Here is a 72,089-nt window from a genome sequence, read left to right as displayed (position 1 = left end):
CATGCCTGGGTAAAATCTTTTAGAGACTTTGAAAAGCCTCCTATTTTCCACTTACCTGGAAAACTTGAGGAGGACTTGTGGCTTGGATGAGAAAGAGAAGCCTAACATTGTGGAGAGGCTGGTGCTGGTCTCTTCTCGCAAGTAATTAGTGACAGAATGAGAGGGAATGGCCTCAAGCTGTGACTGGGTGGGTTTAGACTGGACAGTAGGAAAAAAAATTTCACAGAAAGAGTGGTCAGGCATTGGAATGGCCTGCTCAGGGAGTTGGTTCAGTCACCAACCCTGGATGTGTTTAAAGGTTGTTTGGGTGTGGTGCTTGGGGATATGGTTTAGGGGTGAACCTTGTGGAGTAGGGTTCTCAGTTGGACTTGGTGATCCTGAGGGTCTTTTCCAACCTGAATGTTTCTGTGATTCAGTGATCAGTGCCACAACCTGGAGAAGCTCTGTAAGGGACTCTGACAGAGTTCTTGGGAATCTCAGAAGGTGCTGTCTTGTGTCTCCATCCTGAGTGGATTCTGTAGTCTGCATTACAGCAAATCTCTTGACTAGTAGAAGGGGTGAAGAATTGATACCTGCATCTCTTGTATGCAGCATTCAGGTTTGCAGTGTCAGGAGTTCTCATGTTACTTGTTGCCTTCAATTCACAAGAGCTGGGGTGACATTTTGAAGTTGGTGGATGCAGCATAGGACCTTTGTTTGTAGGCACTGTAGCAAACTTCAGAGCTGCAGCAGGGCTCGTTCATTCACGTAGAGCAGCTACTGGCATTCTTCCCACACAGAAGAGATGAGACATGGAGGAATCCTGTGTGAGAACACTAGATCGTGTAAGCTAGCATCTCATTCAGCAGTTGCTGAATTATTTTTTAAAATGTAATTTCTCATTACAGAATTCTGTCTGCTAGATGAACAGCAAGGAGGTTTTGAAAGAGAAGGCACAGAAGGCTCAACTTACCCCCATTCAGCACTATTCAAAGATGCTTCATTCCTCTATCAGCCAGATGCTGTTGATAATGAGGTGTACTCTGGGGCTAAAAACCTCATTCCCAGTGATGCTTCTCTAAGTGTGTTGAGACAAGGTATTACCAGGAATGGTCTATGTGATCACATTACAGCGAGTTAAGCAACGTGATAAGAGAAAATAATCCGGTCCAATAGTACATAAGAAATTATATTAGTTCATTTTAATAGGCTTTATCAGGAACTCTGGGGGGAATGCATTGAAAAAATAGAAAAAAATGTACTTCTGCAATAGGTATGTGCAGTGGACTGTTCCCTAGGAACATCCTGAATCCCTTTGTCATAAAGATGGAATGCTGTTTTTGGAATGTGGAAAAGCACAGTCCAACCTTCCAGCTGGCACTGTGGACTTGAAAGCTTATTTTCTTTTAACAGAGTGGTAATTTGATGTCATAATCATTTTGTTCTAGTATCACTGTGGAATTGTGGGGAAAGAAGTGCAGTGAACTCCCTTGTGATTCTCTTGTATGTATTGCAGTGGAGTCAGTATTGCAATCAAGAAGATACCTTTGTAATAAATCTTTTTAGGTCAGAGCTGAAGGGGTGTAATTCTTTGGTGCACCTGATGAAAGAAGATGGACAGTAACAATTCAGCATCACAACAGGAACTTTTAATTCTGTGTGTGGACTCACACCACTGACTTTGTAATTTCTATTAATCCACAGATCAAGGAGTAAGGTTATGAGCAGAGCTCTTCATTCTGCCTTATAAATGAACCTTGTCTGGAGATGAACTTTAAACTGAGAAACTTAATGTGTGGATAGTTCAGTTAACAATTAAAATACTGACTTCTTGGATTCTTAGAATTTTCATTGATGCTTTATTGGCTCATTAGAGAAATAAAATAGGATGTGTTCCAGCCTCGCATTATAACTTGTGCTGATGGAAATCAGGATGTCAGGATGTGGTGAAGAATGAGCTTACAAACTGCATAGAGAAAATGTTAACTGTTTCAACTGGCATTAGCATAGTAATGCTTAATTTTGCTTTTTACTGCTTTCTTGGGAAAGATTTGTTACGGTTGAAGACTCAGTTCCAGCCCTTTGTGAAGCTGCCGGAAGACAAGCAAAGAGCGTTATATAAAACCCTTTGTGAACTCTTGCTCCATGAAGAAATGGTAACTGCCCTTGAGGACATGGTAAGATGAAAAAACTTCTGCTTGCTTCTTAAAAAGTAATTGCCAGATAGACTGAACCTTCTCTTTTGCTTGAACTTTACTCTTTTCAAGAAGTTGTGCTTATTCTTCCAGTTGGACAATATCTGCACTGGAGGCAAGCCAGATCTGAAAGAGTTAAAGACTGCACAACAAGGAGACCTCCTTGACTTCTTGCAGCTCTTAGGGTGCAGCTTACAGAGTGAGCTGCTGTTGGAAAAATATCAGCCTCAGGATGAAGAACTCTTCTCAGCTGCTCACCTCCTCATCAGTGCTATCTCTGGTATGTTGTGAATGAAGAGAACACCCCTCCTTTTTTTTTTTTTTTTTTTTCCCCCATCTTCCTTTGAGGAGTTCCCTCTGTGTCAAAGTGTTTATGGCTCTTTTTGAGCAGTTGGTGCATGAATGTAATTTCTTCTGTTCCTTTTTATGGGTTTGCTATACCATGCTTAGCATCCCTAGCTGCAAATTAAATCCAACTCTCCCTCACTGACAGATTTTGCTTGGGAAATACACACTCCCCCAAGAATGCTCAATGCTGCTTTCTGCTTAGTGTGGGCATTACCATTTTGGCAAGGTAATTTCTGTTCTTATTGTGAACTGGAGTCCTTCCTGCCTAAATGCTGAGAATTACCAATTAGGTGTTGCCTTCAGTGCAGCAGCATTTACTGTTGAAGTGCAAAACTATATTTAACAGAGATTAATTTAATCTTTGTAGAGACGCTGCAGTTGGAGGGTTGTTTTGCAGCTGCTGAGACTAAACAAAAATGTCAAACAAATGCCATGTTCACAATCTACTTGGCACCACAGTGTTAATTAGAAGCTACCTGCAAAGTCCAAGACAGAATCCTTGGCATCTTTTTCTCCTTTCTTACATATACAACGTTTTCTGACACAAAGAGTATGAAGGGAAATCCAGTGTGGAATTGGTTAGATGTGGCACTGTGCAGCAAAATGTCAACGGCTGCATGTAGGCACAGTAGCCAGTAGGAAAGCTTAACTCATTTACAGGGATAGAGGAGAAATAGAAAACAGAAACCTGCTGATGTGGTACCACTTGTCAGATGCTATTAACAGCAGGTCACAGTTAATTGAGTGTGTTACATTATCTCCTGGCTCTGGACATAATGTCTGCTGCTAATGTCCAGGTGTAAATGTAGCTGGATCAAGAATCAAAAGCTGGTTTATGCTTGTTGCTTCTACTAGGAATTGCAGTCTTGAGTTAGAGTTGAAGGGCACCACAGGGATCATTTAGTCCATCTCCCTGCCCCTAAGCAGCCTCATCTATGTCATTCCTCTCAAACTGTGTTGCTGAAGTCAGCATCTCATATATATTTTGAGAGCAGAGGTTTTTGTTTTATTCAAGGCTTAAATCATTCATCCAGCTTGCAGGCTCAGAGTGAAACACTGGGGAGGTATTTGATGTGATGAGGAGAATGATGGGGAGGAAATCTTTCCTACAAGCTGCCACTTTTTCAAGGGCGGGGATAGTCAGTGTGAGGCTTGTACCCATTGCCTATCCTGTTTTATTCTGCACTCTGGGAAACAGACAGGAAAGGGCTGGATCAGCCTCCTCCAGATGTTCATCAGAGTTCCTGCAGCACCTGTACTCAGCACTGAATATCTTTGGTCTCTAGCATCCATTTCACAAGGTGCTATGCCTGCAGATGAGCCTCAGAAATGCAGCTCCATCTGTTTTTGCTCAGCAGGAGAAGCCTGTAGAGCGGTCACTGCTAGGAAAGTCCCATTTCCAGCAGCCAGCCTTGTGCAGTGTTCACTGGAAACAGCCTTTCCCTTCTCATGTTTCCTTCCCAGAGCTGTCTGATTACACTCTTGTCCTGCTGCGAGCCTGCTGTGATCTTCAAGTTGTTCCGGCATTGTGTTGTTTGGTGAGTAACCAGAATGTGACTGCAGCATGCAGGCCCCGGCAGCAGCAGGGGCTGTGCTCTGCCCTCTGGCCTTTCCACGTCAAGCTCCAGTGTGAATTTCAGCTGTGAGCTTTGCTTACGCAAGGGCAGAGCCTGCCAGTGGCAGCCGGTGGGGGTGATTTGCTGCAGGTGGATACACCAAGCTTCTGAAACCTTTCTGTGGCTGGGAGGCTTCATGGGCTGTGAAGGAAAGAAGATTGTACCTTGTTTGAATGTTAATGTATGGATAGTGTCACTAGTCCATGGTAAAGTCTCAGGAACAGTCATGCCCTGCCCTTGGGAAACAGAAATTTTGTTTTTATAGCAGCAGTGCTTGAGCCTTGGCAAAAATTCTGAAGATCCAGGACTCTGAGCCCATTCATTGTAACTGATGAAGAAATGGGGCAGGGCTGTTCTTAAAGGATTTTAAGCTCGCAGACAACAAAAAAATATTAAAAGCTTTTTACATACATATAGGGATGAGAGGAGCTTTACTGTTTGCTCAAAGAGTGAGAGTTCACTGTGATTTGCCATGAGGAAACTTGAACTGGGGGAAGGGACACAGTAGGAGAGATGTTTCTCCTGAAAGGGTGCCATAGACTTTTGGTTCTGGATGAGTATATCAGACTTGTCAAGGCTAATAGTAAAGGGAATCTTGTCCTTTTGCCACTGCCTTGTAAGCTCCCTGATGCTTCTGTAAGAAAAAAAAAAAAAAACCTGAGCTGTGTGATGGCAGGAACGGCTCTGCTTGGAAAACCTTTTTAATGCCTCTGTCTTTTCCTCTCTCACATACAGCCCAACGTTGCTTCAGCCGATGGCTCTGTGGCATTGAGCAGTCCTCCGGTGGCTACTCTCACCGACAGAGGAAGATTTGATGTCGTGCAGAGGCTGTTTGCTTCATCAAACATTAACTTGGAAATGACAGAGTCTTCTGTGAAAGCTGTAACTATGAAAGAACCTAGATTCATCCCTCTTGTTCTTTATGTTGCATTGTATGGATTTTATGCTTTAGGTGGAAGTGTGTAGGAGCCTTGCTGAGTATCCAGCTCTTGCTCTAGACTGTTCTTTCTTCTGTAGCTCAGCAGTATAGCGTTGGTGTGTTTGAGGTTGCAGCAGAGCCACTCAGACTTGCAGCAGTCCAGCCAGGGGCTGTGGAGGTCACAGTGGACTTGGCACACCTGGGGTGAGCACTTGGCACTCCCATCAGGTGTGCTACTGCTCTGCAGTGCCACTGAGCTATGTCTGCAGTAGAAAATACATAAATAAGGGATGAAGGGGAGGAATTAAAAAGATAAGTCGGGAACAGAAATTGAACATAGCTAATTCTGGTAGTTGTCAGATCTGCAGGGCAGTAGAAGCCTGATTGCTTGCATTAATATGCGTGGGAGAGAACTGCAAAGTACAAAGTGCTTTTTGTAAGGAAGCAAACAAGCAGGCTGTGGAAATCCAGGATTCTGCAAGACAGTAAATGTTCTGCTCTTTTAAGACTTGATGTGCAAAACGTCTTCACTCTGGAGTAAGTGGAATGGAGGACTCTTAAAGAGGTACTTGATTAGGGTTTCATTTATTAAGCTTTACAGATATGAACCCCTCACTGTCAGAAATACAGAACCCTCTTTTTCACAAACTAAGCCCACCTTAGGGATTTCTGCCTCTCTATAGCATTGCTGATTTCTAGTAAGTTTTTTGCTCACTGTAACAAGCCTCAGCTGTTTAAATTGTTTTTAGAGCGTTCTCTTCAGGTACAGTGGTGATTTTGGCATGCAGCTTAGCTAGTGGGTAGGAGTCCTGGGTTTAGTTTTCTGCTCTATTCCCACGTGGTCTTGAGCCCAAGGTCTCAAACACCTCATGTCAGTTAAGCCTTCCCTAGGCAAATGGACTTGTCAGTAAAGCACTGTGGTAGCTTTCCATATCCTTAGAGTGCAGGACAGCCTTGCACACTGAGCTATTTGCCTTTTTTCTTTAATGAAGCTGATGATTTTGCCTGGACCTTGCATTGGTGTATATGGAAATGCCTTTTAGGAGGATGGAAGCACTTTACTCTGCTTCTGGGAGCAGTGTTTGTGCATGGGAAGGTTTGTTTTGTGGTTTGTTTTTTTGTGCCCTTGGGGAGATGTAAATGGGAAAGTCCAGAGCTACTGCTGTATCTAACTAATTTATCAATCTTTCTGTTACGTATTATGTCAAAACAATAGAGCAATTTCTAACCTCCTGTGTGCAATTGCCATTGTTCTTTGGGGGATTCCAGTCATGCTCTTGGCCCTTGAAAGGTGGTACACTCAGATGCCAAGTGGGTATGTAGGCATCCACATAGTGCCCCTCTCCATGTGCTCCTTATGGGCCTTCCTCACAGAGTTTTGGGGCAAGCCTTGTGTGCCCTGTATTGAATAACTGCTTTCTGAGTGTGTCTTGTATCTAGGAGAGGGGATTTGGTTAAAGAGAGGGGAAAAAAAACCCAAGTGCGAAATGTTGCATAGAGACGTCACTAAAAAAAAAAAAGAGGTTTTGTTTGTTTCCTGCTGTTTTGCTTTTTAGATGTAGACTAGGCTTTTGCTTCAGCTAAAGCCATTGAACAGAATCAGGCTCAGCAGAAGCCCAAGGTGAGAGCAGCTGTGGAGTTGGCAGTGTTTGTGGTGCTGGGGAGCCCTAACAGCTTCACTTGACTGGCAGTGACCACAGCCCAGGAGGATGGAGGTGCTGTATGCCTTAGAGCCCTGCTGCTTGTAACCCTCAGACAGAGGGGAATTCAGGGAAGTACTGTGTGAAGCCACCACCACTGAGGGGTTTCTGTGTGATACTGACCTGCTGTGCAGGCCTAGCACTCAGGCCCTGTGCCTGAGGTGGGAGCAGACACTGAGAAAGGAGGGGTTGTGAGGGCAGCCTCAGGCACACACAAAACAAGAGACACTTGGGCAAACAGTAGTGTGCCCCAGAGACCCCAGACTTCCTGCTAGTCATGAAGATTGCTTAAGTCTCTTGGCTCCTGGCCTCATCTGCTGCCATACTTCTAGGACTGATCAGTGTGCCTGCAGAAGTCATTGGCTGCACTCCAGTCTTGGCCTTGTCCTTTTGTGTGCTCTTTGGGGAGGGGTTTCCCAGCTTTCCTCCATTTGGCAGCACTTCTGTGACCACAGAAGTACCTCTAGAGCAGCAGGTCATCCAGGGTGGCCTGTTTAGAACTAAGTGAGCACCACAGCTGCAGGAAAAAAAATATTAAGATAGGTTATATGTTCATCATTTTCTGTCCAATTCCTCCTTCCATACTCTTAAAATCAGGATCCTTATGCACAATGACATTAAAAGTAGCTGCAGCTGGGGATATGAAGATCCAGGGGTACAGCAGAAGCATTGCCTGTCTCCACGTTAACTCCTGTCCTGCCTTCCCTAAGCTAAATGAGGACAGCCTCTTCAGGGACCCAGCCTGAGCTGCACTGATCCAAATTCACAATCCGCTTCAGAGGAGCTGGATGTGCTCTCAGCTGAAGCAGCCATCTCCTGTGACAGGCTGGCCTCACACAGAAAAGGCTTTCTCAAGGTTTGATGGTGGCTTCCCTAGCCAATGGAGGTGGTTAGAACAGCCAAGGGTCCTTCAGAGGAGGGTGGAGCTTGTCTGATGAAAAGTTTGATTTCAGGCCCTGCCTTCCCTCCCCTATCCCATAGCTGTACTTCAGTATTTCCCGGGAAGAATGGGGAAGTGAAGGATTGGGTAAAGATAAAAGGCAGATGGGCACAGATTGCTTTTGGACCGCTAGAGTGTGACCAAACAAAATCAGAATAAAAGTTAATTACATTTTTTTCAATATTAAATCTTTATTATATATACAAAAATATTTTTGTTGGGAATTAACAGAATTTCACAATTTGTACATTAATGTTTTTATGTTTGGCTGCATTTGTTGTGAAAATATTAGCTGTGAAAAAGACAAGGGCGGGTGGAGGGGTTAGAAAACAAATGAAAATTTTAAAATGTCCTATAGTGTTAGCTGACTCTACCAGGATGAATCAGGATGCTATTGAGTCCCACCTCCTAGGCCTGCTCTAGAGTATTTGTATTCAAACAACAATTAGTTACTAAATAATCTCCAGGTTTACATTAGAAACTGTAGGTAACAGCTAAGATATTTTGAGGGCTGTTTTCAACTAAAAGAATATTTTCTTACAGGAGAGCAGTTTTAAAGATTTACAAATGTCAAATCCAGTTTGATTTAATACACAAGAGAAGGAAAAAAAAAAACAACAAAACAACAAAACCAAAGCACAAGAGCTTCCACGAGGCAAAAACAGGTGTGAGAAGAAGCAAGGTAAGGAAATGCACAGTGACAGACTTCCAACGTACATTAAATCCAAACATGTAACCAAGGTTTGGAGTTCTTAGCCCAGTCTGGGGTGGGAGAACAGCCAACTTTGTCTTTTCAAACCAAAGGAAGTGGTCCCCCTTCTTATATACCACAGTACACAAATGTTACACACAGGCAATATTATGTTGAGAGAGCTGAGGGGGAAGGAATGCTCAACAACAATTTGCAAGGGGCAAAATTACATTTCAACAGTTATCTCCATATAGAATTGTGTACAAGACCTAAACCAACAAAAATCAGTCAAACCAAATTTGTTTTGGCAGCCAACAATGTCGCTGCCACCCCCAGAACTGCACAAATTGGCATCATTCCTTTTGCTCTACACTGTGTATGGTGCAAGAGCTCCAGTTACAGAGAAGTTACTTGGGTTTTCCAAAGAGGCTACCTATGGAGTAATATGTGGCTCAGCCATGAGGAGAGCCAAACGTGCATGGACAAGCCTTAACACAGCTTATGACATGAAAAGGGAAAGGATAGCAGGAAGAGTGTTTCCAGGACTAGTCAACTATGTCAGCCTTCTGGGTTGGTCACTAAGTATTCCACATCCAGTCACTGCCTTAGCAGCAAAAGGAACTCAACTAGCATAGGAAAGGATTAAAAATACGGAGAATAAAATTTAAATTTATTTCAAGTGTAACTTATTCTATAAAATACAAATATTGCTGAGACCCTGCTGAAAAACCAGTAATTCTAGTTGATGAAACTGCTCACCAGTCTTCACCACGCTGGAGCCTGTTTGTAGGCCTCTAGAGGTGAGTTCCTGCTGCTGAGGATCCAGCAGCTTGCCATGGGGCAGTCTGTGGAATGGTGTCGCACCAGGGAGAAGTCAGGTAAATTAGCAGATGCTGCCTGCATTACTTGCAGTTTTATTTATTTATGTGTGTGAGTGCACTTTTAATAGGTCTGGAAGCCAAAGCTGCCTCTAAAAATGGGTTGGTTTCCAGTGTTTTCACTTTTTTAAAAAAATGTTTTGGTAGTATCTGTCATGGGACTAAACCCAGTAAATACCAATACTAACCCAGACTGAAATACCAATGCTTATATTGACCTCGGATTCCTCTACAAGACACAGCTGAGAATCCCAGACAATTCCCATCAGTAAGCTTGTGAAATATACCTGAAAATGAAGAAAGATGATTAAAAAACCAAAACATTGGGCCAGGACTTCACCACCCTCAGCAACGTCAGTCCACAAGGGAAAGCAAATCTAAGTACCTTTAGCTGCAGAAACCCTTATAAGAGCCAGGAGAGGTTTTGTGTAGGGACTGGCAGCTGAAGGGCTGTTTAAGGCAAGAGGCCTAGCAGGCTACAAGTCCTGGCATCCAATAACCACTACCTCGGTATCACCAAATTGTTCCCACTGCTTTTGCAAAAGTAGTATCATTAAGTTTGGCAATAACAAGGTGGTACCTGAACTCCTCAGAACTTGGGAGAGGCATGAAGCAAACAGTCCATATGTATTTGCATGAGAGATAGGACAGACCTCCACCTGTAGTTTGTCTTAAAGCTGTACCTAACAGGCACAATGAGTGATGAAGATTCAGTCTACTGCAATAGGCACTATAGATGTACAGAGAAACAGCATCTGCCTCAAAGCTCAGTCTGAATGAAGCAGCAGCACAGAGGAAGCCTGGATGAGGTTTGAGTTTATGTTCAGAACAGCTCGTGTAAAGACAGGCAGTAACCTACAGATCCTGATTCCCGGGGTAGTGCTCTACTGGATCATTCTCCACTGGTCCTTAAGCATAGCAGAGAAGCAAGCTTGGCTTCAAAGGGTACCTAGCCAGGACTTTTTTGTATTTCAAAGAGAAAAAAAGTTTCCTATTTCTTACCTGAATCAGCCTCTTTAAAACCAAATCAAACCCAGATCACTTAGTGAAGACTGAACTGCAGGCAATTTGTACATCAAGTCAGTTAAGTACAGTTTTAGAAGATGCAATGAGAATTTTACAGAGGATTGGGAAAGAAGTGTCACATTTTGAGCCTATCCAAGATGTGACCATTTATACAAACAGAACTTCAAAAGCAATGAGTTGCTCTGACATCCTGCTCCATAAAGCTGCACTGATCTGTGAGCACAGCACAACTTCAGGACACTGCACTGCTTAAAAATTCAATTTTCTTTGCTCATGGCTGTGTGATTCTTCTCCAGTTTTACCTTCATTTTATATCTACAGAACACTTGGAAGGACCTTTATGAGTCTATGCGGGATGGCATATGCCACTACAAATATCCTCCTAACCTTTAATTGACTGCATCTTATGTGATGTAGAACCTGAACCAGTCCTGCTAGTCTACTGGTTAGCAAGAGCAAGGTAATCACTTGGGTACACATGCACCAAAGTATTTACATTAAAGTTAAGATTGGTGCACACTTAAGGGAATTTATGCTGCATTTAAGGAAATAACTTAGAGGTCTTGGCATACTGACTGTACTTTTATGTGTAACTTTTCATTTGCAGGGCAACTACAGTGTTTCTCCTCTAAGTCTCTATATGTACAGAATTTAACAGCACCTCATGTGCTGTCCAAAACAAATAGAAATTACAGATAAATATAGATTTTTTTTTTGATTGAAATATCTGTATATTTAGAAAAATATACATTAGTAAGCACAATAAACCAGGTAGAGAAGTGCACCAGTTCTAAAGTCTCACATGCAGGTACATTTCTGGATTAAGTCATGGTAGCTTAGTAATGTGATAGCAGACATGAAGCATTTTCTGGTTTACCATCCACATACATACGTATACACAGACATCTATTTGATAATTTACTCTTCTAAACTACTTAAATATTTATCTTGTGATACATACCACATATCTTAAACATTTAGCAGCATCTTCACCTCGCTCAGACACACCTATTGTTATCATCAACAGTCAGTGTATAAAGTTCTATCTGGAAATGAATGTTTAGTGCAGAATGAGAGACATGAAATCCCAGTTGCTTTCTCTCCTTTAAAATACTCCAAACAGCTGTTTATGAAATAGTTTGCTCAGAACTGGCCTTTCATGGTGTCTTTCTTCCCTTATTGCTCAATGTAGAGGGCTCAGCTGATCTAGCACACCCTAATGGGTGGGGATGCCAATGGCTGTGTATACAGCTGCCATGGCATTGTCATTCCAAGAACCTCCATGAATGCTCTTTTCAAAAGAAGTAACCAACTCTCATTCCCATTCTGGTCATCCTACCTGACAGTGACAAACTGCACAGAATAACTGATCAAAATCTGATTTTGCTAAAAAACAAAACAAACCCCAGCAGCACAAAAACAAGTCAATCCCTCTCCCTGCTTCCCTCCTTCCCCCAACATTACATACCTACCAATCCAAACTCTCCGTTTTCCAGACTTAACAAATAGATTCAAGGTGTGTGATATTTGGGGTCATTTTCTTCCCCCTTACAACCTGCATGTGGACATCCAATTAAACCCTGTGGACACTTTGAAACAATCTTTGTGTGCAACCTAAGCAAGCCATCTTCTCTTATTGCTTCAGAATTTTACTTCTCATTAGATTCTACGTTTACACCACCAAATGGTGAGCCACTAGGCTCCACTGTGCTAGCTGCCTGACATAAAAGCACTACATGAATGTGTAGCAAAAGCTAAAGCTTTAGGCTTTAGCAAGCACATGGCTATTTGGAGTCTGCAAACTAACCCAGGGAGGCTCTTTTGACAGGATTCTCCCTGGGATGGAAACAGGAGGAGCAGAGAGGTTTCTGTGACTAACCCCTTCATGCCCTTGTTTCATTTGGTTAAGTAAATTTATAGAAGAACAAGATGAAAGTGGTATTTTCAGTATAAAGTACTATGGTATGGAAACTAAAGAATCTTCTCCTTCCATTCCTTAGGGAAGAGTGAGCTCAGCCCACTTTTGGCATCACAAGTAGAATATTTTCTAACTCATAATGAAAAGGCATCATCATATCTGTCCAGAGAGCACATCTTATTTACAGCACACGTAGGTCTCCTGTTACAAAGTACACACACAGCTCAGTCACGTTCAGCATACAGTGCCAATCTCAAAGTCATTAACACAGGCAGTGGCCCTGCCATCATTGCTGCTACATACAAGCCTTGATCCGTTTCTCAGAGCAGTCTCTGAGCAATGGGATCACAGAACATGTCTCTGGGGAAAGGAAAATAAAAGTCTCATGCTGGTGCCACTTTTAAAAGCTCTGCCAAACTTAAACAAAACCAAAAAATGATAGCAAAAAAACCAAGTAGTGATACAACTGTTCCTTACAGATTTTCAGATTCCCTCTACAGGACTGAAATCTCAGCATCGACAGCCATAGCACTTACCTGTGCTATACACATTTTCTGCGTACACTGGGATCTCCAGCCCTGCTGCTCCTTCTCCCCAAAAACAACCACTTTCATAGGTTTTGTAAAAGTCATTTGTAGCACACAGGTGTTTTTGAGGCTTACACTTTTCCTATCCTGCGCATAAGACATCCTCAGTCTTTTAAGAGCCCGAGGAAGCAATACTGCTTTTCAGTGTGTAAGCCTCTTCCTTCAGAAGTAGTTCTGAGGAATTTGCCTTTTGATAGCATTCTGTGTCACTTTGGTGTTGAAAAAGAATTCAGAAGCTAGGTGCCTGTCAGCAGATGAAATAGAAATCAAACAGATCAATGAGTTCAGTTTAGACACCTAAACTGGTAAGAAATGGTGAATGTTACTATATACAGCAGCTGACATTATAATATCAAGTATGGTCACTAAAGAGCTGCTCTCAGTGACAAGCTGTACTACAAGTTTTGTTCTTGTGAAGCAGAAATGTACATCAGCCTAAGTTCTGATGGATGAACTTGAACCTAACACGAATTGTATTGATGAGCCTACTAAGGGGAGAACTGCCACCGAACAAAAGGAAGTATGTAGTAAACCCAAAAAATCTAAACGACATTGCTTTTTAGCAGTAAGCTTCCAATTTACAAGCTAGCTAACGGAAAATGTGAATAAAAACAGTATAACAAAAAGCACATAGGTCCATTACATCACACTCAAAAATACAGCAGTTGATCACACACAAATATTCAAAAAGATAATACAGAACCCAGCTAGATTATCACAGGAAATGAAGCCACAGATCACTATACAAATAGCAATGTCCTACGAAAAGAAATTATCTTTTTTTTTTCTTTTTCCTTTCTTACCTTTTTTTCTTTTTTTTAAATCAATGTATTTTCACAAGTGTGAATAAATAGTCCTAAACATTAACTGTCACTCTACAAGGCTCCACGTTATCAGGTTCTCTCTTGGGCTACTTCACCATTACTTAAATTGCACTGAATTACCTTGCATACAAGCATTCTCATGTCAGTACTTGAACCACACCGGGCTAACAGGCTGGCTCCCCAGAACAGCCTCATCAACAGCTTGCAAGGTATTGCTTCAAGGTATTTTAAGAGACACGTATAAAAAGGAACCTACACAACAGTTGTCTAAATCAAGAGACATCAAGAATTTGTGAAACATCAAGAATGCACCAACGTTAAGCTGAAAGAAGCTGGAGCAATGGAGCTGTGTTGGTTGCTGCTTTTAATATTGAAAATTCTGCTCCCATGAAATTAATTGGGTTTTTAAGGAAGAAAAAAACCCAAAGGAATTACTGTTCTTTCCTAATAAGAGCTATAGACTTTTGACCAGTTAAACACTGATGTTAACAACTTTACAAAAATTGTTTCAAGTATCCTTTTGTTAATCACAGTGAAAATGTAAGACCAAGATGCAAATGTTGAAATGAATGACTGAGTTTCTTAGATGAAAAAGGCAAAGGTACTAAATCAAAACATATAAAAATGCTTAAACGCATTTCCTTCATGTGATATGAATAGAAAGGTTATCTGTAAAAAGTTAGAAAAATTAAAATAAATTACATATTTAAGTACACTTTCCCTTCAACATTTTTATAAAAATTCAGAACAGTGTACTTTGAATATACACAGAGTAAAAATGCACAGGTGCTGGGGGGTACCGGCGGTATCTACACAACATCACCTTAACGTATTTGCCGCAGTTGACTTAAGCTCCTCTGGAGAGATCTCAATAGACCCAGCTGATTGGGACCCACTGGGGCTCCAGCCTCAGTCTCTCGATGGCAGTCTGTAGCTTCTCGAAGGCTTTGTCGAGGTTGTCATTTACAATGGTCAGATCAAAATAGTGGTTGTACGCTCGCTGGATCCGCGCGCTTTCATCCACTGTTTTTTTCAAATCGGTGTCCTGGTGAAAGGAGTTGAAAGGTTACTAAGAGCACAACGCTTGGACATGCCTTACAAAGGCAGAAGTATCTCTCCACCACATGCTGCAGCTGGCTATTTAAAGCTATGTACTGAATACAGTTCAAAAATAACAGGCTTTTATAGTAAATCCACACAGAACTTCTCAAGCTACAATGCAGTGAAAGAGCTGAAGGAAGTTCTGTGCCAGTGCTGTTAAATCTGGCAACCAAGTGTTTGCAGATCTCGCAGTTTGTAAGGACCACAACAGAGCAGGTGAACTTGTGCTGGTACATGCAGCGGGCAGTTAACCACTGCGTATGTGCATAAATGACCACCCAAGCAAATCGGACTGATGCTTCAGGAACGCCTGAATCGATCTGTTACTTAAACACGTTTGTGCCCTTCTTTACTTCCACAGAAAGCGTGAAAATTCCAAGAATTTAAATTAGTAACTAAAGACACATTTCTAGTAGAGTACAGCTCTAAAATACTTCATTGCTTCTAGAGGCTACATCTCAGCCCTGCTCACCTGGCATCAGTTCCTCATTTGTAAACTACTGCTGTGTTTAGTTATGACACGAGCTGCAGGAAATTTATATTCCTGTATTATGAATCCCTCATGAAGTGCTGCCACTCAGCATTTTTGTATGTTTCATTTATCCTACATTCTCAGGAAATTCCTCTGCACTTTTGCACTAAAGCAATTTTTTGTAAGCAGCTACGAGATCTCAACAATATCTATTTTAATATTTTCAAGTCCCGGTACAGCTGTAAATACAAAAAGCCAAAATGCAAAGGTAAATTTGTGAATAGCCTTTTCTTCACAGACAGTGAAGGAAAATGGCAAATATATCACCACAGGAGCCAGAATTTTTGCAATGGAATGTCTTAGGATGCTAGAAATCACACAGATCACTAGCAAACAGAATACAATACTTGAATTTGTTCAGGAAATACAAGAATATGAAATGGGAGATCAAGCTCTTTATATCCATGGGTATGGATGTTTTGCTTTGCCTATTACACTGACTTTATATCGACACATGGCTATGGGCATGGTTCACGTGCATACAGAATGGTTATAATCTGTTGTGCTGGAGGAAGTGTGTCTTGTTTCCCTCTGCTACACACTGTGTCTCAGAAAAGAAGATCTAATGCATAAAATGTGCCACTTCACATGACAAATCCAAGGAGCTTAAAGGAGAAGAAAATCTATTCATCACTTCTTATTCTGGCAGCTCGAAGCCATCCTCAGTGCAGCAGGTGCTGCTGCAGCAAGTGCTACTGCAGCAGTGGAAATAGGGCCTAGCTTCACTCTGCTGTCGGTTGGTTGGTTTGTTGGTTGTTTTTTTAATGCAGGCTGCAATACTTTTCCTAAGAACTACAGATTCCATATGTAAAGCACATTTATATTATAAGACAAACCTGAACAAAACTTCTTTTGGGGAGAAATGGGAAAGTCAAGGAAAGACATAGTATTTGATTTAATCCTACTAAGCAATCTGCAAAATTCCTGCCTTACTTTTCTTAGAGACAGTAACCTCAGAACAAATTCCATCTAAAATGAAAAGTTAAAGGAAAATTAGAAAAAAAAATCCAAGAACATGCTGCTCAAAGCAAACTAAATATGCAATGATCTGCTTACAGTGAGAAGTTTGGTCGTGATTCCAGCATCGACCACAGCCTTGTGCATAGCACGCAAAGTCTCCAGCTCTGGAGCAGCAATAAACACTACGTAGGGCATGAATTCTGAAGTCCTCAGTATTTTCAAGGCCTAGGAGCATGGAAAAAGAAAGATAAAACCCAAGTTTGAGAGTGACTCACCACATGTTCCTGTTTCCTAAGGGGCACTGCAAAACTACTCTGTTACAACGGGCAGAAACATGTTCAGCAAAGATTCTTATTTCTGTTTTAGGAACTTCTACACTGCCTTTTTGAAATGCTCAACATCACTCCTTCCTTGGCTAAAAAGATTATTTATTACTCTACAAGACTCCTCTTCCATGCAACATCTAAGCTGTTTTTTCCATCTTTCTAACTCATTCCAGCTAAATGCAAAAATCCAGTTGATATTGCAACCTTTGAACTAGGTAAGAAGCCTTCCAATATAAAGGCAATACCTGTTCAGCATTATACTCCTACACTTGTAGTGCAATATTATAAATACTACATACCTGTGGATTCACATCCAAGATGCAGGTCCTTCCTGTCTGAACAACTTCAAGGATGGAATCGATTTTGGTGCCATAAAGATTTCCTTCATATTCTCCATGCTCTAAATACCTGCCAGCTTTAATATCCATCTCCATTTCAGCTCGTGACACGAATCTGTACGCCTGCCCATCCTTTTCATCATCCCTTGGCTTTCGTGAGGTAACTGAACAAAAAAAAATGTGCAACATAAGTTGAATGTTTTATTTTTGTATCTGGAACACAAATATGAGGCTGGACTCTCTATTAAGTTAGGGAGAGCATAATACACATTAATACAAAATTGTAATATGCTGATTAATTATTCTAGTGTACATTTCCAAACTGAGCAGAGCCTCTCCTGTTCCCTTTATTTCTATTCTTTCTTCTATGTTGCTCACCCACCCATTTGTTTACTTCCTTTATTTATTACTCCTTCATACCATTTACAACACTCATTCATGGCATCTTTTGCATTATTCACTTGATAAAAAAATTGGAGCAGATGACAAAATCTACCCCACCCTGCCCCCCAAACCTTAGCATATACTTTGCTCACTGTATTTGCCCATTTACTCAGGGTAGAATCTCTTGAGACAGCTAGAAAGTGAGCTCAAGTATCAGAAGCCCAGCTACCATAGCAGAGTCTTAGTGCAGCTAATGCTGCTTTCCAGGCCAATTTACCATGTGAAGCAAGTTCAATTCACTGCAGGGAGATTAAAGCCAATACTTAAGTAAAAGATCAGCAATTGTCTTGGGTATTGCTACACTGTACTGTACAGACATCATTTAAGTCAGAAGTTGAAAATAAAATACCAGATTGTTACCCACTTTGCCTGCCCACTACTTGCATTTAATGAGATTTGAACTCTAGAATATATTAAACATAACAGTGTGAATGGATCCCTTTAGCAATACTTGGATCATCACTTGGTGCAATATCACCACTTGATGCAATTTAGTGATGCAAGTGAGAAGAATTGGCCCTGTCCCAGTAATTCCTATCAACCTCATGATTATAGAAAACTCAAATCCCAGGAGAAATGATCCTCTGAAACTATTACCAATAAATGTATTACTAGACCATCAAGTTTTAGCCAAGATTCTACAGAAAGATGAAAATGATAATGGTTAATACAATACCAGCCAAAAAAAAAAATCATCATAACACTTTGAAATACGTTTTGGAGAATGAGCTTTACCAGCTCACAGCCAGAAGATGACTTAACACTTCAGCTACCCACACTGAAAAAAAACCTCACAGCATCACTGCTGGATTAGAACTCAACACCAAGGACTTGCTTCTCCCCACAGCAAAATCAACCTGTTTCAGCCATTTAACAACAACATATATATGTATAAAACCCCCTCACACATCCATTTATGAATAACCAGGAGAATTTTCTTCTCAAAGAAACTGAGGCCACCTGAGATTATTTTTTAAGTAGAGAGGAGAGATTCTGTTTACAATAAACTATGTACTGCATGTGCATGATCAGACTCTCTGATTGCTACGTTGGGAAAGTTAACTTTAATGCTTTTGGAGGGTGTTCAAGAGCTCAAAGCAAAGGCATTTTAACACAGTGTTGTATTAGTTATATGTATTTAAGCATCTACATGGAATTTTAGAGAAACCAGTAAATTTTGAGAGCTTTTTTAGAAAGAAAGAAAGAATTTTAGAAGTAATGAACAGTTTCTTACTATTTTGCCAATACAGATTGCTGAGATTCCCAGGGGAAATTTTCTTTTACAAAGCAACACTGGGAAATCAACCTTGTTATCAGTCACACACAGCAGCTCTTAGTGCCCTGGCCAGCAAATGAGAGACAACAGTTCTGTCATGTTGTACAGTTTATCTGTCAGACCTGTCCCTCCTCCCCTATTATCAGATCTGCTCCTTGCTCACTGAAAATAGAAGGGAACAGACCATTTCTGAAAGTCTGAACTAAATGGCAGACCTGAGAAACTCCACTGGCTCCTCATTACTGAAGACTAGTAGGAGCTTCTGGAATCCTTGCAGCAATTGACAGTGACTGACACTGAAGAAACCTATCAGACTGAAATACTGCACATATAAAATCTCTTCTTCTGCAGCATCAGTAACATTTAAATGCTACTTACAAACATTCTCACTGTCGTCATATGTCAGTTCAGTTTTCTGAGAAGATGAAGAACCTTTTATTTTCCTACTCCATACAGTTTCTATACTCTGACCAAATTACTCCTAGCCTGAATCACTGGGATAAACACCAGATGTTTTCCTGATAACCAGAGACTCAAAGTGTGACATTACAACAGGAACGCAGACAACTTACATGGCACTGTAGTTCCAAACCTAGTGGGATTCAGTACTATAAACCTGTTCTTCAAACTTCTGCGCCCCACACCTTGGGCTCCAATTAAGACCAGTGTCTTCCTCTGAAAAGGAGGCATTTTGGCTACTTCCTCATAGATCTGGATTTCATGACGATCAAATTCTACAGTGAGAAACGTACAACAAATGGTTAACAGCCAGTACTGTAAGAAATAAAAAAGAAATTAAGCAGTCCTGCTATATATCAACAGACCACATGCAAATATAAATAGCACTCAAAGGGCATTAATTCTGTTACAAGCTTTCTTGTTTTAAATTGGTACTGGAATAAAATAGTTACCCCTTCATGGACAGCATAAGGTCAGATAATTACCTTCTCTTCCAAGGAGAAAATTCAACACTGATCATAATGGGAAAACTAATTAACAATTACTGAGCTTTCACTGAATCCCAAAATGGTTGAGGCTGAAAGGTACATCTGGAGAGCACCTGGCCCAACTCCAATGTTCAAGCTGGGCCACTTAGAAATGGTTGCCCAGGACCATATCCAGATGTCTTTTGAACATCTTCAAGGAAGGAGGCATCATAACCTCTCTGTGCAAACTGTGCCAGGGCTCTGATACTCTTACAGTGGAAAAGCGTTTCCTGACACTCAGGGGGAACTTCCTGTGCTGTTGCTTGGGGCCTTTGGGCCAGTCTTTGGGCTCCTCTGCAGACAGCCTGGCTTCTTCCTCTCTGTACCTGCTCTTCAGGTGTTTATACACATTGACAAGATCCTACCCAAGCCTTCTCTTCTACACACTGAACAGCACCAGCTCCCTCTGCCTTGTCCTGTAGGAGAGATGCTCCAATCCCTTCATTACCTTTGTATGTCCATATCTCTCTTGCACTGGGAAGGAGCTCAACACCAGAGCTGAGTAGAAGGAAAGCAACAAAGCTTTTCTTCCCCTTCTCTTTTAACACACAGTTCTTCCCTGACTTCTACCTACCTGGTGTAGGTTTGATGTACTCAGCACCACTATCACTGGTCACTATTGCTTCTATAAAAACTATCTGACCTATCAAATATTACACTGCAAATCTTTTAGCTTTGGATACACTAGACTCTGAAAGTTTAGAAGCCTAGAGAACTTTGACTCACATGTAATATTAAGAGATACCTGCATTTCTTGTAGTGAGATACATCATCTTTTTCTTTTTTTTGCTGCTTATTGTTCCACAGAAAGGCCCTAGAAATAAAAATTGAGACAAGCTCATCATTTGTGTTAAATGTGTTTTACCAAGGCTCACTTACATGTACAAGTTTAGATTAATCACAGTTACTAGGACTATTTTAGACTTTTCTAAGTCTAGGGCAGAAGATCACATCTATTGTCTTAAGACTTCAACTGGTACAGTAAGAACCAAACACAGAGGAAAAAAAAAAATTTCTTAGAAAGTTTTGTCAAAAGCAGCATCAAAATCCATCAGACAGGTTTAATTGATAAACTTTCAGTGCATACTAGAATACCTCATTTTGTAAAAAGAGCTAATTCTTACACCTGACACTTTCCCACCTCATTTAGCTTTACATCAGCAGGTGGCAAAACTGATTCACATATCTATGAAGACTAAGCATAGACTTTAGACTTTGTCCCCCCATCAAAGCCAAAATATAATAATTAGCTTTTTGCAATATTCTGTGTATTCTCACACAGCAGTTTTCTAGTATCTACAAAGTCAGGAAAAGCAAAACAAATGGAGACAGAGCAAGATCTATTTCTGAAATTCATTAAAATCTCACCTGAGCTGTCCCAATCCCTTCTAACAAAGGCCTTTCTCTTCTCCTCCAGGAACTGGCTAGGAATAAGCCCTGCACTTCCTCCTTCTTTGACATGACTGGCCTGGGGAAAAAAACCAAAAAACAAACAAACAAACAAACAAAAAACACAAACAAACAAACAAAACCACAAGTAACTTGTGAGAAGCATCTGTTATCATCAGCATGGTGCTGACTGACTACATTTACTTCTGAGACTTGGAAATTCAAACTTAGATGTGGATACAAAAATTCTGTCTCATAGTAATAATGTCCTGCCACTAAGTATTAAAATTCAGGAAAGTTCAATAAAACAGATAAAAGTTTCATTACTGGTTCCCATTAAGTTTGTAAGCTCCTATAGCCATCAAAATCCTAAATGGAATGCTATGGCTGTAGACATTGAACTCTCAAGTGACAAAACTCAAGACTTTCTAGTACATAGTACACTTCTTCTGTACTCTTGAGCTGCTCCAAAGAGGTTCCAGTGGAACTTATTCACTGCAATTTCACAAACAGCTAATGTCATTAACACAGGCCTAAATCATGCCTTCAGGCTTTCTGCACTAAGTAACAACAGATGTAAAATGTGAGTAATTTAAGTATTCCTACCAAAAGTTTGGCTAAGATTATCTATAAAATAATTTCATGGCAAGCTCAATTCTCAGCAAGCACACTGTTACGAAATACTACACATTCTCCATGGCTGGTTGCCCTGTCTCTTGCTAACAGGAACTGTTTGCTTTTCATCCTGTACATTTTCTCCTATGCCTAACTGATTTTTTACAGTTAGCAGGTTTTCAGTATCAGTCTAGCATTTCTAGAGAGCACAAGGAAAAACTTTATTTCTTTTCCCAGTGGCATAATCTGCAGAGCAATACTTGCACCACACTATACTCATGTAACATTTAATTTTTACCACCGATTTGAGTCCTTGAAGTTTGTCTCCTGGACTCCCACAAGTTACAACTGGAGAATTTGGAAAGCAATACAGAAGACAGCATGTAAGCTAAATGTCAAACTGCTATGGAGTTTTGGAGTGTCTAACTTCTGAAACTTACTTGGCAGTAACAAATTTTCTGCCTTCCACCCCACTTTCTATTCTTTCTGTTACTACTGTCACCAACAAGCAACAGAATTTAGCAACAGTTGTTGATGTATATTCAAATCTGTTGCCTTTATAAAGAAGTCATAAATACAGTGCTCTCAAGTGATGCCTGGCTCACTGTTGCTTGTTATCTGGCAAAGCAATTTAGCAATTCAGGGTAGAAAAGGAAATTCAAAACATTAAACTCTGCCTAGATTGCCACTGCCACTTGCAATTTGAGCATCTCAGTTAAGAAAAGTGTCTTAAAGGTTAATTTGTCCTACTTCAAAAGGCACTGATGATGTTTAATTGTGTGTATAGTGTCCTGAAAAAACAGAATTAGCCTAAGCACTGGCTTACATGATTTCTACTGAAGGGCAACAACCTTAAAGCAGGGTGAACTGCTAACATTTGAAACAGTGCCAAACACCTTGTGAACATGCATGTTACAGCTCACAGGCACTGACCACCACTGTAGAAATAAAAGGTACAGCTGCTCTTCAAATCCACTGGGTTAATCTCCCCCTGTCTCTCTTCAACTATGAGCACTCAGGAAGGAGCCACTTCTTCCACAGCCACCATCAGGGAAGGCTTACCACAAGTAACAGTCAACCTAAGACTCCCTGCTAGAAATTATCCACTTCAAACAGATTATGGAATGTCTAGGCTTTTGATACAGGAACAAAGACAAATCAACAGCAGCAACAGCAAAATGAATGTTGGAGACAATTTATACCATTCAATTCTCTCTAGTATTTCAATTGTTTCTATCTTCATACTAGCTTGAAACTGAATTATAGTGTAAATATTTTTCTGTTAATATACGTAGTTCACAATTGAAGGAGTTTATTATTAAAGCAACTAGTGAAGCATTTCAATTTTTTTTTTTTTAATCTTTTTACCAACCTGCCACCAGTTTGGATCTTCCCGGTTTACAATCTGAAGAATTTCTCCTTTAGAAAACTTCAAACCTGCTTCTTTGCATGGGATGAGGTTGTCATTATATGGATTATAGTCAAAATGACACTTCACAAAGACCTGAAATGTGCAAAAATGTACACAGCTTAAATATTATACAATACATTCTGACTAATTTATCAAACTGAAGTCACACCTTTACCTACAGCATAAAAGGTTGGACATGATCAAAGTTGTACTTGGCAAGCAAAATACAATCTATGGAAAACACTGGCATGCACCAGCTGAGAGAGCAGAATAATCAGCAGAGCAAGCTTTGGCTGAAGGAGACATTTGGACAATGTATTATGAAATATTCATTTTTGCATTTCAGTATATACAACCCAATTAGTATTGGGTTTAAATTACTTAAAAATATGAAAAATTCTCAGAACGTGAGCTCTGTATTCAAGGCCTGTGGAATCTTAAGGATTAATTTTGCCACAAGATCAATGTTTTCAAAAGAACAGATATATGACTGCTTGAGACTGGAATTTGATGCAGGGGAATAAAGAATAAGTTGCATCAGTAGACTGGAAACACCTTTGACTTTTTTCTGCCAGTTTGGGGAGCAAAGGAAGCAGAGCACCTGCCTCAAATACAACACACTCCCGCAGCATGTACTCAATGTAAGCACAGCCTACTTTACTCAAGGGCATTAGGACCCACCACCAGGAGGAGTGTCTTGTAAGACGTTTCAAAGGCACTGATCTAGAGCAACAAGTTACTTGTTCCTGGAGACCTTGACAGCTTACAGCAACAGCAGGAATAGCCACCATCCAAGTTCCTGCTTAGGTCAGTATGTTCAAGTTCATCTGCTGAATTCAGTATGCTTGTCAATTCTATCAAACAGATGAGTTGGGCACTGATCACGCTATGAATGCATGCAGTTCACTGCAGCGTAGCCGGTTTGTGGCAATAAAGCACCGAGCAGCAGTTCTGATAGAATTGTTAGAAGTGTGCTACTGACCTGTTGAGGAATTACAGTGTCTCTGTAGCTGGGGAGAATCTTCAGAGTGACACTGCCACTAATATTTTTCAGCAGTTCCTGCAATTCTTTCGGATTGTTTCCCACCTCATGGCCGTTCACCTCTTTAATGATGTCACCTACATGCAGAAGACCTTGTCGATCTATCATTCCTCCATGGAGAATCCGTGCTATTACCAGGTCATTGTTCTCAACTCTAAAGGTAACACCCTGAAAGGAGGTATGTGACACCCAGTTAACCACAGATTTTCTTCACTTCCATTTGACCATTACCTCAAGCAAAGGATACAGCTATGAGATACTCTACCTACCCCAATGAAAACAGTAATAGTTACTACAGTGTAAGTATTCTTAGCACACAGATAAGCATCAGGGGACACAAAAGTACTTTCAGACAGGGTTTTCATATGACTGAACAATGACTGTATTGTTCTTGAGTGCATGCAATCCTGGCATTTTCTATCAGGACCAAACAGATGTTGCATTAGACAGTTATGCTAGCAAGGCATTCCACCTATCCCATAAATTCTTAAAGAGAACAGGATGGAGAACACACAAATACCTTATTTCAACCTCTCAGTAGTGATCCTATCACCCATTAAATTACACAGGAAAACAATGGAAATAATGAAAACATAATGAAAGAGATTAGGCACATGCAAACGTTATCACTCATACTTTAAATTGAAGACAGACTCATCTTCAGTTACATACCAGTGGTTCTCCTGCTCTTTTGTGAATTCCAAGGATACGAATAGCATCTACAGGAACTATCTGGTTGTTCACTGAAGAATTATTGACTTCTGGGCTAGAAGGAGGGGAATCATAGCATTTTGAAGCCACAATATCATGTGCTTCCAAGAGTGACTGCAAAGGAACAGAAAAAGCCTCAATTTAAATCATAAAATAACCATTTGCAAAAGGATTTCATGTTGAGTAACTACTGAATGTGCCTCTTTGGGACCAGATCGTAAAAGGATCACAACAGGATTTTACTCCACATGGAATGGTGCAAAAATTGGCTTACAAGTACTCAGATGGCCTGATGAGCCTGCTGTCTTGGCAAATATGCTCCCTTGTAAGTGCAAATGCTACTTCTTAAAGAAGTATAGGAGAAATGTAATGAATGTGGGAGGAATATGTAATCTTGCAGGTAAGAAGATGGGAAAATAAGTACCTAAAATACTATTTCTCCTAATGAGACAGTATCTGAGCAAATGGTTAAAGTAAACAACCCAGAGCAAAAAATAAATTAAAAAAAATGGACGTAACTCATTATTAGATGCTTGTGTTTAATGCAGTGAAATTTTCATCCACAATAATTTGGATAGTAAGAGGTGTGCAAGGATTTCTAGTAATCTGCAGAATGAGTGCTTTCTGCTTCCATAAAGCCAAGGCAAATAAATCCAGTTGGCAGAAGTCACTTTACAGTTAATCAAGATTTTACAGTAAATGCTCTTTTCATCAGGTCACATGCATCAGTTCACAAAATATCAGAAAGAGATAAAAAAATACAATCATTTTTGGAAGACAATGCAATTTAGACTTGGTTTTCCAATAGAATATACTTATACATCTTTTCTTTAAATCTTAAGATAATATATACAGGTAAAATAAGATCAAACTTACAAAATTAGGCAATGGAGACTTTCTTAAAGAGGAAAAGGGGCACCCTGTAGCCACTATATGTGGTAGTTCAAGACAAAGCATCCCTATAGCCCAGACAGCCTCACTGGCAGATACAGAAAGAAAAGGAGCAAGTAGAAGAGATGCCTACTAGGCTTCAAACCACAGTTTTGTTTCAAATAGTGGCCTGATGAGATACAGTCTTAAGTCATATAACTGACTGGTATCAACTAAGTAGCTGAGAAGACACCACAGGGACTATCACTGAAAGTGACACACACACACACACACACTGGAGGAAGACAAAGCTGAGCATGCAACGTTTAAGCAAATTTAACAATTTTGCTATGCACTCTGCTTCATCCTTCCGTAAGCCACTTCTAACCTCAAAGCTGCACAACCATATAAGTTTAGGGCCAAGCTCAACATGGAAGCTCTGAAAGTGTCACAACCCTGAACAGTTGCTTTAATCTGCCCATTACATGATCACCCTGCTGATATTAGGAGGAGGTATTAATTCACTTACTCTGCCCTTGCCATTGCGATTGTAAAGACAGCTGCTTATTGTGGCTGCTGATATTGTGATCATAAACCAAATCAAATTAAATAGGAAAAACAATCATTTATTTAATTCAAGCAGCTGTCAGATGGTAACAATTTCTAATTCTTCATTATCCAAGGCACATCCAGTCCAGGAACCAGAACAGATCTCTCTCTGCCAATGTTTGCAAGCAACATTTTTGGATCTTTCTGAATTTCCAAAACGAAACCAACTAGCATCAACGACACATTTTAACACATTACTGCTGACGAAGCCAGGTAGATACTTGCCTCTTTTCCTTTTTGGCCACATGTTAAAACAAACTGTTACCAAACTTTTTGTCCACAAACCATGAGATTTCTCATGGAGCCTTACACATAACCATGCCCTTAGTGGTCATATAATTTATGGATTACAACCTGATCCACAGTCAAAGAAGACTGCTAAGCTAACAGTCTTTGTCACCCTAAGTTCTCCGTAAGACTGTTCAGTTCTTAAATCTGACCCCATTCCACATTCTGATCCTATTTATTCACTCAGTTATTCATTCATGCAGGATAAGCATGAATTCTTTCAGCTATCACTTAACTACAGAATCTTTTTCCTGCTATTTGTGTGATGACAGAGTCACAGAGGACTATCGGGACTGTACATTGCTGCCCACAATTATAAAATGGTTTCTTTAAGAAAAGTAGATTGGTTTCTCAAAATAAGCCACACTTACTACCTTCCTACACTTAATTCTCAGTTCTGAAACTCAAGAATTCATACCAGTGTTAAGATAGTTTCCCCAGCTAGTCAGGTCATGGCACGCAGCCCTGAAGAACACCTAAACAAAGCCGCTTGGCAACAGGAGCCATGTGTCTGTATCCACTGCCAGCCTACTCTCCAACATTTTATGTCACTCAGTTACTTATTTCAGTAACGTAGCTGCATGATCTGAGAAATGCAGCTCCATGAACTCCACTTGTATGACATCCTGTGTTCCTGCAACTCCCAAGCTCCCCTTTTCCATACTGCTGATGGAACACTTGAAAAAAGTACTGCCCAAGTCTGCAAGACAACATGGACTGAATACTCAACAACCATAAAATGGTTCAAAGTTTCCTCCACATAACATATGTGAACAGGGTCAACTGACTATCTAAGACTGGGTAACTGTAGAAGGGTTTTCAGGAAAAAAATGGCAAAGTTGCTGCAATAAGACACTGCAAAAGATACTGCACAATAGACATGAAGTTGTGTGTCAGACATTATCTCTTTGTGCAAGACACTCTCATGAAGTAATTCATAAACTCAGAACATATTAACTGCTTTACAGTACTTTTTTGGTGGCTGTACTTATTAGGTTAAAAAAAGAAAAAAAGTAAGTAAAAATTCAGTAAGGAAAGAAAAAAATAAACATCCAAGGCTCTCTACAGTGCTGAAGCCAAGTTAAAAAAAAAAAATCGGTTTCCTGAAAAAAATGGCAGCACAATCTATAGAGCTATGAAGAACTGTCTGCCCTCTATGATAACTATTTCCCAAACTGTGATCCAATAGAACCATTAAGTTACAAATTGATGGCTAGGGTGGGGGGCAATATTAAAGAGTAGAACAAGTGTAGGGTCTTGCATTCAGAACTCCTTTCCTAATACTTCAGGACTCAGAAGTACTTAAAATATTTCTGTTCCTCTTTCGTGCACAAAATAGGTGCCGGACTTCTCTGATAATGCTGTTTACGTATTAGAACTTAATAAATGGACTGCAGGCCTCTAAATGCACATATGAAAAGACAACTTTTTTAATGGCTGTTCTGGAAAAGTGAGGAAATTGTTTAAGATCTTAGAGAAATCAGGGAAGCTGGTAAGGAGATATGAATATGTGAGAAAAATAACCCTATGAATTCAGATCTGTCTAGGACGTAACTTCAGATCATTTTTCTAAATGAAGCATTTCAAAGATTATGATTAGCCATTATAAAGCTAACTCTTAGAAAAAATATTGGCAGCTTTTCAGATTAAGTATTTTATTGCCAGTAGAATCTACTATTCAGGATGAATGGCTTGCATAATTCTTGGAAAGGGGAAAGTAACTGAACAAGTTCTATAAGCAGAAGAAGTGATTCTTCTGCATGCTTAACCACATCAACAGTGCGATACTTTCAACTCCTTCCTCTTCTCTCTAGGCAACCTCTCTTACCACTCTCTCCTGCTCTCCAGCTACAGTCTGGTAAGGCTTGCTCTAACCTCTAAAGCAGTGCATGTGCCAGCTGGCTCCTCAGTACACACACTGCCCTGATGGCCAGCCATCAACACTGTGAAATTCCTAAGAACTTAGTATCTTACACATTTTGACCTCTGAAAAGCTCAGCTAAAACTAAAACACAAAAAATTAAATGGAAGAAGACAGGAATGAAAGGGCAAATGAAAAAGGGAGGAGGGAGCAGACAGTCAAACATAATAGTCAAACATGCACCTGTACTCCAGACGTCAGTCTCTCCCCAGTGTTTTTCTATAAAAATGTTTAAAAGAAATGTAGGTCTGTAATTCGGTATTTTGAGCAGTACAATGTACAGTCAGTAAGGTATTGCACTGTATGTGGCACTTGTACGTCAAGGCAGGTTACAAACGCAAGAGGACACCGTAATAAAGCAGCACCATTCATCTGCAACCTGCAGAATCAACCTCCTAAGCAGTTACACAATGGAGTCCATGAAACTTTTAAGAGTCACGCCAAGGTAGCTTGTTTACACATTTACTGAACTGGAGAAAGGATGCAAATTACATTTTCTGTGATTGCAAATTACATCGTATTTTGCCTTTGTTCCTTCTTGCAGAATCTGGAATATGCATCTTTGCGCCCTGTGAGGCACAAAGGAGAGCACTTTTTTGTTGACTATTCAGTTACTTTTCTGTTTTCTTTTCAAAAAGAGACATACAGCCTCCCCCAGCCTTAGAAAGAATACCCAGGAGTATAGTGAAAGAGGCAGCATGCAATTGTGTTCATAGCATGCAATAATCATGAGATGAATTTTTAAACTGAGTTCCAAGAAAGAGTCAACAAACTAAGCCAGTAAGTCTGATGTTGACACTAAACAAATTAATTACTTCCACACAGAACAGAATGATTGGACAAAATAGATCATGAGAAAGCATCAACAGGATGCTTTAATAAAGGGAAGTCATCCTTCTCAAATCTAGTTAAGTAGAAAGAGACACCAAACAAAGCCACTATATGGTAAGCAGTAAGGCTCTCAAGTAGATGAAAATATTGGTTAAGAGAAAAATTTGGGCCAGGAATTATTAGTTTCCAAAATTTGTGTACCCGGAGGATTCAACACAGACTGCAAGAGAAAACACAATCCTAGTTTAACATAGTAACTGACAGACTCAGAAGTGGTATCTCAGAGGTTTCAACAGTATGAAACCAAACCAAAACCACAAACCCCCTCTATATTTACTGAGCCTAGAGGTACCTCTTTCTTTACTGAGAGCGCAGTCAAACACTGGAACAATTAATGCCCAAAGCCTCTATCAGTGTTCAACAGCATTTGGACATTGCACCTAATAACATACTTAAATTTCTGATCAGCCTGAAATGGTCAGGCAGTTGGATTACATGATTGTTGTAGTTCCAACCAAACTATTTTATTCACCAGCTATACTAGGAATTTTTAAATAATGAGTAGGAGGTGTCATGGAAATTATTACACCACCTCATAAATCCACACTGCTGTGAATGACTCTGGGAAGCTGTCTGCAGCTTTGCTTCCCCTTTTTTTTTATTTATTTGACACAGACAGACACATACACAATGAAGTCTCTCAAATCAAGAGTAGCAAGGGAAAACATGACTAAGAAAACCTGTTCCCTTTCTTCCTATGTAAGAACAAGGAAATATTAAGTGACACTGATAGGAGAAAGTCTCAAAACCAGAACAGCTTAGTCTCCACTCTGATGGTGGATGCTCTGAATGCCAGAGCTTTACACAGGTTCAAAGAACAACTGAACAAGATGATGGAAGAAAACACTACCACAGATGGATACTACTTCACACTGAGAAACCTGAGCAACAAATCACTAAATCTTCACAGAACATTTTGGAAAGTATTGATTTTGGGCTTGTCCTAGCCTAACAGCCTTCATTTTTTGACTACTGCTGGTAACTGGGAAGGCAAACAGAAGATACACTTGCTAAACGGAACTTTAACGTACAATTAGGAAGTACTAACAAAAGATCAGAGTAAAATTGTGAAGTTAACAAAGCATATATGTAATTTCAAGTCTGGTCTCTATAAACCAATACAAAACATACAAGAAATAACATACATAATGGCATTTTTGTTCACCAGCAACTTTGGAACTTCTGAATTAAATGTGTTCAGGCTTAAGCCTGAACTAATGGAATAACTAACACCAGCACCACTTTGTGCCTCACTTAAATATTGTCTATTTACCCTAATTGAATTTCTTATTTGATCTCTGTCTCTTACAGGCCATTGCCAGTCTCCACCACAAAGAGTCTTTGCCCAGGTGGCCTCTGGTCTTTGCCATCTGTCTCCAGAGAGAGAATCGACACAGTGCATTTCAAAGACAGTCTACTCCAGCACTCTACTTCCTAAATCCTTTTTGACTTTTGATTTATTCCTTTCTACTGGTCAGCTCTACTTTATCTAACATAATGGATTTTTGTCAGGTATGTCACTGCACCAGCTGGCCCCCAATTCCAGTCTTTCTGTGCTGTAACTACCAGCTCCTCCAAACATCCTCTTCTTTTCCAGTACTAATTTCTGCTAAGGGATCATAGACTGACTTGCAGGTTCCCTCTACCAGTAAGTCTCCAAATCACAGTCTTTGATCCCTTAGCTATGATGCCCTTCTGAACAAGTAAGAGCACAGAGGAGGCCAACATACTGCTCTTCAGAAGAGGCAGAGGAACTGCCAGCACTCAGAATAGCTACTACCTCAAAAGCTGAACTTTTAAAGCACTCCCTTCTCCAACAGGCTACAACACAGCTGGATAGCATTCCCGGTGTTTATCTACATTAAACAGTAATGCACCCCACTGCTATGTCTGTATAATGTTTAACTGAAAATTTAGGAAATAAAGTGTATTTAAACTTAGATAACTAAAAAAATGTCTAGAACCCTACACCTGTCTGCCAAAAGAAGCACATTTATGCTACGGCAAAAGGTTTAATTATGTTCTACAGAATACTTATAGCTAAGTACTAAGTCATCTGAAACCTGCCTAGCAAATCCAGAATCTACAAAGGATTTACAAACCCTAATCTTCAAGGGTTGGTACAGAAGCTAGTAATAGAATTGTAGCAGGATGGAAAAACATCTGCTTTTGACAAGGATCTGTCAAAACTTCAGTGAAGTAGAGCAACAGTGAGAATGGCAAAAAGTCTCAACTTAAGCTGCAGTGCAGATAACAGCACAGAAGGATCACGTTCCTTCACTCTGCAAACTTACACAGGAGCATGAATGCCAACAGCTGAGCTGCAATGCAGAATCAGGCACTGAGACCCCTGCAAATTCTAAGGATGAAGCCTTCATGGAATTGTTACAGCAACTTCAGTCATAAAGGAAGCAAATGTTTGTCCAAGAAACTCCAGTGTATTTTAACACAACAAGTAAACATACTCTCGATGTGGTAGAAAAGAATAACATCATGCTCATTTTAAACCCCACATGGCTTCTGTTTTACCTTTCATTTGGAGTAAAATCCTACATAATCATGTTTGCTATAGTTCAGGTTTTGTTTCATTTTTATTCCTAGATCCATATGTGGACCCTAATACAGTAAGTTGGTAATGTACAGTAAAAAGGTGGCACCTGAAAATGAGGTTCCTTGAGTATTCCAACCAATTCTGCAATATTTTCATCTTTATTTACTAAGGGACTGATGTCTTCGAGAATTTCATTCACCAACTCCAGGTTGTTGTCACTGACAGCCTCAAGTTTAGAATCTTCCAGTCGCTCATGAGCCTGTAAGATTAAATATATGAGACTATACTGTAAATAAGTTTCAAGTAGATCCAATTTATAAATCTCTTATAAAATTTCTCAGTGCAGCCTTTAGCAGGAAAGCCTGAAAAAACAACACAGTATAATCTGTACTGCTTGTAACTGCTGAAGGATTTTACATAACTCCAAAAACTTTATGTGCAGCACCTGTCAGAAATGTTTGTATGCCCTTATTCCATGTAACATCTGTGTTACAGACACCAAACAGTCCTCTCTGAAGAGTATAGGGCCTCAGATCCATTCTGCTTCAGAACCCAGTACAAGTACACCTTCTAGAAGGACAAAAAGGAGCTATGAGATCTGCTCAGAACAAAGTCTGCAAAAGGAGCATTTACTCCAGGGTCCTCCCACTCAAACACCATCAAAACAGCAAATTCTAAAGGAAGGTCTGCATAACTAAAGGAAACACAGAAAGACAGCTAACAGGATCCTGGGCTGCATTAAGAAGAGTGTTGAGCAGCAGGTTGAGCTCTACTCAGCACTGAGTACTGTGAACGGTTCTGGACATACTTGAGAGAGTCCAGTGAATGGCCATGAAGATAATGAATGGACTGGAGCAGATATATCTCTCCTAAGATGAAACCCATGAAGAGCTGGAACTGTTCAGCATTGAGAAGACAAGGCTCAGGGAGGATCTCACAATGAAGGGATGGTGCAAACAGGACAGAATCAGGCTCTTTTCAGTGGTGCCCAGTGACACAACAGGAGGCAATGGGTACAAATGAAGCACAGGAGGCTCTGTCTAACATAAAGAAACATTTTTTCCCACTGTGAAGGTGACTGAGAACTGGCTCAGCATGCCCTAAGAGGGTGGGGTCTCCCTCCCTGGATATATTCAAAAGCTGCCTGGACATAGTCACACACAACCATAGCCAGGTGGCCCTGCTTTTGTAGGGGGCTGGACCAGATGCCTTTCTGAGGTGCCTTCCAAACTCAATCGTTCTGGGATAATCCCTTTCCAGACCTACTGATGCAGACATAATTCTTTCTTGAACACTGAATGCTCAAAGCTCCAACTTTTCAATGAATTTAAGTAGCAACAGAAACATCTCATAAATCCAAAAGCCTAACTTACTTATTGCAGTTAGTGCTGTCTCATAAATTAGAGAATAAGAGGAGGCCAAAAATAACAGATTCTCAATGCATTCAATTAAGAGTTATTTACAGCACCATAATAATAATAAGTTCCAAAAGAGAACAATTGCTTTGGCACATAAAAATACAAGTAATAAATATATTTGGAGTCATCTATGTATACTTCCCATATATATAATTTGAAGGCATGTGCACACATCTATTTTCTTATTAGTGCTTTAAAGCAGATATTAAAATAAAATTTTACAAAACCCAGAAAACTTTGTTTCCTGAAATCTTCTGAACATGACATTCTAGTTCATGTCTATTAAATGGCATTTCTGCAGAACTGCTGATCAAAGACTGGGAAGGCTAACTTAACACAGAGAAAGACATTTCAAACATTCCCCAACACCAACACACACAAGCCAAAGCACCATGATTACAAAGTCACAGGAAGCTGGCACCTACACACATTCTCCTTGATAAGGGAATGCTGCCTTGTATATAATACATAAAGAATATTCTTGTACAGCATGTTGAAAACACAAATCTATTTCTAAACATACTTCAACTCCAAAACCTTTATAAGACTTGAGAATACAGTTTACCTTCTTTCTCATTAATTTTCTTCAAAATACTATCACTAACAGAGAGCATAATCTAAATACAAATATCCTCATCCTTCACCTCAAAATTAAGGCCATGTATATATACTGAGGAACCAAAAGTTTATCAGTCAACAGCCTCTGATCCTGTAATAATTTAAGGAGTAGCAGGATATGGAATAGTATGAATATTTAAGAGAAGGCTGTAGGCTATGCTGTAATACTAAAATGTGACTGCAGAAAAGAAGATATGGTTTTGAGGTTCAAAAGAATAGTTAACAATTCAGGAGAAGAGAATCTTGAAAAACAGTTCAGTAGCAAAACTGAGCAAGGCTCTTGTCTGTTCCAAATTCAACTGTTTTCAAAACAAGCACAGCAATTCTAAAGGCTAGATAAGATTGAACATAAACCTCAGCACAAGTAGGACATACAGCTGTTGGAATGAGCCCAGAGAAGGACCACAAAAAATTATCAAAGGACTGAATACCTCTCCTGTGAAGAAAGGCAGAAGATTTGGGGTTATTCGTCTTGGGGAAGAGAAAGCTCTGGGAACACCTTACTGTAGTATTTCAGTACTTAAATGGGGCCTATAAGGAAGATAGGGAAAGACTTTTCAGCAGGGTCTGATGCAACAGGATATGGGGTAATGTTTCTGAACTAAAAGAGCCTAGTTATAAGGAAGATTTTTTTTTTTTTTAAATGATGAAGGCAGTGAAACACTGGAACACATTGCCCAGAGAGGTGGTAGAAAACCCCTGGAAACATTCAAGGTCTGTTTGGATGGGATTTTGAATAACCTGAACTACATAACCTGAGCTAGTTAAAGATGTCCCTGTTCACTGCAGGGGCATTGGAATAGATGACCTTTAAAGGTCTCTTTCATCCCAAGCCACTCTATTATTCTATAAACATCAGTAAAGAACAAGAAAACACATCATACACTGGTAGCAGTTACTTTCCCTTTCCCTTACCACTCACTGAAGAATGAAAAGGTACAGTGGAAGAACCCTAACCCAAAAAGCATCTGTAATTTCTGCCTCAATTCCTTTACTCTAGAAAGAAAACGTGTGATGTTAAGGTAACACAAAGATTAGCCACTTTTTGCATTGCAAAATATTATAAACTATCTACTATGTTTATTGCATGCCTTGATTTTTTTTAAGGACTGAAAAGAAAAAATAAGTTGTTATGGTCCATGGTACAGTTCCCTAAATTTCTTTTTGTCCTTTTTGGGGATACTTTACATAATGATTCGTTTTAATAGCCAACTAATAAAGAAAAATGGAAAAGATTTTATGTTTCCAACCTGGTCTGAAATAAATCTACTTAAATAATTTAACCTCTCAGGCTTCTGAGAACTGCCCACTCTGTTAAACCTACCTCTTCTAACAGAAAACCAAGTTTTATGTATTTTTACAGACAAATGGATATAGATGAACTATACATAGTTCATGAAATGTGTTGCTGTTTTGACCTTGCCCTTATTTAGCTCTGCTGGTTAGGACACTTTTTGGGTTTAATTCCACAATAATTACAAAAGGAAACAAGTGCAGTCATGCCATATGAACACAATTAAAGCCTTTCAGCATTCTAGATAAAGCAAGTTTATAGTTAAGAATCTGTCTCCATTACAAGCATTTTTTTACATCTGCTAGTCATTAAATTCCACATAATTGTAATTGGCCATTAAAGCCCAAATTCTTGAGAAGAAAAAAAAAGAAAATGCTTCGCAATGAACATTTTCTTCATGATAAGTATTAAATTAAAGATGACCTATGCAGCAGATACTGAAGTTGGAAACAACTCTAAGAAAGAAAATGCTTTTACTTACTCTACTAAAATTTAGTATACAAGTCATGGACAGTGGCATTGAGTGCACCCTCAGCAAGTTCACCAACACCACCGAGCTGTGTGACACGCTGGAGGGAAGGGACACCATGCAGGGGGACCTTGACAGGCTGGAGAGGTAGGCCCAAGTCAACCTCATGAAGTTCAACAAGACCAAGTACAAGGTCCTGCATCAGGGTCAGGGCAAACCCAAGCACTGACATAGGCTGGGCAGGGACTGTTGAGAGCAGCCCTGAAGAAAAGGACTTGGGGGTGCTGGTGGATGAGAAGCTCAACAGGAGCCACCAGTGCGCACTTGGAGACCAGAAAGCCAAACGTATCCTGGGCTGCATCAAGAGAAGTGTGGCCAGCAGGTAGAGGGAGGTGATTCAGCCTCTGTGCTCCAGCCCTCTGATGATCAGAGGCCTGGAGCACCTCTCCTATGAGGACAGACTGAAAGGAGTTGGGGCTGTTCAGTCTGGAGAAGAGAAGGCTCCGAGGTGACCTTATTGTGGCATTCCAGTATCTGAAGGGGGCTACAAGAAAGCTGGGGAGGGACTTTTTAGGATATCAGGTAGTGATAGGACTAGGGGGAATGGAATAAAGCTGGAAGTGGGGAGATTAAGGCTGGACATGAGGAAGTTCTTCACCATGAGAGTGGTGAGAGCCTGGAATGGGTTGTCCAGGGAGGTGGTTGGGGCCCCATCCCTGGAGGTGTTTAAGGCCAGGCTGGATGAGGCTCTGGCCAGCCTGATCTAGTGTGAGGTGTCCTTGCCCATGGCAGGGAGGTTGGAACTAGATGATCCTTGTGGTCCCTTCCAACCCTGACTGATTCTATGATTCTATGATTCTCCCCCTCTGCTCCACTCTGGTGAGACCCTACCTGGAGTACTGAGTCCAGTTCTTGAGTCCCTGTTAGAAGAAAGATATGGACATGCTGGAAAGTGTCCAGACAAGGGCCACGAAGATGAGGACAGAGAGTTGGGATTGTTCAGTCTGGAGAGAAGGCTCTGAGGAGACCTTATTGTGGCCTTCCCGCATCTGAAGGGGGCCTACAAGAAGCTGGGGAGGGACTTCTTAGGATGTCAGGGAGTGTTAGGACTAGGGATAATGGAGCAAAACTAGAAGTGGGTAGATTCAGATTGGATGTTAGGAAGAAGTTCCTCACCATGAAGGTGATGAGACACTGGAACAAGTTGCCCAGGGAGGTGGTAGAAGCCTCATCCCTGGAAGATTTTAAGGTCAGGCTGGATGGGGCTCTAGGCAACCTGATCTAGTGTGAGGTGTCCCTGACAATGGCAGGGGGGTTGGAACTGGATGATCCTTGAGGTCGCTTCCAGCCCTTACAATTCCATGACTCTAAGTCTCTCCCACTACAGTCATCTCATTAACAGAGGAGACATTTCCATTATCTCTAAGTTTATTACTATGCAATGTCTTTCACTTACACTGATTTTTTTGAACAGCTAAACAGAAATAAATTCTTACATGAATTCTTACAGAGTTTTTCTTTCCAGATTTTCATACTGAGCAAAATCCCTGCATAGCAAATATTTCATGCCTGCCCAGAGGGCATTGCTTTCAGATGTCTATTCATATTAAAGAGACAGCTACATTTAAGTGAACTGGGTTTTCCTCATGCAAAGTTCAATTTTATGAAGTAAGAATGAGTGTAAGTGCTATGCAATACTGACTGCATCTCCTACTGGTAAGATCAGCTACATTTTAAGAACAGGGTCCAAAGACTTTTTCTGTAAGTATCATCATACATACTTTTAATTGATGACTAGTATCTATAAATCAAGTATTTTCATAATGCAAGACCAAAAATAAGGATAGCCTATGTCTCAGAGCATTACTGAGACCCAGGAAAGGGCATGAAGGAAAGATTTCCCTAGGCTGATCAGGTTGTTTTGAGCCAAGAACAAAAAGAAAACTTGTTTACACTGTGGGAGAATGAAGGTTATTGCTCTCACTTTTCATCCTTGGCAGAAATGCTAAAAGTCAGAAGGCATATGGGTTTTGCACACAACAGTAGTCACGAGACTATATTAAAACTATCTGCTTCTAATTTCAACTATTTTGACATTTTCTTTATAATTAATGTTGCCACACTATGTCTGAAGTTTCTGAAATTTTCTTCTTCCTCTAGAATCTTACATGTAACAATAAACCATCATACACAGAAATTACATTACACCAAATCTTCACCTCCAAGAACTCCATCAAGTCTTTTAATAAGACATACATACAAGCCATTGTTAACACCTCAATCCATACTCAGTGTTCACACAATAAGAGTCTAAATACTTCCAGATTCTGCTCAGAGCAACAGGTTTAAATACCTTAGCAAGTGATCTTACAATAGGGTTTTCCATAATTCCTTTAAGAAAAATCAGGTCTATTTCTTCAGCGCCTGTCGATGTCGGCAGATCAGTAAGGTTGTCCAGGACCTGCTGCATGGCTGCTGACAAAACAAAAACAAAATGTAAGTACTGACCAAAAGAGACTTTGCATAAATAGGAAAAGCTCTGCGAAACACCACAACCTTAGAGATGTTCAGCAGTCAACTAGATTTACTGAGAGCAAGTGGGCAGAATGAAAACCTAATTTTTTTCTGTTTGTAGGAAAAATGGAAATAAAGGGTCCATCCAAATTCTTACCACCACAACCAACTTAACTCCAGGCCTAGCACATTCCATTCAAGATTCATGACTACTACTTAATGATTGAAAAACCAAACAAATATGAACTATGTCTAAGGTATGCATATCTTTCAAACGTAATAAAAGCAACTCATTCATGACTCTTCATTTAAGAGGAAGTTTTCAGCCTTCATACACACACCAACCCAATACAAGTTCTCACAGTTCTTGGATAGGCAGATGTCATTGTTTTTAAAACAAACACGGAGTTTCAAAATAATTATTTTTAACCAAAAATTTACTTCTAAGGCAGCTCTTGCCTTGATGACACTTGTGTACACCCCCAGCAGTCCTTTACTACCAGTTCTAACTTACTGCACTCCCACACTAAAGTGTAGATGGTGCAGATGTTTACACAACACACTGCAACAGGAAGCATATCCTACAGTAAGAAATAGATCATGCCTGCCCAGTATTCTCAGTAGAGATTTTCCCAGCTGTTTATAGACTCACAAAGAGAACTGCAGCAACTTGGGTGACAGTGAACAATGCTCTCGACTCAAGAAAAAGAGTCAGAAAATGCCATCTTGTCCCATGAAACCACAGCAGTGAGTGACGAGAATTTATTTTATAATCGTGTGCTTCAGCTCTCCCATTTAAGATAAAGTGGAAAAAAGCAGATCTTTTACGTTAGACAGCAGGTTCAGCATGTTCACATACTTGCACAGCTGGGCCTGTGTGCAGCAGCTCTTAGCTGGGATTACATCAGCTAGCCCTGAGCTTGCAGAGATGAACATGTGCTATCTTAGGCTGAGTGCAAAAGGGAGAAAATTATGATGTCCTTCACAAGACAAATGGTCATTCTTTCCCTGTTTTCCAACATCCAACTAAAGAGTCTTATTTTGTCCTACTATCTTAGTAGTAAACCTATACTATTCTTGGTTTTAACTGTATTCTTTTAAACTATTATAGAATTATATGTGCATGCGTACATACAGAAGTATACCAAAATCTGCTGAGATGCCCAACAAGCCTAAAAGCATCAAAAACAACCACTGCGTACTGCAGTACTCCACACATTGCACAGCAGCATTTGTCAAGAGAATTAGAAAGTCTATATGCCCCTTCTCCCACACAGGAATTTACCCTTGACTTTCCTCACTGCTTTATAATGAAGCCTATTATGAAACACTGCACAGCAGCAGAACAAACAGCATTTCTCAACACCTACTTTCAAATTTCAATTCTCCCTAGAAAAATTCCACCCCAAGGAAAAAAAAATAAAAATCTGGTCATTCATTCTGTCAAGTGGAATTTTCAACGTTGAAATCATCCTCTGTGCCACATTTTAACCACAGTAGTTCATGTCAAAAGACTGCATTTTTTAAAAGTATTCTTGTTTTCAAAAAGTGAATCTTCTGTGAAACCTCAAGTAGGAGGGAAAGCGACTTACTTTAGGCTTTCAGATCTTGAAGCAGTATTATTCCTACTTTATAACAGACGAAATACTGCCAGCAATCACACGTTATGTAAGGTCACCAAATCAACCAGTAAATAGTCCACATCTTCCTCAGAGTAGGCATGTCCTATATCTCAACCAGTTCAGCTACAGAGGCACCTACCTCGTTTCATGTTTTCTCAGTTCCCAGTTACAGATTCATGACTCAATGCAGTTATGCAAGCAGAAGTAGATGTTTCCAGGTACTGTATAAATACTGCGAGTGTTATAATAACAAGCTTTCTTCACATTGTAATGGTTATGTAAACTGATTTTAAGGGACTTCAGCTTACCTTATTTGTTCTTATAAATAACCTGAGTTAAAATATAAAGCTTCCTGCAGGCCAAAGCATACATCTCAACTACCAGTTGCAATTCCAGCACTTGGTGCTGACAGAGGTGTGCATAATAAAGAATGTCTTTATATATCTCCATGTTAATAAGCTCTCTCTTACATAACCCTTCCAGAAGTCTGCCTATCTTAGAATAAAATTATTAGATCAAATTAAAAAATAAAATCTCTATGTAAAAACTTTATCACCAAGGAGAAACTGTTAAGAGCAATGTCAAACTTCACAAGAATGACTGTCAAGCTTTGTGCAACTAGAACAGGTATTTTCAAATGAGTATTTCATTTAATAAAGGTTTCACAAATTCTAGCATCAAAACTGCTTATGTTTTAGTAAGTTTAGCAAGTTTATTCTTGGAAAGCAGTGAACACCTTAATTTTCATGCAGAGCTCAAAAAAATTCCGAAAAGTAGGTTTGCATCCCAGGTGATCAAACCCAAACTCACCTCTTTTCAGGAATAATTTTCTTATTTCATCTGATGGTTGCCTTCTCTCATAGCACAGCCATCACAGCAAGTTTTCTTAGCTATAGCATTGCCTCAATATTAGAATGAAAAACAAATAGGCAAGTATATGTAAATTGGGATACATCTTTACTCACCCTGGATTGTTTGTGTTTGAACACAATGTGGGTCACTATTGCCTCAGTGTAGCTAGTTCCTTATCTTAAAAGGAATATCTTTCTAAGTAGTTGAATAAAGAGATAATACTGTTAAGTACCCCTTTATTTAACCTGCTACAAGGTTAAGTAAAATATTTTTAGCGTAAAATATTTTTAGCACAAGAGAAAGCTTTGAGAAGCTTCCACAAAGTCTTTGCACCTGTTACAAAACATGACGTAACTAGAAACTCACGCAACGTTTATATGCTTCACCATCATTTTATGCTTCACAATGTTTCATTGCTTTCATTCACATGGCAAAAAAACTCAGGACATGTCATAAAGTCATCTAGAGCATCTTCCAATAGGAATGATGTCAGTTGGTTTATTTAAAAAGAATAGACAACAACATATGGGTACTTCTTGTAACAGACTAGACTAAACACTTCCAGTGTTTTACATTTATTATGTAAGTCAGGGGCCAGCTTCAAACATAGTTCCCATTTAATGTGAAATGCTAATATTTGCTCACATGTGAACACAGCTTTCAAAGTCTAGTAACATAGTGACCTACATACATCTTAGATATTTGTATGCGTACTTACAAACTACTTTATTTAGTCAAAGAAAATTTAAGAGGTGGAGGGGAAGGTGCTTTGGTAAATGTATTATAAGCCCTTTTTTTACGTATCTATTCCATGGGCATTTGTTTACTTATTTTGCAGAGGAAAAAGACAGCATCTTATTAAAATGTAAATAGCAGGAGATATGTTGTTTCCTGGCTTAATTACAATGATATTTCAGAATAATGTAGATGCACATGAAATTTCAAGCAGTAGTCTTTAAAACAACTTCACTTTTTTCTTTCCTGGGCCAAGGCCAGCTTAGCTCTCTTAGTAAAATATCTTACCTTTGAGCAGCAGGAACAAAAGCTGAAGACATAAGTACTCACAGTAAAATTTCACTTAAAAGATCAGGTCATACCAAGCAAGAAACAGATGGAACTAAGGGGTATAGAGACTACCAAATCTACATAACTTATCCAAAATTGCCTTTTGAGCCTCCCATCTCTTCTCTAGCAAATATGCCCTTGAAATGAGAAAAATAGAACTTAGTCAGGCATACAAGAACTAAGAACTACAGTGAAAAAGACAGCATAAAAATTTAAGTTCTCATCGCAGCACAAAAGGATTTGCTTTTGTGAGGACAGCATGAGATAGACATGGTTGACTACAATGACTAACAAAACCACCTAGGAACACACACATTACAAGAGAAACACACTGACAACAGCCTCCAGACAGAACAGGAGCAACTGAGCAGCAGAAACTTGCTCTCAGCTGAGGCAGTGTTGAAATAAAGGGATTCTTAAGAAAATGGGGCAATAGAACCAAGTGTGAGCTGGAACTCCTAAGAGAGAATGAGATTGCAACGGGCCACCCTCCACTCCAGCCCCTAGAACTGGTGACAGGGAGCATACACATATGCAGAATTAATTTCCACAGTCAATTTCCAAAGAATGCATTCATAACTGTAGAATGTTTAAAGCCTCAAGCAAGAATCTGCAGGAACATACCAGTCTGCTGTGTAAATGCACTGAACAATTTAATCCTACTATGCATATAACCCCATTCTCAGAGCAACTAGTCTGTGGTTTGAACCCCTTACCAAAAAAAAAGGAAGGGCAGGGGGGAATGGCATGCTAATTGATCTCTGTGGCAAGCGTGTGCATCCCAAGGCATAAGAATACAAAAATCTCATTACCAATAGAAAATTTACCAACCAGAATTAACTCCTTCTAATTCATATATATATATATATATCTTCAGAAAACCAAAGGATGCTTCAAAGGTTTGAACTACATCTTACCTTACAATAGTAAATTCAGATCAAATAGAAGTAAAAGACACTATGATAAACTCTTCTCTTCTTGTATTTGTAAAAAAGACAGGTTTTCACTAAGCTCTCAACTGTGACTCTTCTATGAAGTTTGACTTTACTCTTTCTTTCACTGCCTAATTCTTGCCTACATTAATTCTATGCAAAGGAAAGAGGAAGCATACATTTAAATAAATTTTCCAGATTTGCAGACAGAAGACAAATGTGTCACTCACTAGAAAAAATTAAAGCTTTCCAGAGTGAATACCTCACACAGAATTTTTTAGCTCAATTTCATTTTATTAGTCTCCAAGCTTACAAACTAATAGGAATTAAAAGAAATTTATGTATAATATATTTAAATTACCTCATGCATATTTATTTCCACATGACCTACTCATCTGGATAGGATGGTAAAATAAATACCTCAAGGACTGTTGGTGAGGCTGATACTTCACAGAAAGCCTAGAAAGATTAAAATCTTGTGACATACCTAAACCTTGGAAATAATTTCTTGTGTGATTTAAAACCTTTTCAGGAGGGAAATATCCAAAAGAAGTTTCACAATATACCTCATATGCATAGACAAAAGCAGATCCATTTGTATTTCATATAGCCCTTAACCAATGGCAGTGGTATATATTATTTCCATTTTCATTCATGTTTTTTAAATAACTGATTTACGTTTTAACATAAGAAAAAAGAAAGAACAATTTGTTTTGCATCAGCCACTTCTCTCCCCAGTTACAAATTATAACATTTTTGGCAGCCTAGGTCTAAGAAAAGGAGGATCTCTGAAGAAGTTAACATTTTGAACTTGTACAAGCAGGTTCATTCACTAAAGGACTATTGATCAAGAACATATAAAACACTGAGCAAGCTTTCCTTTACTACTGTTAGAGTGTTTCAGAAAGTGTTTGAAGATAAAAGGCTCTGTCAAAGCATTATGTAGTGAGCACACACAACAGTGTATTTGCATTTCCACAGTCAGTAATTACTTACTGAGCAGAGATCACGTCTAGAAATACCTCCAGAGAATCAGAGAATGGCTTAAGTTGGAAGGGACCTTGAAGATCATCTAGTTCCAACCCCACTGCCACAAGCAAGGCTGCCTTCCACTAGACCAGGCTGCTCAAAGCCTCATCCAGCCTCGTGTTAAACACTTCCAGGGATAAGACATCCACAACTACTGCAGGCAACCCGTTCCAGTGTCATCATAAAGAACTTCTTCCTACAGAAGCAATATAGATAATTGCAGTTTAGTCCCAGTTCTCCTCTATGCTAGGCTACAGATTTGCTACAGAATCCCACACAAGGCATTGCCTATGTTTGCTATCATAATAGATACAATGATACTTAGGCTCTCAAGCAGTCACAGACCGCACTGACCCATGTGAGGTTTTATCCAAGCTATTTGACAAAAATTTTTCAAGCAGGGAGTGTTGGGTCAACACAGCTATAGCCCTATTGATAGCCACCTTAACTCAAGCATTTGTGGGTGGCAGTCCACTCTAATATCATGTAGGTACATTTTCTATACAGGATCCTTCTTCCTTCAGTAAATGCAGTGATTCTGCTCTATAAAGACAGTAAGTCTGCTCAGTGAAGAAACCAGTTGTCTGCACCATGCGTACTGTACTGTCTGCAGAATCTGCAAAATTAATAGCATATATGGCAGTGAATTAGTAAAGGAAGGAGGAAAAGTCTCATTGATAAGAATGAATGCTCCTCTGGATATTCAAATTCTACTCACTTATTTTTTGCGTGTTGAAAAGAAGTAACATATCAGCTTAGAAATGTTTAGTCATTTTTCTTAACTTCATTTTCTTTAAGTCTCTTGGCAAACCAAGATAGCTAATTTTAGCATCACTATGAACAGAAGCTCAAGCAGTCCCTATCTTTATCAAACCTAGCTCAACTACATCTACACTTTTCATGACCCTTAAGGTCACAAAAGCCACGAGGAAGAACAAATCATCCTTCCCCAACTCAAACACTATAGCCACACTTCTTTCAGGCTGTGAAATTTGTCTAAAAAAAGACGAAGCACAAATTGTCTGATGAACAGATGGACCTCACAGCTGCATCTTTTGAAAGAAAAGCACTATTTTAAAATTATTTCAGCAAAGATAAAAAAAGGAATAAAGCATCACTTCTCCAAGACCAGCTGAATTAAAAGCTAAGTCTTTTTAAAATATATATATCGTGATGGACAATAAGTTACTAATAAGAGCAGTACACTGAGGAAATTGTGTTAGACTTCTCTTTCCTGAAGGACTGTAAAGAAAAATATCTCAACTGTAAAGTATGAAGGCAATTAACTTAACTTGAGGCTCAGTAACTAAGCTTGTAGCTTTGAAGAAGGTAACATTGAACACCTACATAGATGTTACGTATTACAAAGTTTTCTGACTTTTTTTAACTAGAGAAAGACTGATGCAAGCTTCAGGCACAGATGATGACTGACTGAGGAAATATACACATGCACACACAAATATGCTGAATATGTCTTTTCTGACAGAGAGGAACTTCTTTTGTAATGGTCTAATCATACAGATCTAAAATCACAGTTGAAAGTTCTCTGCAGCAAACAAATGGTAGGACAGCAGAAACCTGCATGGTGTTTCCTCCAATGTAGTTTGAGTCACCTAATGAATTTGCTTCTTCACCATAGTATATTTGTGCCACACTGAAAGAGGTGGGAGGGCTTAGGATGCCTTCTGGAAGGTTCAGGGGATGCAATTATTTAAAAAGATAATTAACTTTCCCATTTTTCTGCTGCTCATGCTCCACCATAAAAAGCTGCATTTCTTACTGAATTACGTCATATACAACTGTTAGAGAGTAATCAGTTAAAACAAATGATTACTGAAAAGTAAACATTCTCTCCCCAGGGGTGCAATCAGGAAAATAATTGGATTGAGTTATGAAAGCTTAAGTAGGAAGGATCCCCACAAGGTCTCTAATCCAATCTCATGCTTACGAAGTGACAGCTATGAGAGCATACCATGCTGCTCGGGGCTTTACCCAGCAATCCTGAAAACCTCTTGTGATGGAGACTACAAAACTTCTGTTCTGTGCAGTCACTTCTACCATTTTGTAACACTGAAAAAGGTTTTCCTTACCTACAGCCTGAATTTGTCTTGATTCCATTCATGTCATCTGTCTCTCATCCTCACTGAGATAGCCCACAGAAGCAGAGTCTCCATCTCTGGAGATATTCAAAACATAGTCAACACAGTCCTGGACAACCTGCTCTAGTTCATCCTGTTTGGACAGAATGGTTAGGCCAGATGACCTGAAGAAGCTCCTTCCAATCTTAGTGATTCTGTGATTCTGTAATTATCTCCTGGCATCTACCCAGATGTAAAGCTTTGCTCAAGCTTCAGGAATGCTGCTATATACTCTTTCATACCATGTAAATACTACCTTTAAATAAATATTGGAAATTCATACTCTCCTGTGATATCAAAGATCCCAATTTAAACCCATTAACAGGGTCAGCTCTGCTACAGATGCCTGCATTTCTCCAGGGCAACTCAGGCAACACTGAAAAAGCTATGCTATCAGTGGTTGCTTTGAGGTAAACGTAAGAATTTTCTCATCTTTAAGAAAAAAGAAAAGAAAAAAAAAATCTATGCCTACAAATAATTACTTTATGAATTGATACTAAATTGCTAATATTCTGCTTTACAGCTTCTAAATACTGTTCATCAGAAACTTAATAACCACAGTAAATCATTGCTGAAGATCTGAACGTCACCACTGTCGTTTGACAACACATAAATTTACCTTCACAGTTTCTGGAAACTTTACATCATTGCTCTAGCTGACTATCTGCATTAGTCTTCCTAAGAGGTAGCACTAAGGAGCAAAAGTTCAAAACCAGTTCTATTTCTCCTCAATGCTGTTAAGGCACAGCTGAAAGGAAATCACTACTTTTCCTTTTGTAATTACAAATGTTCGTATATTGCTATTTGGAAGAAATAGTCTTTGAGGAGACCATTGAGAAAACATCAAAACACAAGCATTTATCTGCACCTCCCAAGCTGCACAAATATTATGACCAAACATGCCAGACATGGAAGAAAATATTAAAAAACATTTAAGTAATCTAGAAATCTAAATCTGTGGGAGGCAGTTGAGGTCAGTTGAGAGAAAAGGAAATATTCTATACTTTTGAAAGCCTCTACCTATAGCCTTAAAAAGCAGGGTTTGTAAAAGGCTTCCATTGTAGGAAAAAAAGATGAAGTGTTCCAATAGCAGAGAAATTAAAAATAGTATTGTGCCTCAAATTACAAATAGTAGTTGTGTTTGAAATAAAACATGAAGGAATTTCATGCAAAAGCTTTAACCACCATACAGCACAAACAGAAATGTGTAAAAGCAAGTCAACCAAAAGCTTTAGAAAAGGCTGAATTAAACTATGTTCCTCTTTTGGTAGTCATTTCAGCTACAGACATTAGGAAAGCACATATTGATGTTGCACAGACTTTAAACGAATACCAGTATATGCCCTTGGAGAAATTCCAGTTTTGGTGAACAAAGACTGTACTCCCCTTATTCTTCAACTACTTCAGTACTTCAGGCAAAACACATTAAGTAGATGTACAGTCTGAGATAGTACTCTGTACCCAAAGTTATAGTACATATTCAGCAAGTTTCAGGATGTATCCTGTATCACACACTATCATACAACAGGCTGAACTTAGTGGATCATTAATTACCTTCCTTGATACTTTGCAAGAAACAGCTGGATGAAGACAGTTGTGTTTTCCACGTTCACAGAGGCAATTAATGCCAGCATAACAGATGGAAGTAAGTAAGTACAGGTTTTGAAGAATGCCCTTCTCTGTATCTTATTTTTTCAGCTCTAACATGTACCTTCCCAAATGAATCAAAGCTTTGTATCTCTGTACAGGACGCAAAGTTATTTATCTGTTGCAGGGTGACCAAGACTGACAGCATAATTGACTAACAAAATACTAAACAATAGAAGCAAAGACCACAACACTGTAAGTTACATACCCACAAGAGAAGTTGTGTGTAACAAAAACCAAAACAAACCACATACCACCATGACCAAAAATCACTTTATTGTATCACTTTTCTAGGTCAAAAAGTTAAGGTGAATTCATGCAGAACCATCTATACAGTTTTCTCCCAACGACAATTTTATCCTAAGGCCAACTGAAAATCAATGAGGAGATCTTTCAAAATCAGATCCCTTCTTCACAAAAGTACTAAATTTAGACCTGCAGAGAAAATAGTGAACACCCTTCCAAATGGAAAAGGAGAATTCCACTTTAAGTGCTACATGCTTGTATCTGGTCTTTAACCAACATTGTTATTGTGGATAAAGGCAAGCTAGAACCTTCAAGTTGTACACTGTGCCCCACTTCTAAGAACAGGCATGCCAGCAGCAAGAAAATAGAAGGTTCAATTTCTGCTTTGAACACTTCTCTTCAACTATTCATACTTTCATTTAGGCACAGTATGCAGGCATAATTTCAAAGAAAAAAAGCTAAAATTCACAAGGATTGTAAAGTACTCTACTGTCAGTGCAAATATCTAGGCTCAGAACAGTGCCTGAAGAGATAATTTTTAATGTGTTTGGAATATGTCTGCAAACAAGACAAGGTACTTCTAATACATAAAATTCAATACTGTATTGCATAGCAAAGTAACAACACTGTGCACTTCTAGAGACCCATGATGAATCTGATTACTAGAGATCTGGTTGGTTCCACTGAAGTTTGCATTTCAGCAGTGTTTGCATCCTTCCATTTGAAAACATCTGATCACTCGACAGAATACCACATGGAAAATCCACACTTCAGACACCTGGACATTTCCTTAGTCTTGATTAATATGAAACCTAGGTTAAACAATTCTTTCTGATCCCTGCTCTTAACCCAAATTTTACATCCAGCAAACAGTATCTCAGTTTTCATTATACTAGCCTAAAAGGGAGAGCAATTTTCTGCCATACAGAGGACAATTTCCCCTCTCCTACATGGGCTGGGAAAGAAGCTAGCCTGGCATAACCCCCTGTACCTCTTCCATATCTTTTTTTCAATTGGAGTCAGAATTGTGCAAAATGTATTAGACAAGTCTCATGAGTACCTCGCATGACACCATTAATACTTCCCTTTCTACTGATAGATTATGAGATCTGTTTTGACTTTCTCACAGTTACATCATACTTTCAGCTCTAGTGATCTGTCACAAAAAATACAAAAGACCATTCTGAATCTCTGTCTCACCCAATGCTTAACTACATAGCTGAACAAAGTGTACTTTTTGTTAAGTGCAAAACACTACATGTAGATTTTGTTTATATATGAATACAATACTTTAGGCTTCAAATAAGTTTTTGGAATTTTAGTTTTGATCCTCTTTTGCTTAATTTGAAATGATTAGACAATTAATTTTACCAGTGACCACCATTCATCCAGATACTACCACTGCATGTAATGCTACTTCCTTCTGCAGCTTTAAGTGCAGGAGGCACTCTAGAATTCTAACAATTAAGAATTTTATGACGTTTTGATAATGAGTGAAGTAAAACTCTACAAACACATTATCAGACTTATCTCACAACAACAGAATGCTTTTTTTAAATTAAAGCATCCAGACATAGGACATTGAAAACCTCATTGGCCCATTATGACACAGCCACTTCAGAAACAACAACCTGTGCCCTTTTAATACATCACATACACATATTCATATTTCATACGTTGTGTTTTGGATTTCTATTAGTGCAAAGCATTTATTGAATTATCCTTTCCAATCTAAAACACTACAGTATTTAAATTAGATCTGCATCAACACAGACATAAAAATGTTTTTAATTGAGGTTCTATTATGGATGCTGCCCAAGCATTTGAAAACTGCTCAATAAATTCATACAAAGAAAAAAGACACGCAAGACAGCTTTTTAGAAAGTCAATTAAATTAAACCACTTTAGAAAGGATTTAGACTACTTCAATACATTCTTTAGTCAAAAATGACAGTGATTCTAATTTAAAATAGAAAATATATTTGATTACTATAGCTAATCTATTTTTCTAGAAGGAAAAAGCCCCACTGTATAAAACTTCCATAGAGAAGTTTTCAGTTAATTCAGTCCACTTAATTTCACTGAAACTGAAAAAATTAAGATATGTTAAACTGCAAAAATTAAAAAATGTAAATTAAATTATTTCTGGCCCAGCACCTTAGTTTTCATTTTCAAATGATCACCTGATACATTTTCCAAAAGAATTCATTTGAATTTCATTCCCATTCTAGCACTTCCACTTCCACTAAAGTAATTCCCATCATACAAGCACTCCAAAACAAAACTTACGAGGAAGTTGTAAAAGGAAGTGCTAAATGAACAATGTTGTAGTTCGGGGAGAAATGCAACAAAAAAAGTTTTCTTTACTATCCCAGTCATATGACACAGTTCATGTTTACTCTAAGTACACAAGGTAATGCCTTATCTACCACAAAAATTTACCAAAACACAGTTGGAATGTTAGTAGTGATGTAGTGGATATAAAATGGCTTTTCCAAATTTGTCTGCAGAACAACACTGCTGATGTTTTTAAATGGTGAAAAATGCCACATAAAACCTTTGTACTTTAATACAGGGATGGCAAAACACGATGGCAGGTTAAATGTTTACTTGACCTACATGAACATCCAGTTAAGACACTGTCTAAACTTTTTAGTTTAACACAGTCAAGATTTACACAAGTACCTATTCATTATCCTCAGTTACCTTCCTTTAGTCCTTTAAAAGGTATGTTCAAGAGCTCTGGAAAAGAAACAAAAACATCACCCAGACACTCAGACTTTGAAGGGAAATTAAAAACTCCATGGAATAAGTCACACTGCACTTAGTAATGTGTTTCACCTTCCAGACTACTTCCCAACAGTATGCTGTCAGGATTTATTTAGGATTATGACTGCTTAGTTAGAACTGGGAAATTTAATTTCAATTCAAGACTATCTGGGCACAATAACATGGCAAAAATTATTTTTAGTGCTCTTGGAACAGCTTGCATTAAGAACTACTCATTTTTAAGGAAATTACCACTTTGAATGTTCACTTTGAATGTTCATGACCATCACTTTCAAGTAAGTTTACAACTTGCTGCAGTGAGCACTGAAGGACAATGTTCCATGTTTTGTAAGGTGAGCCCAGGCACAGAAAATGCAAAGGTTATCTTCAAAAGAGTATTTTGCACTTGTCCCCCTGATTCATAGTTACAAATTCGTAATTTTCTACTCTTCTTAGAATACCAGGCTTGGTGTCACTAACTTTTGCCTAAGAACTTCTGAATTTTCACTCACATACTCCCGAACCTGAACTGAGAACTTTTAAGTAACCTGTTAAGTTGCAGTTAGTAACTTGTAATCAAATAGTTACAAGTTTTCTAATGACACAATGAGTTCTAACTATCTTTCTCATCAGCTCTTCTTCCCTTGGAAAGTGGGATCTAGATGACAGAAGCTCAAGGACATAACTGAAACTTCGGATTAATGGAGGGGCTGAGGTCAAAGACCGGGAATACAGCTCATGCTCAGAAATAAAACAATCAGTTTCATATATAAACAAAAATCTTGTTTCCAACAACTACTGATGGCTCCATTCCCAGTGTCCAAAGAATGTGCTTAAACGAAGTACAGCTTACTACCAGAACTGAAGTGGGAAGTTAAAAACACGCTGTATGTCCAGATATATATTGGGAGGTGGTTTGGGCCCCATCCCTGGAGGTGTTTAAGGCCAGGCTGGATGAGGCTCTGGCCAGACTGATGTAGTGTGAGGTGTCCCTAGGGGCCCATGGCAGGGGGGTTGGAACTAGATGATCCTTGTGGTCCCTTCCAACCCTGACTGATTCTGTGATTCTATAACATCCTGGTGTTCCTTCAAGCAAAACCCAAATTCAACACATCTTCAGTTCAATCATTTCTTTTTTTTCTTTCCTTTTTTTTTTTTTTAAATTGTTACAGAAATTCTGGGACCTGCAGAGTCAGATGAACTTTTCTTCTTGGACAGTTCACTGTGAAAGTCAGAGTAAATTGCTGTAAGATCTGAAAGTAGAAATGTTTACAACTACGACTTTTACTTATCTTTTCTGATGTCTTTTATAACATGTTTTCTTGTAAAAATGAGGCCATAGCAAAACTTGGCTTTTTGAGTGCATGTGAAACATCAGAAAGTCTACAATGTGGAAAAATAGATAATATTTAAAGATAATTTCTTTCTATACTCCAAACTGCAATTGCCTTTTCTTAAAAGCATACATATCCTTAAATATAAACTCTCTTCAATCCCATTTATGGTGATACCATAAAAGCCACAAACTCTCTTGGTTTTGACCCAAGTCCTTTGTTCTGTTCTTTCCCCCCCTCCTTAAGGGTCTCAGAGAAATAGGTAGGAGAAGAGAAGAGAGGAAGATGGTAGTGCAAGCAGTACCTGTCTGAGACAATAACCCCACTGGTTTTAGATTCAAAAAAATCTCAGATTTGCACAAATTTCAAGGGTCAGTTACTTGGTAGCAGTAGTCAGAATTATTAATGTCATCAACAGAGAAGTGGAAAGGACTCTTAAAATAGCCTATTAAAGTCCTCCCATGTACAATCAGAAATGCCATGTTTGGGACCATCCCCAGCCTTGGAATTCTACTGCAATAGATAAATAATTCCATGTTTCAGCTTTTCCTCAAGTGGGTTTTATGAAGTCTAGGTCCTGACCTGGAAAAGAGAATTGCTTTGCCAGCCATCATCAGCATGGCAGTTGAGAGGACTGTCTCATCACACTAAATGGGTTCTTAGAGAGGTCAGTCCCATCCAGAGTAGTTTCTGCTTATTATACTCCTCATTAAATTCCTCTTTACCAGAGAAGTATTTCGGCCAAGAGATATACAAAAAGACCACAATTTACCCTCCTATGGATAAATTGGTTCTTTGGACACAACTAGAGTTAAGGTTGTGAAATAATTTAACATGAAGTTACCCTCAAGTCGCCAAGTGAACTTACAAGGGCAATTTTTCCATAATGCTGATACCCAACGCTTTCTGGATGTTACAAGGTCAAAAAACATTCATAACATACATAACTAGTGGCAAAAGAGAAAACAAGTACCATCTCAGCAGACAGGTCACACAGCAGATACAAGGCAATAAGTATCAAACAGATTCTTCCTCACAATTTTGGAAGGTCTGAAACAAAACATGGTCTAAGAATGTATTTTCTGAAAATGTAAACTCCTCTCTATAGAAAGGAAATAAACCTACTTAGTTATTTTTCCAAAAAACAGACATATTTCTTGCATTTTCCACTTCACTATTCCTGGAGACATGCCCAAAACCTAAATGCAGTCTTGATTCTGCTTCAACTTTTCAGATACCCTGTCTGTTAATGCAGCCCTCAGCATACTTGCACACATTCCACTTGTCACATGTTGCAAGAACAAGTCCTGTACTGACCATAGAATCTGGCCACCTGTATCTCCTCAAAGAGCAGCTGATACGTTTAAGCAGGTCAAGTTTACATGTCCCTAAATCAACAGATCCTGATAGCTCAGCAATGATCATCCTACACCTCAGCTATGTGCTGGTAGCATGATAGACTTGAGGTTGCTTTTTGGTCGAGTTGAGAGAGAGAAAATAGTTTGAGGAGACAAATACAAAGTAAACCACAAGCAGGCAGACTGCCAGAACACCTGATCCTGAATAGATTCAATGGCATGATAACTAACAAAGGTGTAAATCCAGCAGCCTATTCACAGCCAGACAAGCACTTGCTAGACTGCTGATCCATCTACTAGCATTAGTCTGCACTCAGAGATCTATTAGAAGCATCAAATCTTCATGTTGAAACCTCCTTTGGAATACTCAGTTTGGAAGAAACCATAGCAATAATAATAGCACACTGATTGGAAAGATATCCTTCTGTTTTCATTAATATAAAACATCCATAAATCAAGCTTACTGATGGCACTATTTATTATATGTATTATATCTCTACAGAAACTTGTCATGGCAGCAAAAAGCAATGATGCTTGATCCCATAAAAACGAATTTGTGTTCAATGACTGAAGCAGTTGAAACATGAAAGAAACTCTTCCAATTGCAGGAACTCTGGCAGAGTCTCTCTTTTTCTAAGCAGTGCTGGGACTTAAATACCACATCACTTCCCAGCGTAAGTTTCCAGACTCAGAGAAGTCAGCTTTTACACAGAAGGAATCAACACTTGCTTTTTAATACCAGAGAGGCTGTTTTGAAGGAGCTCCTGCCAGTAGTTCAAGAAAGAAGCCAGATGTCTGTATCTGAAAAACATTTTCTCAAATTAGTTACCACTCCCTGTCCAAAACAATGGACATCAAGGGCTAGGAATGAAAAAGATACAATCAAGCATGGATCACTTTGGCTCAATTATGGCTGAATGGGTAGAGAGTTACATAGTCTACTGGTAACTTTTTAATGTATATTTAAGTGCTTGAAATTCACAATGAAATTATACATTTTGCATGTGCTCAAAACTGTGATTCTCCTGTGCTTAATAAATGAACCATTTGCACCTTGAACAAATTTAAGTAGAGGGAACCAAGGAGCCTTGTAACTTCTGGTTTCATGTGCCTGTTACACTTCTCTTGCACTAACAATAGCTTTAAACACATACTCTGGGTCCACATAATTCCTCTTGATGCATATTATATAAATGATGACAAGTGTTTAAAGAAGTGTAGAAATAAAGTCGACACTGTAGATACCCAAAGTTAAGATGAAGCATGTGAACTGTGATTAAGAAACAGCAATTCAGATTTTCACTGTTGGCAATAAATTGAGTTTTGCACCAATGGATTTTACACCTCTTTAGACTCATGAGGTGCCAGCCTTCTCTGTTGCTACAGGTAGTGAGTCCAAATAAAATTACCAAATCCACTAACTGCCTCAAAACAAACAATTGAGTTCAATTACACATACTATTGCGGTGTATGACAGATGTCAAATCAAAGTCTCAAGACAGTTATTTTATATTAAAGCCAAAAGTAGTCAATGACCCATACTGAGTATAGTAGCATACACGGAAAAAGAAAGAGAGTCTAAACTTAAGTATAAACCAAAAAATATTTTCATCTATTCTGAAGAAAATAGTAACAGTAGGAAAATGTAGAACTCTTCTCCTAAAGGATTTTCACCAAAGACTTTCAGATAAAACACTGTCAGTTTTCCTTATTCTTCCATAACCAAGTCCATCACTCCGCAAACCAGTTTTGTTCTAAACAGACATCGGAACCAAACCAGGTGTTTTTCCTGTGAGAAATGAACATTCATACAATGTTTTCAAGCACATATGTCAGATGTATCTTGATTTAAAGTATCAGGAAGACTTAATAAAATAAATAAATCAGCAAAGTAATTCTACCAGTCTTGCTCTTCAGTTATGGGGCTTTCTAAGAACAAGTGGATACAGTTTTTTTCTGTATGACAGCCACAGAAAAAGACTGGCAGGAAGAGAAGTGCACAATGCAGCACAAATTTGCCAGTTCAGCAGAACTGCAGGGCTCTGCCATATATCTGAAGCATGGAAATATCACTGCAGTTGCATCTGAGACATTCTTGCTTTCCCTAAAAATTTTGACTTGAAGCTACAGTGCTAACAGCAAAGCCAGAGCAACACACAGCGTCCTATGACTTTTGAGGAAGGAAAATAGATTCCATAAAAGACAGACACTACAATAAGAGCACCCAAATGAACTTGCAGACACAGTACTTCGGACACCTTGTAGAAAGATGTCTCTGTAAGAACTAGCTGATTTTAATCCTTTGAAGTTTTTTGTGGGATTATGTTTTTAGGAAGGGTAGGAAATCTATTTTAATGAGTTTAATCACTGCTGAGATGCAAAAATTCAAGATCATTTTAGTGTCAGATTATGTCTTGTGGGGTTTTTTTGCAGTCATGTGTTTCCTACATTTCCAAATTATACCAGACATAACACACACACACGCACGCACCCCTACAACAGCATTTATAACGTTTAACCAAAATTTAAACCTTACAATACAAAGCAAAGCTGATCATCTTTCCAACAGAGAAACAAAAGTAAACATTTTTGTTTGATGCCCGAAAGTCCTGATCTCTTGTTTTAATAACAAGTTATTTGGGAATGTATTAAATCAAAGGGAAAATATGTCTAGAAAGTCAACAACACATAATGAAGGAAAAAAGGAAACAAAAAAAGTCTTACAGCACATTCCAGCAAATAGCCCAGGAACCACATCTGGCCTATCATTTTTGTACAGTCTAACAAAAATAAAAGAAAAAAGATACTGCCTTCATCAAGTAGGAAGGGGTAGTGTACGACTGGGACTGCCACCTTCTTATGTCTTCAGGTACACAGCCTGGCACTTCTGTCTGGAAATTGACATTATGCTTACTCTACCTTGCTTGATGGGAAAGAGAGGGAGGTTTCCAAAGCTGAAGGGGTTCAACTTACCATTCATTGTGCTCCCTTTTAAGCCTACTGCCTTTAAAAAGTTCATTACACAATGTTACAGAGAACTGAGACTTGCTAAAATATTTCTGAAATTAAGTGTATGTTCAGCTACAGCAGGTAAGTAGTTACAGACTTCAAAGCTAAGGCATCTCTTAAAAGTTGGTTTTGGGAATGAGGCCAGAGGAAAAGAGCAAAAGAGAAGGAAGTGACCTACTTGAATGAAAGACTCATTCTGAGGTTCATATGTTCAGATCCTCTCAAAAGACACTGACAAGAGGTATTTGCATATATTTTGTTAAGTACAGACTGTGAAATGTCACATATTATTAACTCCTGATTAACCCATTTGGTTCACAAAGGTTATTCAAACTCATGTGTACATTTTTCCCACTATCCTTTCATTCACTTACTATCTCTCTTCATCCAAGAAAGTACTCCTCCTATTTCTTAATTACACCCAAATGCTTACAAAACAGAGTAGAGATTAAAACCAAAATGGTAGCTTAGCTGCAATAACATCAGTAGATTGAATAAAACAAATTTATGCTATAGACATTCAGAGATCTTTCTAATGTGTTTAAACTCTATTTTAAAAGATAGCCAGGATCTAGTGTCCTGATGACTCTTCTTTTGTCTTTCTTTATCTTGTTAACTCAGTCAGAAGCTGCCGATGGACTCTAAAAACTATGCAATAAAAGCTTTGGAAGGATTCTAATTTTGGTCAGAGATAGCCAAGTATAGTAATTCTAGATAATATTAGCTGATATTTATTCAACAACTTCAGATGCACAACAGTATTTCTGGGCATCATTTGAACAGACAATATTCAGTGTACAGCTAGTAAATGTTACTCTTTTTTTTCTCCCATTGCTAAACAAGTATATGTGTGCTGCGCTTTTTCTCAGTTGTGTTCCAAAGGATCTGTTACTTTAGCAAGAGAAAGGACACGAATAGTCAAGTTTCACCTTCAAGATACCAGAAAATTAAACTTGTGCTGCTTTTGAGAATGCAAATTTTATACATCATCATCACTTCTCTAAGCAAGATGTACCAATAGTTAGAGGAAGAGTCGCCCTCCTGGGGCAGCTTGGGTAAGAAAAGTTGCATTATTTCTCACCTACCAAAAAACCAAAAAAAACACAATTATTTGTTTTACCTGCCACTATCAAAATCTCTTATCCCAAGAGGAAAGAACAACTCAGAAGGTCTAGATCAAGTTCTTGGTAACAGAATTGCTCTTGTTTTTACACACTTCACAACTTATGTCAAGCCCAAGAGCTTCTACTTCCACTTACTCCAAACTAAGGGTTTGACAGTGACGACACTCCTTGCTCTGAGGTAAAAAGAAAGTCACCTTGAAAAAATATTTTCAAATACATTTATAGAAAACTGTACTGGGACATTGACTTTTTATCACCTCTTCAGACTGATGAAACGATCAAACACTAGAACCTTGACTTTTAGCAACAAGTGTGAAAAGATGAAATACTGAAAATCAAAGAGGAAAGAGCTCCTTACATCTCTCTGGGTCTTTGTCTTCACATTTCCAACAGGTAGCAAAAACTATTTCTTACAGTACTATGTCTCTATTCTGTATTTCACTGAACAAAATACATCTCCTGTTCATTGTCAACACAAGATGAGATGTGTCCTGAGTCCATCCTTCTTACTTGCACCAGAGGACTGAAGCAAGAAGCTTAAAAGTCATTGGGTATTACTGTAAACTTGGAAGTGTTTTCCAAGTGACACTGAATATCACAAACTGATAGCTCCCTGTAGAATGACTGAAGAGTCAGTTGCTAGTTTGCTCCCAATGCTGAGTATATATATAGAACAATGTGAAGCTGGACTTGAGGAAGAAAGATTTTTAATCACATCAATCTAAACCAGATCACTGTTTCCTTATCATCTGTGCAATTCCATAGACTGGTTGAAGATCTGTTTCCAAGCACAGGATACCATACTGTTAGCCTGACTCGAAAGAGTCTTTCTATTGCTAATCTAGAAGTCATTCCTCTAGCTTCAGATGATCACCTGTAAATTTAAAGGACTCTGTGACCAATCAACCCAAAATTCAAACCATTAAAACACTTTTCATTTACCCCATCACTCTGTATCTTTCTATGTTCGTTAAAGTTTCACAACAAGGGCAGAAGAAGCTTTAAAGCCACAGCAAGATCTTGGCCAAGGCTAAGTCCACCTGACACAGCACGGCCATGTGGAAGAAACAGAAGAAACAGAAGAAACATGTCACCCAGCATCAGCCAGACTTCTGGAGAGCAAGTAAATATGTAAACAGGCATATAGGTTGTAGTGCTTGGAGGCTAAATATCTATTTCTGCTCTTACATCTCGACATATCATTAGGCAGAATGGAGCAATGGCCAAGCAAAGGACAATCTGTGGGTATGATGGTTAGTCTGACATGTTTCCTAAACGACATATATGGGTAATCATTAACCCACTGCAAACTTAACCACCAGCTCTATTGCCTAAACGAGAACTAACACTGGCTCAATCTTCATAGTAGGCTACAATGATACACATATCACATCTTATCAGGCACTCCAGATAAAATCTATATCAATTATTTAAAGAAACTAAAGAGTAACCCAGTCCAAGGATAAGAGTTTCTCAGGTTTAATCAAACAGATTTCTAGTGCACAGTACTAATTTATATATGAATACTAGTCCATGAAGAAATTGAGACTAGTTTTGAAATAGAAGCACCCTGAATAGTAAAAGTATACAATGTGAATTACATAAATGTCATTTGATTTAAAAAGTCTTCAAGTTGAACATTCGTGGTGTTACTGGAGATTACCTGGGGAAAGTATAGCGTATGCTTATTTTGGTTTTATACTTTCCTAGACATCTTATGGATGCTGGGGGTTTTGTTTACAGATAAGAATTTCTGTTTTAAAGGTAAATATGTATGCATGCGTATATATACACACATACAGTCAATATACATATAAAATACTGTACTGCACTAAAAATGCCCTCTTTATGTATGTATACACTTACATACGTAGGCAGTCACATGCACACATACAAACAAAAAATTTTTCTTTTGTTTTAAAGAACACTTAATGGATTGATTGTCAGCTCCACTACATTACTGATAACATAACTGAACTGTTCAGTTCAAATGGGTAATATCTCATTATGCAGCTAGATCACACTGAAGAAAGCTCCTGATGAGGATCATCTGATGTGCTCTTTCCTCAGTGTGATGTGAGGGAGTAGGAATCTTTTTCTAACAGGTAGCCACACCCAAAGCTGCTTACCTGTGCCTCATATTCTAGATCACCCTCTTGGATTTATATTGACTCTCTAATGACTTGTAGAAAAGCAAAGAGAGAGAAAGGGTGGCAAATGTATTATCTTTGTGGCTTACAAGGGGGCAGACTTTCTGGTGAATTTGCTCTTGTGCCTTTGGCATTATCAGTCATTCTGCTGTCTTAATTTTCATTCCTCTGTGCAAAGCAATCAGATCTGTTAATGTGCAAGCCCAAAGCAATTACATAAGATGTTATTTCATTTGTGAACAACACATGAAGTTTTGGATTCTGCCACTGTTGCAGATTAGCACAATGAAATTCTTTGCCAGTTTTCAGCTAATGATGTCCAGGCACTTGGAGACCATAGCACACTTCTTTATCCCTTTCTGGAAGCTGAATTTAAAGCTATCCAGACACTAAATTTTCTGGCCCCAGTCATGTCTTCTCAAAAATCTGCTCAAAGACAATGTTAATAGGCGCTCCTGATACATTCTGGATGGTTTCAGAAGTTGCATTGCATGTTGGAAAAAGGATATGGAGTCAAATGGACCTCTAGTCTGACTCAATGACAGGTCTCACTATTTAAATACTTACTGTATTAAAGAGCACCCAACCATGGAATTAAAACTAACTGCCTCTACAAATATCCTGGCTAGTCCTGCATTCAGCACATAGCAAACAGGAAGTCACGGAGACCTCAAAACACCAAAGATTTCCTTCTGCCTATTTCAAAACAGCACTATATTCTCAAACAATGAGGTTCACTTAAGTACAAATTCATCTTCTCTTACAAAATCATATCAGATTTCTCTGATGATCTGAACTATGATTTCTATTTCTCTGAACTATGCTTAAGTACATAGCTACTTCTTAAAGTAAGCAAAATCCAAATAGAAACAGGCCACTTATATAAAAGCATTTACAACGCTGTAAAACCATGGTTCACCATCTATCCTGAAAAATTGCCCTTCCTGCTGAAGTTCACAAAGAAAAATGGGAAAATCATTTTCTGGAGTGTAGCAATATCTCCCCAGACTAACTCTGCTCCTCTGTTTATTTCATACTAACTGGTTTTCTGTCTCAAGATTTTGGAATAGAGGTAAAATGTAGTAACTTGTTTTATTCATGCAGCTTACTGCCAAACTACTTGAAAGTTTTGCAAACTCAGAACTGGTAATACGGATTTATGAAAACATTGCTCTAGCTAGACTTACTCAAATGTCAAAACTGAAAGATTTAATGTGCTTACTCTCTGCTTATTAAGTAAATATTTCCAGTATTTCCAAATTAAGAAACTCTACAACTGAGACTACACAAATACAAGATAGGCTCCAAAAGTAGAGCCTAACATTACAGGTGAAAAAAAAAAAAAAAAAAAAAAGAGTTCGAAACACAAGTATTCTTACCCATCCCAGTCTGGTAATAAGGAAGAATAGCAAGCATTAAAAGTGATACGAATTTTGAAGTAATTACAGAAAAATAAAACTCAATGTCTTAACTCACCCTGGAGGAAAAATCAGAGTAATGTAATTCAAACTAGTCTATGGCTGTCCAGAGAGAATACCTCCTGAAGTACAGTAATTATATTTGTAAAGTAAAATCACTTATGCCTGGCGTGGGGAGGCCCATGGGATTTATTTATTTATCTATTTATTTATTTTATTTGAAATGTATAAGAGCTTCATAATAGCATGAATACTGACAAAGGAATTTTGTGTATGAAAGGAGACATTCTGTATAATGGTCTGTTTTGGTGGTGGTAAGCAGATACGTATAATCAGTAAGATTGCAGAACACCACAGGTCAAGCATGAACAGACATATAGTACCACTTTTCCATACAGTGTCTACACATTCTAAGTTAAATAGAAGAATGTTTAGGAACTTCTTACAAGAGTATTTCTTGCCAAATTCATAATTACCCTAACCCTCAGAAAAATCCTAAAGAAATCCTAAAGAAAAAGATGCCTGCTGGTTTCACTGGATGTTTCTCTGTACAGGTTTTTGCTAGTACCTTACAAATGAAATTACTTTTTAAAAAGAACTCCACTGTATTCTTATGAGCTCTAACTTACTTAGAAATCAACATAAAGTGTTTTAATTCAACAACTCCATTAAATAGCAAGACTTAACACCACCAGTCTGACAGTCTCACTGTGATACAAAACTATCTCAAAATAGTTTTGATGACTTTATGAAGAAACAAGATGTCAAATGTCAAATGGGGCCCAGTCTTGTCTACAAAAAAGATCTTTACTAGGTGCCAAAAGCTAAAGTTTTGAACAGCTGAAAAGAAATCATGTGAAATAATACCAGAGGTTTGGAATTGAGTCTCTTGGTACTTCTCTTGGAATTTTCAAATTATTTACGACAAAACATCTTGAGACCTTCTACTCTCTTAGGAGTCCAGCTGCTGAACAATCTACCCTTCTTTCTTCCATTTCTTATTCATTAGTACCAATGAAGTACTTCCTTCTGAAGACTCCTGTTCAATAGTTTCATTGTTGCTGCCCAGAGCTTTCCTGAACTGTAATAGTACAGACCCTGACCTAAGGCTGAGAACTGTATGGTAAATTTAGCAAGAACTTCACGTTTCATTCTGCTGCTGTTTAGTTGGTCCGTGCTGTTTGCAGAGTTGTTTGCCAAATCCCAGCTAGCAAACTCCGTTCAGCAGTAACATACATGCTTTCAGGCCAAAGCTCAAAAGGTCCCAGCAAACAGATCACAGTACCTTCACCAAGCAATAGGCTACTGGATGGGAGATTCACTTTTTTGATCCAATTACTAGACCAAGATTTTTAAATGTATCAAGTTTTGGCTACAGTGGAATTTTTTTTTTATGTATTTAACTAGTTACTTGTTAAGTAGAACTGGATTTTTTATCACTACTCACTGTGCTCAGCACGCAGGCACTCATACAAAAATAGTTGGTTCCTGTCACTCACGTGGAGCAGTAAGTGTGACCCCGAGCACATGCCCAGCTTAGATGTCACAGAGACACCACGAGAGGGAGTGTTCGAGCTACATTTCTGTTGAGAAACGGGATGGGCTCTGCTTCACCCTTGCATACTTGACATTCGGAATTTGAAAATATAAAATAAAATTCACTTCTGTACTCTTTTTAACAACACTGAAAGCTTCTTATCCTTCTCACCAGTGCACACATTCAGTTACTCTCCCATCCCAATAGCAAGATTTCTTACAATGCCTTGATCCCTTGGGGGATCATCTTGGGAGCTGGGGGAGAAAGGATGGAGGGACAAGGGGATCCACGGAGAGATGGACGGATTTTTTTCCCCCCCACTTAATTATACATCGAAGTTAAAACACAACACAACTGCCAACTCCTACCCCTTCCTATTTATTTTAGTGTATTTATTGCCTGTCCTCAAAACTGCCCAAACATTTCTCCCTTCTAGCAATGAGAACATGAAATTGATGTGATCCCTGCAGGCAGCGGCAGAAGGACAAAGGTTCTCAATTATCATTCAGAACAACTCAAGCACGGTCACTGCCTCTTTGTGACCATCTAATGTTACACAAATGCTGTTTAAAACCAGTAGGGTGGTTACAACTTTATGGTGCTTTCCAAAGTACAGTGACTCAAATAAAGTGTGTCTATTTCTTAGAATCACAGATTCATAATAGAATTGTTTTGGTTGGGAATGACCTCTAAGATCATTGAGTCCAACCACTCTTGAGCCATGACACCTATGAGGTTATCACAGAGCTAGGTTACTTTTTTATTTATGTAGCAAGCAGGCCACCCCAGAGAAAGCTATGAAAGAATGAAACAAACAAACAAACAAAAAAAAATCACAGAGCCAGTCCTAATATCACTAGTGTTTCACCTCATAAATAAGCTTCACTTGAACATTGCTTTAAATATCACACATAGCAATGTACACAAATGATTTGTCCTCGTAGTAAAGATCATACATGACAAACATCAGTTACATCAACCAACAAGCTTCTGGAAGTTGCTCAAATACTACATAGATTAAACCTATATAAAAGAGCTTCATTGATCAGAACTGATCAAACTAACCACTGCTCATCCCATTTTGCTATTGCTTACTAAATCTAGTGTAAACAGCAAAATTGTACCAGTAGATATGACTATGTGCATGATTTCCATTCCGATCACTGCCTTACAGTCATGCACTCTATAAACATTAAGTTTCACTTAACAATTTCTCCCTGATGGAATGTTCTTTACCAATGAATGCACAAAGTGAACTTTCAATTGTTAATTACACCTCCTCCTTCTGCACTTCTAGTGACCCGAAAAATGAAAGTGAAGCTGTAAAAAGTAGTATGGCTACAATAAGCATCGTATCATTGAAGCAATTTCTGTCCAGCAGTTTCTGTCCTTTGCTACACCACAATAGTTCACAATACAGTTAAGCCCAAATTGCTTGGAAAGGTGAAATAAAATTTTCATTCATTTCATTCACTAGACTGTAGTTTGCCTTCTAGTTTCAGAACTTCTGCTGTATAAGCAGTTTCATCTTGCCAAAAAAGACTTCTGTAAACTTCAACAGTGAATCAGGAAAGACATGGAGTGGAATTTTAATAAGAAGATATGTAAAAGCTGACCAATTAATTGTAAAAACCAAAACCAAACAAACAATTAAAGATCAACAACTTTTTGGTGACATTTTACATGTAAAACCTCTCACAATAGCTGCGTGTGTATTTCTGAAAATAATACTGGTAACTAATGAACATGGAATCATTTTTTTTCCTAAAAAAAAAAAGTATCAAGGAATGTAATAACATAGAATGGCTGATATATTTCTCTTTTGTTCCCCTACAAATCTACTCGAGTGCCTCCCTAACTGTTATTATTCTCAGGAAAAAGCTTTACCCTGTCTTTTTACCCTCCATCTATTTATCCTCAATCTACTTGCTTCCATCCTGTGTTTAGGTATTTAAAATGGTATCACTTTAGCTTTTCACTAATGATATTTGAGCAGTGGGTAGAGATAAGACTTTATTTAGAAAGCTAAAGCCAAACGATTTGAGTAGCCACTGTTACTACAGAAATAGTACTTGAATGCCCACAATATCTCAGCAAAACAGACTTAAATGAACCATCTCAAAATAAAAGTTTAAACTAGTTTTCTTATCTCCTAATTGTCATTATTTCAACAGTATTTTGACAAAACTTTTGGAATTAAAAAGTAAAGGCTTAAACCTCTTTTAAATCAGTAATTGTGTGTTCATCTACTAGAAAAGTGAATTCAACTGAAACAGCAGTTTGATCCTTTAAGATCTGGATAAGCAAAAGCTGTAAGAGCAATGTTTTTGTGCAAGACACAGAACTGGTTTCCTCTACCCTTATAAAAAAGTTTGCAGAAGACACTGACACTCCCCACAGTCAGCATGGATTTCACTGAATTCCTACTGTCAGTTGCTTGTCAGAATGCAAAACTAATCAATACTCTTAACATATCCAAGTAATTTCTTAAATAACATTTGTTTTTAGTAAATCTGTGATATCATCTGATTTCAGTATCTTGCTGATTCCACCATGCTTTCATGAGAGCTGGACACTAACATTAGAACAAGCTCTTTAAATAACTGTGACATTTTCAACATGTAATACCCTTTTTTTTTTTTTGAGCCAAAGAGATCTTGAAAAATAATTAAACAAAAGTGGAAAGTAAAAGTAGAGACTCTCTTATTTTCAAATTTTTATTTTTATTATTTAATACAGGTTGCCACTTTAAAGACTCTAATTAACTCAAAATAGCAATGTCAATGTTTTGATATGGAAAACTTCACCTAACTTCACATTTTCTTTTTTTTTTTTCCTTCTTTTTGTGGTCTCCATTATTCTTGTAAGAATGACATCAGCTGTAACTAAATAATTCAGACTTGCTTTATTCTGAAAAAAAGCAATTCTGAAGCCACAGGAGAGCACATTAATATCACAGAGCTTTGCTTATCCCATTGCAAAAGACAACAGTTTTGTTGTAGTATAACCTTAGATATAACTGCAGATAGTTATAATGAGCATGGAATCAGATACCACCTTGTAAAAATTACCTTAACTCCACACAGAACCTGAAGCATTATCCTGACATCTTGTTGAATTCAGATTAGAAAGACTTTAGTCACAACTGTTCAGAGACAGCCAGTATCACCTACAGTTCCAGCTGTTTGGCACTGCCTTCTAGCTAGCACAACTTAAAATAAAATCTTAGATCCGTTTTAAGCTCCAGAACAATCACAATTTACCATTTATCCTGTGATTAAAAAGTCACATTGATACCTTCCTGTCAGCGAAAGCACACCACTACATTGGTCTAAGAGTGTTTTTGACTGACACATCTGTACTTCAGCCTGCCTCTCACATGTCAGCCTTTTTCCCTGGACCCTTTAAGTTTCATATATTGTGGAGGACAGTAAAACCACCTCACTCTCAGAGACTCACTCTGAACTCTGCCATCATATTCTACTTCGTATTTCCACACAAGTAACTCCAGCAGTGTCTGTGTTACTCCAGCTGCAGGGTATTTCTAAAAAGTCTATTTTTCCCACATTTGCAAGGCCAAACCGATTCCAGTTCACCTCAGCACTGATTTTAGAGAGCACATACTACGTAATTCCTACTGGCACAGTAACTTTTTTGGCTTGTAGAGATTCTCCCTACACTTCAACTCCTCTTTTCCTCAAGCATGAATATCTCACTCAAGCCAGGACAGGGGGAAAAAAAAAGGAGAGAGAAAAAAAAGAATAAGCAGCAAAAGGTAAGTTCAGGTATATGTAGTGTTGAGAACCCATCTGCCCATCCTGTGGTACTCCTGCAGCAAATATACTTCCCTCATCCAGTAGCAGTCAGTTCCCTCAAACCACAATGTCAATTCACCCTCTCTATTAGTCTCTGTTAAGACACCTTCATATTAGCCAGGCATGTTTTCCCTACTTCCTTTCTTATTTTAATTAAAAAAATGAAACATACATGATTAAGCCATGATTTAAGCTAATAATTTCAATTACCTGTTAAAAAAAAAAAAACACAAACAAAAAAAAAACCCCAAGAGGTAGTTCAAGAAAAGTCCACTATACACGTTACAAAAACTTTTCAATTATTTTAGAAACTTTTTGTATGAACAGGTAACCTACTAATGTATCAGCAGAAAATACATCATTCCACATAGGTGGTACAGTATATTTGTCAAGAATTTCCATGAGTAATAGTTCTTCACAAGACTGGGCAGAAACAGCAGTGATCCATAGGATATGAAACAAATGCAAGCACTCAGAATTCTAAGAAGCTGAATATACACACTTTTGATTAGATGATGAAGGTTCCACAAAAAAAACCAAACCCAAAAACGTATTGTAAACTCAACAACAAAGATAGGTGTGAAGTGTCTCTAGAAAAGATTAAATATAAAACTAACAATAGTCCCAGCATTATGACACCATGCTTCAGTACTGCAGATTTTTCACAGCACTATGGATCCCAGGTAATCTATTTAGCTCAATGCTTGGAGAACAAAATAAGGAGAGCAAGATCATCAATTCCAAACATTTCAAGGGGGGGAAAAGGAAACTAAAGATTTATCTAAAGTGAACTTTAAAAATCAAATTTATATGAGCTCAAACTAGAGTCCAGTTAGCAGCACTTCATTTAAACAAGAATTTTTTCCATCGCATTTTCAAGTAGAATTTTGGGGCATATATTGCATGGTCAAGTCACATGTCAATGTGTTAAAAGCCAACACCTTCAGCAGAAATAAAAGAAAACGTGATGATGCTAGCGTCAACTCAACCAGTTTAAACAGACGCTATCTGTTCAGGAGCAGTATAGTAAGATTTGTTCAAAGCCTTCTCTAGTTGGACATCTATTTATAGCTGCCCAGCCTTTCTACAATTTCTCACAGCCCCTCCTCCTCTCCAAGGCAAGTCAGGGAAGTTTAATAGATATAATCCTGGGCCTTGTGCCACAAGATGGTCAGAAGATCTTCAACTCTCCTCCCGCAATCCCATGTGCAGTAAGACAAGAAGTAACCAGAAGAGAATGGGCTAACCTACACAGAAGCCAAACACATGGTATAAACCTTCTCTTTCCCAGGAACAAATTCATTTTTCCTCTGCCACACATTTATGGTAATGAATCACCTAAGCATCAGAGACTAAGCAAAAGACACCTTTTGCCTCGTTACTCCTTGCTACAGAGCAATAGCCTAAGCGAACTGTCTTGAAAGCCAAGACAGAAGTTATCCAAGACAGCTTTGACCCCTGTACAGCAGCAATGTCATCCATACACCTTCTCATTTACATTATAATGCTACTCCAGTACGTTGTACCTTTCCCAAAGAAGCTAGAGGACTGTCAGCTTTTATTCAATGCAGTTTCTGGTTAACATGCAATATCCACCACCCAGACATGCTTGTACACGTCTTTACAAAGCACTCATCCAGATAGGCTTTTTCCCCGAGCATCCCCATCAACAACTGTAACATCGCAGAAAGAGTGCAGGTATTTTCTGCATACGGAGCACAATGCCATAGGCTGAACTCTGCCACAAGCTCTGTACATCCTTGGTGCCTCTCCTACCACCTACTTGCCTGTAGTACTAGAACGGAGACCAAGGAGATGACAGCACTACTGGAAACTCCTGCCCACCCGATTACAACCACATTTTCTCCCCTTTCCCCAGTCAGAGGCAGACGGAAGGGGAGGGATGACTTCCTCGGGAGGAAAATAAGCAGGGAAAGGCCAGGGCAGAGATCAAGAGAGAAGGAATCACCCCACAAGGAGAGCAAATAATCCCTGAAAGGCGAGGCTGTAGAGGGGCATAATCGGGGACGGAGGGACATGGACAGCGAACCCGGGGGGATAATCCAGCAGAGAAGCGGGGAGATAATCCCCTCGGAGGAGGTGAGGGGGAGAAGCGGAGGACCGCGGAGAGGGAGGGGCGGGAAACCTGATAATCTCCAGGAGAGAAAATACCGGGAAGCGGGTGGGGGAAGGAGGGTGGGCGGGTTGATAATCCGGAGCGGCAGATGAAGAGCGAATCTCCCGGGGACGCATCCGGAGGCGGGAGGAGGAGGGTTAATCCTCGCTCTGGGGGCAAAAATCCCTCTTCCCTGACTCCGGCGCTGCCATGTTCGCTCCCCTGCAGGCCCGCCCGGCACCGGTACCTGCGGCGGGCGGTTTTTCCCCTTTCACACCACACGCACACTGGGAGTCTCAGCTCCAGCTGCCCGAGCAGTGCGCCCCGCTCCGGACGCACGGCCTCGGGGCAAGTGGGCTCGGCCGGGATGGCTGCGGGACCCCGCCTCCACCACCATTTCCCCGCCGGTACGAAGTAAGGGAGTAGCAGGCAGGCAGGCAGGCAGGCAGACGAACCCTCCCCCCCTACCCCGCCCCGCACACGCGACCTCCTAACCGGTACCGCAACTTACCGGCTGGCACCGACTTCTGCTCCCCGGCCCGTCCTCAGCGGGCGCCGCTCGGCCCCATCTACGAACTCGGGCGCGCGAAGCTGGCGGTAGGCGGACGGAGAGCGCGAGCCAGAGGTGCCGCCGCTCCTGCCGCCGCTCCTGCCGCTCTGCGCCCGCCTCAGCGCGCGCCGCCGGCGTGGCTGTAGCACGCGCTCGCGCTCCTCCCCCGCGCCCCCCCTCCCCCTGCCTCCCCAGCGCGCGCGCGGGCTCCGCGGCGGTGGCGCGCGAGCAGCTCCCCCGCCTCCAGCAGCACACGGCTGGGCGTCTGGGGGGGTGCGCGCCACTGCCTCGGTCCCCCGTCTGTCTCTCTGTCCTTTGGCTGGCGCCCTGTCCCCTGCTTGGACCCCTGTCCTCTGCTTGCAACCCTGGGCCCCTGCCTGCTCCCCTGTCCCCCCGCCTCCACCCTCTAGCTCCCTGTCTGTCCCCCCGCGTCTGCCTGCCAGCCCGCCCAGCGGCGGGTCCCGGTCTCTGCGAGCGTGTGTGTGAAGGAAGCTGCCAGTGTGAGAGAGCGTGTGACAGCGTGTGACAGAGAGAACCTGCGTGTCCGTGTACGTGAGAGAGCTGGAGCGTGTGGCTGCGGAGCGTGTGTGACAGCACCTGCGTGTGTCCGTGCGTGTGAAGGGAGCGTGCGGCTGTGCCGGGAGGGAGCTGGGGAGTATGAGGGGGCACGCTTGTTCTCGTGTAAACGCGCTGTGTGAGGGCAACCGTGCTTGTGCGGGAGAGGGCTGGTGTGTGAGCGAGGGGCTGCGTGGCAGCCTGTGTGTGTTCCCACGCTGGGAGCACGCAGCACACGCACTCCCTGCCTACGTCTGGCGTCGGTGTTTGCCGTGGCAGGGCTGGACTCTCCTCGGTCGGAGTCAGGAGGGGACAAGCCAGCATTGAACTTGGCACGGCCTCTTTAGTCACCGAGTGCGCGAAACACTGGCAAAGGATAAGTCAAATCTCTCAAAGGGCTTGAACGGGGTGGGAGGGCTTTCCCCTGATCCTAATAACATGTAAGACCACTGAGAGCTGCTGGGGAGAAAGGAAAAGCAGAACTACGTGGGGGTAGCGTTGGAACAGAAAATCCACTAGGTATTGATTTTCATTTTAACAGATTCAGATTGTACTTTCCTACCAGATAACAAACAACCTGATTTTTATTCAACCAAAGATATCAAAATAAGCAGCACATACATGATGGGCATAATTAAAGAAATTGTGAAACAGTCAGCAGGTGCAAAACTTTCATCAGATTGATCAATAAAGATGCATCAAGTAAACAAGCTCTTGCTGTCCTCATTTTAGGAAACCAGCATGTAAAATTCCTTTAGGAATTATTTTTACTTACTCTTCAAATTACAGTATCTACCACGTGCCAAGAGCTTCACAAGAGTGTGGAATTATGCATTCCCAGGTCCAAAGAGCTTACAGGCCTCCTGTAATTCCTCAGTTAAAAAAAAAAAAAAAAAAAAAAAAAGCCAAATTGAAAGTTTTTTTGAGCATTTTCTTCACAAGACATTATCTTGTCCTTACTAAACTGGAAAGAAACTTAACACATCATGAGGCTTTCTAAGCTAAGTAATAGTATACCACCTTTTTGGTGTTTGCACACCTGCAGCTACAACAGAAAACCAGACAAACATAGAAAATCCTTACTTCCAGAAAATTAACTCCAGATCTTTCTCTCTGCTTTACCCTTTGTTTATTTCTTTGATGTTCTAATGGAAAGGCTTTAGAACCAGAGCTACATGACGCATAACTGTCATTTTGTCCTGTATTTCACAGCTCCACATCTTGTTGACTTCTTTTACAGTCCCTGCATTTGAAGAAGCTGAACGTTATTCTATTAAGGAGAAAGGGTTGTAGCAATTGATGCTGGCATCTTTCATGATAGCCTGACTTTGCCTTCGTGGCCAATGAAAGAAAATCACTGCAAAACTTAGAAGTTCCTTGTTACAGTTCAACTCAAAGCTTGAATCCAGGCCTATGAAACGTGAGAGTCCCAGTTTGGCTGTAACAGAAATACCTAAACACAAAGTACTTAGACTGCTCCACAGCCTTTGGAATGTCTTAAAGCCCTTTAGGGAATGTCTGCCAAAAGCTCACACACCATTTTTTACCTACCACTTAATCCATGTGACCCATTAGGGTCAAGGAAGAAAGAGAGATGTATTGTTTTAGAGAAGAATTTACAAATTGGTATTTATTGTCTAACAGAAATTATCATATTCTTTCGGCTTTTTACTACTTTACTACACAAATGCCCCATCCAAGGATGGTCATTAGGACCCTGATGGTGCAGTTCAATCTGATAGCTTTGCATCATTCCTGCAGTTCAAAAGAACTGCAAATCTCTCTTATCCACTTAATGGTCCACCACTGCACTTCAGCCAAGCCTCACCCTGTTCTCAGTTTAGGGTAGAGAACTTGGAGACCTGGCCAGCACTGACTTATGTTCCAGCAATTTCTGGCTAGTGATCATGGTCAGCGAGGCATAAGTTAGAATAGTGCCAAAGCTGAGTTTCCTTATGCCAGGGATTATCTCAGTCTCAGTCTAGCCACAGGATTCAGGGAGCGTAATGACTGTATGGTAGGTCAGCCTCAAACCTGATACTTTTGGGCTGGTCAGTTAGTATTCATCTGAACTGGAGTTTGTGACCCCACAGAGCTTTCAACTCTGCCTTTGATGATACAGATCTCACTCAAGGATAGGGTTTCTGTCACTATTAAAGTCTGATGCTCCTCTTGGTAATACTGCAGGAACTAGGGTTGCTAACAAGATACTTCTCAGCCAGTGCTACAGCTAACATCATAGAGGTCTTTCTCCAGGGTCTTTTGGTTTTACTAGGGCTCCTGCCCTAGTGTATAGAGTTAGAAAAGCAAATATTCCAACATGAAAAATGGAAGGAGAGTGATGTTGTTTTCAGTCCCCTTATGGTTCTGGGTGTACAAATAGAAAACAAACTCTGTAATCACCACCAGCATTGCCACATTTGCCAGAGGAATGAGCTACTGGCTGGTGTCAACTATGACAATTTTTTCGTTGTCATAATTACGCTTGCAGAATTCTGGGCCTAACTTCTCTGTCACTATTGTGATGTCTATTTTACTGACAAAACAAACAGATACATCCACAGAAGAGCTGCTTCTTTTAGCTAGCTCCCCTTTTTGAAATTAATTGTTGGGAGTAATGGGTGTCAA

General features: G+C 39.4%; 2 protein-coding genes across 4 annotated transcripts in view; one reads left to right on the top strand and one right to left on the bottom strand.

Annotated features, from left to right (window-relative positions):
- The window catches only part of GSDME (gasdermin E), a 20,569-nt gene extending 15,465 nt beyond the window's left edge, over nt 1-5,104 (top strand). Inside the window, exons 5-9 of the mRNA XM_054385058.1 lie at nt 888-1,076; nt 2,029-2,156; nt 2,268-2,454; nt 3,987-4,060; nt 4,874-5,104. Of these exons, the coding sequence (XP_054241033.1) occupies nt 888-1,076; nt 2,029-2,156; nt 2,268-2,454; nt 3,987-4,060; nt 4,874-5,104 (809 nt within the window). The remainder of the gene's footprint in view (nt 1-887; nt 1,077-2,028; nt 2,157-2,267; nt 2,455-3,986; nt 4,061-4,873) is intronic.
- Nucleotides 5,105-14,489: 9,385 nt separating this feature from the next.
- On the bottom strand, nt 14,490-46,516 carry PALS2 (protein associated with LIN7 2, MAGUK p55 family member). Of its 3 annotated transcripts, XM_054384863.1 has the most exons (13): nt 46,495-46,516; nt 37,956-38,156; nt 32,305-32,312; nt 31,989-32,141; nt 24,714-24,866; nt 23,982-24,209; nt 22,961-23,092; nt 20,953-21,052; nt 20,330-20,398; nt 19,171-19,332; nt 16,840-17,042; nt 16,311-16,439; nt 14,490-14,666 (listed from the first exon to the last, which is right to left on the bottom strand). In XM_054384863.1, the coding sequence occupies exons 2-13, from the start codon at nt 38,149-38,151 to the stop codon at nt 14,490-14,492; spliced, it is 1,710 nt and encodes a 569-aa protein (XP_054240838.1). In that variant the 5' UTR covers nt 38,152-38,156; nt 46,495-46,516. The 3 variants fall into 3 exon arrangements, with proteins under 3 accessions (XP_054240838.1, XP_054240839.1, XP_054240837.1); XM_054384864.1 differs by lacking the exon at nt 32,305-32,312 and having other exon boundaries at nt 38,035-38,156; XM_054384862.1 differs by lacking the exons at nt 32,305-32,312; nt 46,495-46,516 and having other exon boundaries at nt 38,053-38,151.
- Between the last annotated feature and the right edge of the window lie 25,573 nt (nt 46,517-72,089).

The sequence above is a fragment of the Indicator indicator genome, chromosome 11 (genome assembly GCF_027791375.1).
Source record: "Indicator indicator isolate 239-I01 chromosome 11, UM_Iind_1.1, whole genome shotgun sequence".
Classification (NCBI taxonomy): domain Eukaryota; kingdom Metazoa; phylum Chordata; class Aves; order Piciformes; family Indicatoridae; genus Indicator; species Indicator indicator.
The sequence above is the reverse complement of the archived record's forward strand: the minus strand, read 5'-3'. Positions and strand labels throughout refer to the sequence as shown.

What these genes read in the sequence shown, in the direction of transcription:
- PALS2 (XM_054384863.1), bottom strand. Translation starts at nt 38,151, where the DNA reads ATGCAGCAGGTCCTGGACAACCTTACTGATCTGCCGACATCGACAGGC. An exon ending in TCAAGGAACCTCATTTTCAG is followed by an intron (nt 24,867 to 31,988) that starts GTGCCACCTTTT and finishes GTTCCTTTGCAG; the next exon opens with TCACTCTTGGAAGCACATGA. An exon ending in AAAGAGCAGGAGAACCACTG is followed by an intron (nt 24,210 to 24,713) that starts GTATGTAACTGA and finishes ACCTCCTTTCAG; the next exon opens with GGTGTTACCTTTAGAGTTGA.